The 72089-nt window shown below is 31.7% G+C and overlaps 1 protein-coding gene and 2 long non-coding RNA genes across 4 annotated transcripts in view; 2 read left to right on the top strand and 1 right to left on the bottom strand.

The window, feature by feature from the left end:
* The window catches only part of LOC143058566 (uncharacterized), a 4471-nt gene extending 746 nt beyond the window's left edge, over window positions 1-3725 (top strand). The window contains exons 2-3 of one of the 2 annotated variants that reach the window (XR_012973122.1): window positions 2234-2328; window positions 3454-3725. This is a non-coding gene — a long non-coding RNA (uncharacterized LOC143058566). Of the gene's footprint in view, window positions 1-2233; window positions 2383-3453 lie in introns of both variants that reach the window. The other variant, XR_012973121.1, reaches the window with a different exon arrangement.
* A 1682-nt stretch (window positions 3726-5407) lies between these two features.
* Window positions 5408-6756, top strand: LOC143058565 (uncharacterized). Its single transcript, XR_012973120.1, has 2 exons — window positions 5408-5868; window positions 6099-6756. It is a non-coding gene; the product is annotated as an uncharacterized LOC143058565 (long non-coding RNA).
* A 15526-nt stretch (window positions 6757-22282) lies between these two features.
* LOC143058958 (uncharacterized) lies at window positions 22283-50305 on the bottom strand. Its single transcript, XM_076232434.1, has 9 exons — window positions 50166-50305; window positions 44851-44996; window positions 44010-44357; window positions 41269-41358; window positions 31809-31919; window positions 29671-29790; window positions 25758-25865; window positions 24812-24929; window positions 22283-23683 (listed from the first exon to the last, which is right to left on the bottom strand). Exons 2-8 carry the CDS (start codon window positions 44912-44914, stop codon window positions 24856-24858), a joined length of 915 nt encoding a protein of 304 aa, XP_076088549.1. The 5' UTR covers window positions 44915-44996; window positions 50166-50305; the 3' UTR covers window positions 22283-23683; window positions 24812-24855.
* Window positions 50306-72089: the final 21784 nt, after the last annotated feature.

The following is a 72089-nucleotide window of genomic DNA, read 5'->3' as shown; positions in this document are numbered from 1 at the left end:
AATAAATTTAACTGCTTTAAATATAGACCATTATTATTCTGATAAAATATACTTGTCCCAGGACAATCCATCAATGCTTTTTCTTTTGAGGGCCCTATTAGCATGCCAATGGTAGGATTTGAATCTTGAATAAATGACGAAGGCTAATTTCTACCCTACTTTCATTTTGGCCAAATCACTACTTTCACTTCCAACAATAATTTTTTTCCACATGTTTAACTTATTTCAATATAAATGCAACTGATAGGACCACTTTAACAGTAAACATTTCAAAGAAAACAGTAGACAGAAATACCCTATATAATAATTGGGAACTATATTCCTAGACCACGAACAAAGGGAATTAATTTTGATCTGAGGCCTACAGCTACATCAAGTGAAATTTTGGAAAGAAGTACAAATGTACGAACCTAAGATAAAAAAATATATTGATAAATTTAGTAAAGGTTCTCAGGCTGTCTGTATCCGATGACGCTTGTTGTTAGTCCAAATAATTATGAGGTATTGAAAGGATTTTACATTTTTTTTTTGCTTTGAAGCCTTTCAGCTATGTATCACAAACTTTGTGTGACCCTCAAAATGTCAGACAATAAATCATTTGGTCATACAAACCCTAAAACAGTGGGGCACATATTAATGCTTTCAGCACGGCCACCAGAAATTTCCACATTTTTACTTCATAAGACCCTCAAAAATTATTTTACTAAATTTGTATCTATTTTAAATTTGCATGTACCAGACTCAGACATTGGGCTTGTGACTCAAGGCAGACTTTTGCAAGGTAAAATATGTATACCTTTAGAACATGTACATTGTTTGTAATTGTTTACATTTTTCTGTCAGTTAAATTTTTGGCCTTTTTAATTCAATGTAATTTATCTTTGTAAAAACAACATGTGGTATGACAGCTAGTGAGACAGATCTCATTAAAGGGCACAATCTTAGGCGGTACTGTTGGGCCAGCCCCCCCCCCCTTTTGTGAGAAAAATTTGGTTGATTATATAGGGAATCACTGAAGCATGACTGGAGTGAACACCCCCTTTAGTTCAGTCAGTGGGCCCTCCTTTATGAAAAGTTCTGGATCCGCCAGCCCACTAATAATAATACATGTATATATACAGAAATAGACCTCAACTTTCACATTAATATGATTTAGAACATAGAAAATATCATGCATTTAAAGCTTGTCAGGCCACAATTAAAAATATTTTGGTTTGCCCAAACCCTACCCAAAGGTTGACACAGTGGGTAGGTAGGTAGGCATTTTTTTTTTTTTTTTTTTTTTCAAAAGAGAAATTAAAGTATCGGGTGTTTATTAGTCTTCATGCCTATCTGATTAATAAAAAACTTCTTCAAATCAGGACAATAAAAGAATTCGAGTAGGCAGCTTTTTTCTGGGTAGGTAGCGTTTAGGCAAACAAACCTATTCTTTTTTATGGCCTCAAAAGCAGAGACGGAGTTGGAGGGTTTTTCAGGTAGCGGGGCCATTCCTTATTTCCTTATGCTTGGAAAAATATAGGGAATCACTGAAGCATGACTTGAACAGCCCCTCTTGGGCAGTCGGTGCCCCCCCCCTTTTCCTCTTTCCTGAAATTTTTTGGAAATGCCACTGAAAATTATATAAAACAAACACTGAAACAGTATTTAGAAAAATTGTCAGTGTCTGTTTACATGTACAAATGTAGATGTGCACATTGGTTTTCAACCCTAAATATTAGTTGAAAAGACTCAACTTATCAGATGATCATCATGTATGTTTCAGTAATATTCATACATCATGTACATTCAAGTATTTGCAAACTTTCAAAATTTTGTGAGCTTGCATATGTAAAGTGTATCAAGAAAATTTCATCTTTTCACTGCTTGACTCGTCATGTAAAAAAAAAAAATCTGTAGTGAGAATCCTGATAATGGTCATCCTCCTCTAACAATGTATATTGTCACAAGTGTTTTAATCTAACAGTACTAACTATATTGTTTAAGCTTAATAAACATCCTTTAAAATCATTTGAATATCTGTTTTAAATATTGTTTATATAATAGAGTATGAAAATTCAGGTCAACAAATCTCATGAGGGAATTTGAAAGAAAGCAGGTCTTGAAATTTGTTTATATTCTATAGATCTAAAACTTGTTTTGATTAAAACATGTAAAAGACTATTTATTGACCTCACTTTGAATTTGTGTTGTCCGAATTTTTGAAATCAATGTTTGTAGTTGAATTGTCTTTCAGAAATGGTCTACCAGTATTTGACACGAGAGGGCCTAGGTACAGTAGGACTAGCTTTCTTGCATGTTTGTCAGAGGGATGACCCTAGTATAAAAAAGGTCTGACATTCCATACCTGATAATGAAAGAAAACACCAGAAACTATTTACTGAGGTGATTTTAAATAAACTAAATGGGATTTCATATATGAACATAATTAGTCCCTGATTCATAAAAATTGTACAGTATATTTAAAGTACAATAAAATTAAATCACTTAGTCTAAGTGTTTTATTTATACTACTAGTACTTTTAAAATTTGTGATTATTAAAGAAAGACAACTCTTACTTCCAACATTTCTGGACAAAATGTTACTTGAATCAGTGATTTAAGATCACCCATTTCAGTCTAACTGATATATACAAGTATGTACAAGTATTTATATACATGTATAAACTTGTAAGGTTAAAAAAATAAGCTAGTTTTCGTTTTTTACCTGTATAAGAATGATTTTTTTGTGGATAGAATCAGTCAATCTAATGATTTACCTTTATTTCACTTTCAATGTTGACATTCTTTTCTAATAACTGATTAATAGCCTAACACACATCAACCATGCATAATCCATTTCTAGCTAAGGGTTTAATTGAAGATCACATGAATAGGGATTCAATGAGGTTGAATTATTCACTTGCAAGTATCTTAACTCATCATCAGTGTTTATTAGCTTAATCACAAGTCAGAAATATGAAATTTTACCTCTGCCAAATGATAAATCACAAGTCAGCATTTTTTTTTAATTGCTGCATTAAAAATATCAGAAAATACCATGTCATATAAGGCCACAATTACAAATATTTTGGTTTGACCAAACCCTACCCAAAGGTTGAGACAGTGGGTAGGTAGGTAGGCATTTTCTTTTTTTTTTTCAAAAAGAGAAATTGAAGTATCAGGTGTTTATTAGTCTTTGTGCCTATCTGATTAAAAAAAAACTTCATCAAATCAGGACAATAAAAGAATTTGAGTAGGCAGCTTTTTTCTGGGTAGGTAGCGTTTGGGCAAACAAACCTTTTCTTTTTTATGGCCTAACAAGAAGAGATATATATACAAAATGTATAAAAACTAGAAGGGGATTTTTTTCCATGTCACATTAATGGACATGATGTATGCATAATTTTTTGTTTTACATACATTGTACAACAACATGTATATATATGTACAATAATATTTACTTTTTTCTTTCAGGAACAATGATAAACAAGTGAACTGATGGTTTAAAACTACCAAGATGTGAAGTAATGAACTAAAGAGTAACGTGAAGTCAGACAATACAACCGGAGGTGTCAGAATTTTTGCAAAATTTTTGTTATTTGCAGATATATGGATGGATTTTGTCAAAATATGAACTGAAACACTGGGATACAATTATGGTTTTTTTTTTGGTATAAAAGATCCGGTTGTGTTCCATAAATGTATTTCTAATAATGAATTTAAGAATTAAAATCTATATTTATTTATTGAGTTTATTGCTGCCCAAAAAGAGGTTATTGTCTCTACTTTTCTACAACTTATTATTTCATAAAATGATTGTATATCTTCTATAATGTTTATGTGACAGAAAATATTGATTAATAGTGCCCTGTTGTTGACATTAGTCCAATATAGTAGTCTCTGGTTTGTTTGGGCAAAAATAGAATGTATTTGAAGAATTAAGCAATTTATAAAAACGGTATTGTTTCAATGGGGTTTAATTCAAAGTCTTGAAATTGTGGGGTCCTTTTCTATGCTATTTTGGATTTTTGGGTCCCGTTTTTACATTGGTCAACATTGAGGTCTTAAGCATGTTAAGGGTCCAAAATAAAAAAAACTTTGTTTGAATTCATTAAAAAAATTATTATTTAGTCTCTTTGATTAGCCAAAACTAACAGTGTACACACTATTTCTAATTTGTATGCCCCACCTCCCATAGTAGAGGGCCATTATGTTTTCTGGTCTGTGCGTTTGTTCGTCTGTCCAGTTTCAGGTTAAAGTTTTTGGTCAAGGTAGTTTTTGATGAAGTTGGAAGTCCAATCAACCTGAAACTTAGTATATATGTTCCATATGATATGATCTTTCTAATTTTAATGTCAAATTAGAGTTCTGATCCCAATTTCACGGTCCACTGAACATGGAAAATGATAGTGCGAGTGGGGCATCCATGTACTGGGGACACATTCTTGTTTAGTCCTTTTTGAATTTGGTCCATATTGAGCTAATTTTAATTTTGTTTGATTACAACAAATATTGAATTTGTTAGTTTGGTTGATATGCTGGATATAACTGTGTGTTCAGAATTTTCATTTTGTGTCTTAATTTTTGAAATTGGTCCATTTTAAGGTTCAAAAGGTCCAAAATGGAACTTTTTGAGTCCTTTTGTAATTTCGTCCACATTGAATGTAAAAAAGATGATGTGGTATAAATGCTGATGAGACAATTCTCCACACGAGAAATCACAGAAATCAACAACTATTGGTTACTGTACAGCCTTCAACAATGAATAATACCCATACTGCATTGTCAGTTATAAAAGGCCCCGAAATGACAAAAGTCTTTTTAGGTCCAAAATATAGTTTTGTTTGGTTTCAACATAAATTGAATTTTGTTAGTTTCTTTGATATGCTGGATCTAACAGTGTACTTGATACTATTTGATTTTTGGTCTGTCATGGTTTTCAAATTGGCTCATATTAAGGTCTGTAGAGTCAAAAATTAGTTAAAAATATATATGTTTTGTTGGTGGTTTAAAATGCTAAATCTACCCAAACATTTAGATTTTGGATACTGGACCCTAATGCAAATGTAGGTATATGTCTAATTTTATATTTATACGACCGCAAAAATTTTAATTTTTTGGTCGTATATTGCTATCACGTTGGCGTCGTCGTCGTCGTCCGAATACTTTTAGTTTTCGCACTCTAACTTTAGTAAAAGTGAATAGAAATCAATGAAATTTTAACACAAGGTTTATGACCACAAAAGGAGGTCCCAACATTTTAGGAATTAGGGGCCAAAAAGGGCCCAAATAAGCATTTTCTTGGTTTTTGCAATATAACTTTAGTTTAAGTGAATAGAAATCTATGAAATTTTGACACAAGGTTTATGACCACAAAAGGAAGGTTGGGATTGATTTTGGGAGTTTTGGTTCCAACAGTTTAGGAATTAAGGGTAAAAAAAGGGTCCAAATAGGCATTATTCTTGGTTTTCGCACAATAACTTTAGTATAAGTAAATAGAAATCAATGAAATTTTAACACAAGGTTTATGACTACAAAAGGAAGGTTGGGATTGATTTTTGGAGTTGAGGTCACAACAGTTTATGAATTAGGGGCCAACAAGGGGCCCAAATAAGCATTATTTTTGTTTTTTGCACCATAACTTTAGTATAAGTAAATAGAAATCTATGAAATTTATACACAAGGTTTATGACCATAAAAGGAAGGTTGGGTTTGATTTTGGGAGTTTTGGTCCTAACAGTTTAGGAATAAGGGGCCCAAAGGGTCCAAAATTGAACTTTGTGTGATTTCATCAAAAATTGAATAATTGGGGTTCTTTGATATGCCGAATCTAACTATGTATGTAGATTCTTAATTTTTGGTCCCGTTTTCAAATTGGTCTACATTAAGGTCCAAAGGGTCCAAAATTAAACTTATTGATTTTAACAAAAATTGAATCCTTGGGGTTCTTTGATATGCTGAATTTAAAAATGTACTTAGATTTTTAATTATTGGCCTAGTTTTCAAGTTGGTCCAAATGGGGGTCCAAAATTAAACTTTGTTTGATTTCATCAAAAATTGAATAAATGGGTTCTTTGATATGCCAAATCTAACCAGTTTTCAAATTGGTCTACATTAAGGTCCAAAGGGTCCAAAATTAAACTAAGTTTGATTTTAACAAAAATTAAATTCTTGGGCTTATTTGATATGCTTTATCTAAATATATACTTTGATTTTTGATTATGGGCCCAGTTTTCAAGTTGGTCCAAATCAGGATTCCATATCAAGTATTGTGCAATAGCAAGAAATTTTCAATCGCACAGTATTGCACAATAGCAAGAAATATCTAATTGCACAATATTGTGCAATAGCAATTAATTTTCAATTGGAGTTATCTTTCTTTGTATAGAATAGTAGTTGATAATATATGTTGGAAATTTGCCAGACATGACTATGATGTCATTTTCTATTTTTATTTGCCAATAACTTTATGTAAATAACTTCATTGGACATTTGCCAATATAAAATGTTGCTGATGAAGCTTTTTTTCCTTATCTTATCTAAAATGTTTTTAGATAATGTATGTTGGACATTTGCCAGACATGACTATGATGTCATTTTCTATTTTTATTTGCCAATAACTTTATGTGAATAACTTCATTGGAAATTTGCCAATATAAAATGTTGCTGATGAAGTTTTTTTTATTGTTTTATACAATAAACAATGTATATTCACTTTTACTACCAACCAATCTTTACCATTCAGTGATAACAAGCACTTTATTTTACATTTTAATATTTTATGATGTATTTAAAAGAGTAGTTATTGTTGCAAACTCCATTAGAAATTTATTTGAATTGATATCAGTTTTGGAAAAAGGGAAACGGGGATGTGAAAAAAAAGGGGGGGGGTTAAATTTTTCTCATTTCAGATTTCATAAATAAAAAGAAAATTTCTTCAAACATTTTTTTGAGAGGATTAATATTCAACAGCATAGTGAATTGCTCAAAGGCAAAAAAAAAACCTTTTAAGTTCATTAGTCCACATTCATTCTGTGTCAGAAACCTATGCTGTGTCAACTATTTAATTTTAGATTTAAAAAGTTTGAAGAAGAAATCTTTAATTGATTTGTAAAATCTTGTTTTACATGCATAGACCACATTCATTCGGTTTCGGAAACCTTTACTGTGTCAAATTTTAATCACAATCGAAATACAAAGCTGTATCAAGCTTGAACGTTTTATCAAATATTGTTCAGCCTTCAGGGTTCAACATCTGCACTTGTATCAAGATATGACGTCTGGCTCATTTCAATTTTTGTTGTGTGAATTTCCATGATTATGAGTAATATGTTAACTATTCGGTATATTGGTTTCTTGCAATTTTTACATGCCTATCAACCTCTGCGGTCGTATAAAGCTGCGACCTGCGGAGCATCTGGTTGTAGTTTCCAGACATTTACTTGTGTTTAAGAATATCTATCTAAACTTGTACTACATGTACAAAGAGAAGGCTGGGATTGAGTTTGAGGGTAATTGTTCTAGGGCGGGTACTATATATAGTATTTTATTTCCTGTATTAAGATATAGCTTCACCTTAAGTTTATATCTTTTCAACTAGTTAAGATGGCAACAGAAAAGACATTAAGAATCAAGATAATTTATATATGGCCGTTTACGGAACATATTGTGGTATACAGTTGCCTGTCTGTCCGTCCGTCAACATGTTGGACATTAACTTTAAAACCCATTTACCAATTTGCATAAAACTTTGTTTATTTCTATTGACGTGAGCTCCATTTTGTTTTATTTGATAAAGATTTTACGTTTCCGAGTTGAGTTTTTTTTTCATTAAAAAGAATGCTTTCACCAACATGCGAAATTTTGGTGAATGTTTATATCTATTGACAAGAGCTCCCTTTTGATTTTTATAAATTTTAGATTTCACGTTTCTGAGTTACAGAGTCATATATTTGTCAGAAAAGGAATTTCTCTAGAATTTGAGAAAAACTAAAAAATACTTTCAGCCGTTCTCGTGAATCTTTGTAGTCCGAGATTACTCTGCAAGACGTGATCCCACAACCCAAGCTTGTCTGGCAAAACAGCTATTGGATGTCAGAGTAATCTCGGACTAGAAACTTTAGTGAAACGTTTATATGGGCGTATGACATTTGCGCCGATTTTGAAAATTTTCATTCTTTCATTTGCGCCGATTTTATTATTTCTCAAAATTGGATTTACAGGTAAAAAAATAAGTTTATACTTTTACATGTAGTATTACTTGAAGAAATATTGATAAATCTGGTTATAAACGTTGTTCACTTATGTTTTGTTAATAGATATAGGAAGATGTGGTATGAGTGCCAATGAGACAATTCTCCATCCAAGTACTTATTTATAAAAGTAAACCATTTTGAAGTTTTTTTATTCATATTGTTCTGGAATATCGTTGTAAGACAATGGGCATATTGTACACTTAAACGAGCCGAGGAGTCAATTCTTTAATCATCGACAGCCATACATACCGGAAGGTCAGTGTCTTGAAAAATAACATATCTTAACGATGTACCAATAGATTGTGTAAAGCCAGAGTCACAACGGATTCTGATGGGAAGACTATTGTCAAAACACACAAAGAACATAACCATGCGGCAGATGACCGAAAGACCGAGGCTGAAGAACTACGGGTTCGGCCAAGAAAAAAGTCTGGAGATGTATCTAGTAGGCCTTCAAAGACTGGGATGAAGAGTTATCTCATTGGCACTCATACCACATCCTCTTATATTATTCACCTATATTTACCTGTAATTTACCTGTAAAAAAAAATCGGCGCAAATGAAGAAAAAATTCGGCGCAAATGAAATGCAGATTGGCGCAAATGCAAAACGCCGGTTTATATCTGTTGATGTTTATAATTTCATAAATTTTAGATTTTACATTTCTGAGTTATGGGGTTTTATTAAATTTAAAAAAGGTGGGATTTTCCAGTTTTCGGACAATAACTGAACAATGCGTCAGCAAATATTATGAAATTTTGGTGAGTTGTTTATATCTATTAATGTAATCTCCTGTTTGATTTTCATAAATTTCAAATATGAGATTGAGAAGTAATTTATTCTGTGAAAATGTGACGGGCGTATCATGCGCTCGTGTCGTTACTGTAAGTGTTTGTTGATTTATATTTATAGCATACAAAAAAAATATAGCACTTTAAAAAAAGTTCGGAAGTTGAAAGAATTGCATGTACTTTATAATTGTCCAGGTGGGATTCTTCAAAACAAGAATAAGCTTCATAATTAAAAAAAATTTGGAAAAAAAACCTTCAATACACCAGAAGGAGGACATAGATTTTTTACTTATCTTATTACTAGGAACAGACATGGATCTATTTTGACATTTCACTTCTGTAAAAATATGAATAAAAAAAAATAATCCCTAAAAGGCCATGGTCAGGGCATAATTATAACAATAAAATTGAGAATGGAAATGGGGAATGTGCCAAAGAGACAACAACCCGACCATAGAAAAAAACAACAGCAGAAGGTCACCAACAGGTAAGCTGTTTTTATGTTTACCGGACAGGGATAGATAAAAGTGGGGATGTGGGATTTAAAAAAATGGAAATGGAGGGGGGGGCTTGGAATGTGTCGTTGCTTAAAGGGAGAGAGTTTTAAAATAACAGCGATTTAGCCCCCCACTCGTGTATACATATCAAACAACAGCCTGATGGTGTACCACCAATAAAGTTTTTATTCATCATTTATGAGATTTATGAGGAAGGGATAGGAGGCCTTATCGATCGTATTTTTTAAGCTCAGGATTTCGGGATCCCCGGGGATTTCTTTCTCCGAATTTCGGGATGTCGGGATTTTAATTTGATTAAATTCGGGACCTCCGGATTTCGTGTTTTTAAGCCCGAGTTTCGGGATCAGGACCCTTCTAAGTTAACCCCCTTCATTTGTTGACCTATAAGTTATATCGTCGCTCTATCGGCTATCTATGATAAGCTCGTACATTTCACGAGAATTATTGAATGAGGAAAGCAGTCGACATGCAATCTATATTTCTTTGTTGTAAAATAAAAGGCAGTTACTATATATATATTGCCGGCACTGTGAAATATCTTAATCCAAACTGGCAAAATAGCCTATTTCTATAGAAATGGATATTTTACCGGCGCTGGAAAAATAGAATATAAGTTAGCAGATGAACATTTTATGTATACATGATAATAATAAAATTAATTAAAAATAATAGAGACAAGTCCCGTTAGAAAAGCAAGTCCCTGGTAAGCGGAAGCCAAGTTGAAACCTATTTTATTTAAAGATATGGTATGCAATTCAAATAACTAGCTATTATTTCAAAAGCAATCAAGTTTTTTTAGCTATGCGATCGTCTATGTCATATTGTGTATATATCTTTTTTTATCAAATTTATGATGATGCAATTTAGATTTCTATAGAAATAGCTGAATTATATTAATCAGAGCTGATCAAATATCATATTTGCTATTTTGTCGATGCCCGATTAAAAGCCTTTGCTTTAATGATCTTTAATATAATTATGTTTCCCCCTATTATAAAATCAAGAATTAATGAGTTTGGGATGTTTCCACGAAATGATCAAGAAATTACTTCAGTCTGACGTTTAACGCCATTTCAACTGGTACCGTATGTGGACGTCGTCAAACCGGGGACCGAAACGTTCAAGTTCAAGGCCATCATTAGCTCATACCGACCGTTAATATTTGTATATTCCGAAGGCATACTGAATGTTTTACGGAGGGGACCAACCTACAGCAGTCCATTCCATTATTCAAAATATCCATTTCATGATACAAAATTGGCTATTTCTTAATTTTCACGCGTATTTTGGCATTTAGGTCCTCCATAACCCCTCTAATGGTCAATGCGGCACATATCGTTTATACTCAGTTTAATCCTCTACCAATAAGCTTTAAATTGGTGTATGAATTTTGCCTTGATTAGGGACTGAAGGGTTGCAGCAGTCCATTCCATTATTCAAAATAAGCTATTTCTCAATGTTCACGCGTATTTCGATATTTGAATCCTTCGATTCTCCTCAAATATTCGTTGCGGGACAAATTGACTATATACATTTTGTTCCTCTCGTAATAAGCTCTCGAATGAGGTATAAGGTTTATCTATAATTAGGGGCTTAAGGGTCGCAGCAGTCCATTCCATTATTCAAAATATCCATTTCATGGTTCAAAATTGGCTATTTCTTATTTTCACGCGTATTTTGGCATTTAGGTCGTCCGTACCTTCTCTAATGGTCATTGCGGGACATATCGTTTATACTCAGTTTATTCCTCTACCAATAAGCTTTAATTCGGTGTATGAATTTTGCCTTGATTAGGGACTGAAGGGTTGCAGCAGTCCATTCCATTATTCAAAATAAGCTATTTCTCAATGTTCACGCGTATTTCGATATTTAAATCCTTCGTTCCTCCTCTAATATTCGTTGCGGGACAAATTGACTATATACATTTTGTTCCTCTCATAATAAACTCTCGAATGAGCATTGAGGTATAAGGTTTATCTATAATTAGGGGCTTAAGGGTCGAAGCAGTCCATTCCATTATTCAAAATATCCATTTCATGATTCAAAATTGGCTATTTCTTAATTTTCACGCGTATTTTGGCATTTAGGTCCTCCGTAACCCCTCTAATGGTAATTGCGGCACATATTGTTTATTAATAATTGAATGGAATACTCAGTTTATTCCTCTACCAATAAGCTTTAATTTGGTGTATGAATTTTGCCTTGATGAGGGACCGAAGGGTTGCAGCAGTCCATTCCATTATTCAAAATAAGCTATTTCTCAATGTCCACGCGTATTCCGATATTTAAATCCTTCGTTTCTCCTCTAATATTTGTTGCGGAACAAATTGACTATATACATTTTGTTCCCTCTCGTAATAAGCTTTCGAATGAGGTATACGGTTTATCTATAATTAGGGGCTAAAGGGTCGCAGCAGTCCATTCCATTATTCAAAATATCCATTTCATGATTCAAAATTGGCTATTTCTTAATTTTCACGCGTATTTTGGCGTTTAGGTCCTCCATAACCCCTCTAATGGTCAATGCGGCACATATCGTTTATACTCAGTTTATTCCTCTACCGATAATCTTTAAATTGGTGTATGAATTTTGCCTTGATTAGGGACTGAAGGGTTGCAGCAGTCCATTCCATTATTCAAAATAAGCTATTTCTCAATGTTCACGCGTATTTCGATATTTAAATCCTTCGTTTCTCCTCTAATATTCGTTGCGGAGTAAATTGATTATATACATTTTGTTCCTCTCGTAATAAGCTCTCGAATGAGGTATAAGGTTTATCTATAATTAGGGGCTTAAGGGTTGCAGCAGTCCATTCCATTATTCAAAATATCCATTTCATGATTCAAAATTGGCAATTTCTTAATTTTCACGCGTATTTTGGCAATTAGGTCCTCCGTAACCCCTCTAATGGTCATTTGCGGCACATATCGTTTATACTCAGTTTATTCCTCTACCAATAAGCTTTAATTTGGTGTATGAATTTTGCCTTGATTAGGGACCGAAGGGTTGCAGCAGTCCATTCCATTATTCAAAATAAGCTATTTCTCAATGTTCACGCGTATTTCGATATTTAAATCCTTCGTTTCTCCTCTAATATTCGTTGCGGAACAAATTGACTATATACATTTTGTTCCCTCTCGTAATAAGCTTTCGAATGAGGTATACGGTTTATATATAATTAGGGGCTAAAGGGTCGCAGCAGTCCATTCCATTATTCAAAATATCCATTTCATGATTCAAAATTGGCTATTTCTTAATTTTCACGCGTATTTTGGCGTTTAGGTCCTCCATAACCCCTCTAATGGTCAATGCAGCACATATCGTTTATACTCAGTTTATTCCTCTACCGATAAGCTTTAAATTGGTGTATGAATTTTGCCTTGATTAGGGACCGAAGGGTTGCAGCAGTCCATTCCATTATTCAAAATAAGCTATTTCTCAATGTTCACGCGTATTTCGATATTTAAATCCTTCGTTTCTCCTCTAATATTCGTTGCGGAACAAAATGACTATATACATTTTGTTCCTCTCGTAATAAACTCTCGAATGAGGTATAAGGTTTATCTATAATTAGGGGCTTAAGGGTTGCAGCAGTCCATTCCATTATTCAAAATATCCATTTCACGATTCAAAATTGGCTATTTCTTAATTTTCACGCGTATTTTGGCATTTAGGTCCTCCGTAACCCCTCTAATGGTCATTGTGGCACATATCGTTTATACTCAGTTCATTCCTCTATCAATGAGCTTTAATTTGGTGTATGAATTTTGCCTTGATTAGGGACCGAAGGGTTGCAGCAGTCCATTCCATTATTCAAAATAAGCTATTTCTCAATGTTCACGCGTATTTCGATATTTAAATCCTTCGTTTTACCTCTAATATTCGTTGCGGAACAAATTGACTATATACATTTTCTTCCTCTCGTAATACGCTTTCGAATGAGGTATACGGTTTATCTATAATTAGGGGCTAAAGGGTCGCAGCAGTCCATTCCATTATTCAAAATATCCATTTCATGATTCAAAATTGGCTATTTCTTAATTTTCACGCGTATTTTGGCGTTTAGGTCCTCCATAACCCCTCTAATGGTCAATGCGGCACATATCGATTATACTCAGTTTATTCCTCTACCAATAAGTTTTAAATTGGTGTATGCAGTTTGCCTTGATTAGGGACTGAAAGGGTTGCAGCAGTCCATTCCATTATTCAACATATTAAGCTATTTCACAATTTTTACGCGTATTTCGATATTTAAATTCTTCGTTTCTCCTCTAATATTCGTTGCGGAACAAATTGTCTATATAAATTTTGTTCCTCTCGTAATAAGATTTAGAATGAGGTATAAGGTTTATCTATGAGTAGGGGCTAAAGCGTCGCAGCAGTCCATTCCATTATTCAAAATATCCATTTCATTATTCAAAATTGGCTATTTCTTAATTTTTACGCGTAATTTGGCATTTAGGTCCTCCGTAACCCCTCTAATGGTCATTGCGGCACATATCGTTTATACTCAGTTTATTCCTCTATCAATAAGCCAATAAGCTTTAAATTGGTGTATTGCCTTGATTAGGGACTGAAGGGTTGCAGCAGTCCATTCCATTATTCAAAATAAGCTATTTCTCAATGTTCACGCGTATTTCGATATTTAAATCCTTCGTTTCTCCTCTAATATTTGTTGAGGAACAAATTGACTAGGGACTGAAGGGTAGCAGCCGTCCATTCCGTTATTCAAAATAAGCTATTTCTCAATGTTCACCCGTATTTCGATATTTAAATCCATCGTTTCTCCTCTAATATTCGTTGCGGGACAAAATGACTATATACATTTTGTTCCTCTCGTAATAAGCTTTAGATTGAGGTATAAGGTTTATCTATAATTTGGGGCTAAAGGGTCGCAGCAGTCCATTCCATTATTCAAAATATCCATTTCATTATTCAAAATTGCCTATTTCTTAATTTTGACGCGTATTTTGGCATTTAGGTCCTCCGTAACCCATCTAATGGTCAATGCGGCACATATCATTTATACTCAGTTTATTCCTCTACCAAAAAGCTTTAAATTGGTGTATGAATTTTGCCTTGATTAGGGACTGAAAGGTTGCAGCAGTCCATTCCATTATTCAACATAAGCTATTTCTCAATGTTCACGCGTATTTCGATATTTAAATCCTTCGTTTTACCTCTAATATTCGTTGCGGAACAAATTGACTATATACATTTTGTTCCTCTCGTAATACGCTTTCGAATGAGGTATAAGGTTTATCTATAATTAGGGGCTAAAGGGTCGCAGCAGTCCATTCCATTATTCAAAATATCCATTTCATTATTCAAAACTGCCTATTTCTTAATTTTCACGCGTATTTTGGCATTTAGGTCCTCCGTAACCCCTCTAATGGTCATTGCGGCACATATCATTTATACTCAGTTTATGCCTCTACCAATAAGCTTTAAATTGGTGTATGAATTTTGCCTTGATTAGGGACTGAAAGGTTGCAGCAGTCCATTCCATTATTCAACATAAGCTATTTCTCAATGTTCACGCGTATTTCGATATTTAAATCCTTCGTTTCTCCTCTAATATTCGTTTCGGAACAAATTGACTATATACATTTTGTTCCTCTCGTAATAAGCTCTCGTAAGAGGTATAAGGTTTTTCTATAATTAGGGGCTTAAAGGTTGCAGCAGTCCATTCCATTATTCAAAATATCCATTTCATGATTCAAAATTGGCTATTTCTTAATTTTCACGCGTATTTTGGCATTTAGGTCCTCCATTACCCCTCTAATGGTCAATGCGGCACATATCGTTTATACTCAGTTTATACCTCTACCAATAAGCTTTAAATTGGTGTATGAATTTTGCCTTGATTGGGGACTGAAGGGTTGCAGCAGTCCATTCCATTATTCAAAATAAGCTATTTCTCAATGTTCACGCGTATTTCGATATTTAAATCCTTCGATTCTCCTCTAATATTTGTTGCGGAACAAATTGACTAGAGACTGAAGTTTTGCAGCAGTCCATTCCGTTATTCAAAATAAGCTATTTCTCAATGTTCACCCGTATTTCGATATTTAAATCCTTCGTTTCTCCTCTAATATTCGTTGCGGGACAAATTGACTATATACATTTTGTTCCTGTCGTAATAAGCTTTAGAAAGAGGTAGAAGGTTTATCTATAATTTGGGGCTTAAGGGTCGCAGCAGTCCATTCCATTATTCAAAATATCCATTTAATTATTCAAAATTAGCTATTTCTTAATTTTCACGCGTATTTTGGCATTTAGGTCATCCGTAACACCTCTAATGGTCATTGCGGCACAATCGACTTGTTTTATCTATATTTTTTTTGAAGAATGAAGAATAGCAAAGGTCCAGTGAAAATCAAAAAAAAGAAAGACCACGTAGAGTATTTCAATTTTGAAAAAATATGTTTTGGTATTCAGGTCGTCCATACATTGAACCAAGGAATTTCTGTTTAAAATAGTTAGGAAAACCCACTAGTTTATCTTTCGAAACTAGGAACTAGATAAATATATAAAATTTAAATTTAAAGAGTGTTTTCAGGTATTTTTTTCTGATATTGATTTGAATAATTGTTAGATAACACCAAAAAGACGAATTTAGAAATACGGGATATAGCTATAGTGTCACAGTCAATTTTTTAAATTTTTATTTCACTATTCACCGCTTCAAGTTGAATAATGAAATATGAACTATTTCATTATTCATTATTTAAACATTGAATAGTGAATAGTGAACTATTTCATTATTCATTATTGAATTTTGAATAATGAACTATGAATAATGGACGTACTTCAGCACGGTGATTTTAACATACTTATATTTTGGGATGGCATAAGGTCAGGTTTTCAAACTGCTTATGACGTCTTCATACTGAATCCATAGAAGGTAGTCTGATTTCAATTTTCCCTGGGAAACATGATTTATTCAGATTTCAAAATTTGCCTTTGAACTAGCTTTCAGTACTCTGAGTACACTTCTCCGAAGTAAGGAGTCTGTAACCCAGTAGTTGTCGAAGGCTGCAATTTTACCTGTTGTTGTTTACATCTTTACCATTTGGTCTCTGGTGAATAGTTGTTAATCATACCACATCTGCTTTTTTTTCATATTTATAATTAGTACTCTGATACGGATTTCGTCCGAATAAGCCTCGTCATTCATATCACTTGGAAAGCTTGGAAAACAGAAACAATTACGAAGTTGCAGAGTTTAAACCCAGAAATCTAAAAAATTGGACCAAGTCTGCCTCAAGCAGCTTTGCCTGTGGTACGAAAACCTAATCATTTCGAGTGAAGTTAATTAACCTTTAAAAACAGAATTGTCACAGAAAATGACCGTATCAATGATATTCATGTGAATAAAGAAATAAATTCTTACTCCTGGGATGGTGATATATACTTTGTCGGAGTTACAATGTATGATGCGATCACAACCTACTTGTACTTAACGACAACTTCTCTATGTTGAAAAAAACATATTTCTACCCATTCAACAACATTAATAATTTCGTCCTCGAATTTCTTCTCACACAAAATTTACCGACAAAAAGTTGTGCACTGGTTGCTTTCATGATTTTATCAAATACTCGGCACTTTTCATCTATCTTTTTTGGTATGTCTATCATATCACTTCTTCAGCTTGGCAAAATTTTCATTGATGTAATGATTCTATAGGGCGATGGTTTTATTATGAGACTACAAAGCAAACTAGTTAATATAATTTTAAGATGAAATATGAGGTGGTCTTTCTTATACAACATTTGATAAAAAGAATGTCTCGAAAAAAATATCGGAAGATATCAATAGTTTATTATATAATAATTCTTATATGATTTGCATATCGATAAATACTTGAATTGGATTGGTCAATTAGAACTTTTCTCTTAGTTTACACTTCGATAAACCATGTTTCCGAAACTACTTTCGTAATCGATTCATGCGCGATACACAAACTTGCAGAGATCCCGGGATTTTCGGCAAATCGAGATTAAAAAGCAAATGAATAACAGTTGTGTCTATTTTAGTGCATATATGACAAAAAAAGAAATAAAATAAATACACTTAAGCTACGAAAATGTATAAATTTAAAATTCAAATAAAATTCCGCGAACTTTCATGAATGATTTGGCGAATTTACGTCATGGCAAAACACGACGTCATACGTACGAATGAAAACTTTCATTGGAAATATTATTTCGTTACTTGCATTGTAGGCTTCAAATTCGAATATTATATCTCATTAATTAGAAGTTTTGGAGGTAGGTGCTATTTTATTTAAGATTCCGTTGCATTTTTCAAACATTTATGGATTTTAGAAAGTCAATATGGCGGCCAACTCCTTAGTTACGACATGTCAATTGTGCATTTGATGGTTATCATAGTAGCATTTACAAAACAAATGTAAATTAAAATTCGCTATAATTATTTGGCTTAAAAATTACAAGGATTAATCACATTTTTTCTAGAGGTTATTGATGTGTAAACCGGGGCTCTTACTCACAAACTTAACATAAAAGTCCAAAGGACTTTTATTCAGTTTGTGAGTTAATCGCCCCGGTTTACACATCAATAACCTCTAGAAAAAATGTGTTTAATCCTATATAACAAAACAAATTATCGGGGGAGACAACATACCCAGTCAATAAGTATAACATGATAGACAACTATCCATGAGACGTCCCGAGATCAATGCGGATGTATAATAGCAAAAGTAAGATGGGCACGGCATTACCAAGTGTGAAACACTTCAAAAGATAAAATCAAAATAAAACTGATAATTTAAATTGGGAATGTGTCAAAGAGACTACAAACTGATTTGAGAGCAGTTAACAACCGAAAGGCTACTAACGGGTCTTCAACACAGCGAGAAAATCCCATACCCGGAGGTGGGCTTCAACTGGCCTCTAAACAAAAATGTGTACTAGTTTAGTGAAAACTCCCAAGTATATAAATGAACCAAAAGTCTGATATAAGAACCTATCTTTTTGGAGATACAATACCAATTCAAAATTGCAAAAATTATGTGTCTTCAGTATAAGCGGTACGATTAGACATTAAATTGTACAATGCTTAGTCTTTAATAATATATTCTGAAATTAATTGTTACCAATGACCCTGCATGGTGAGGTATAGAGATTTGTTTTAATAGAGCTTTCTGACAAATTGACGAAAGGTACGTTGTTTTAGGGATCCTTTGTTTTGACATATTTAAATAAAAGTCATGAAACCTCGGACCATTACTCTACATCTACGACACTTATTAAATTAGATTTTTTTTAGATTTATAGGATTTCGAGACGTACGATAGTTTAAAATATAATACCACCAGGTGGAAGGAGATAACTCTACAAAATATCTTAAATATAGGGTAGTCAGAAGAAGAAAAAAAAGTGCTCCAACCCTCCTCCCCATTAACGTGTTGTATTTATCAATCCCGTCATTGCGTAATTGTTCTACGTTCATTATTATATACATGTCTTTCATTTTGCCAAATGTACTGTGTCTTTAGAGTATCTATATGCCATTTAGATTTTCTTAAAAAAGTTTTTTGTTTTTATTGCAATTACAGTGATTGAGTTATATCACAATGTTTGTCATACAAGTGAGAGATGGAACCAGCTATAACAACCTAATTTCATCCACTATTTTCAAGAGAAACGTTCTTCCGAAATAACCACATATATCATAGGTACTATAGATAAATTAATACTGAACACTATGGATTTGTTTTTGAGCGTTAAAGCTGAACAATAAAAATTATAACATTAAAAAAAATATGTAGAGTCCGCAACGTTTTCAACTTTCTTTTAAGACCTCTAAAAAAATTTAATTATTATTGAAGTTTTCAACTAAAAAGGTTTTCCTTTTAATTTTCAATGTACAGTGACAACTTACGTTTAACTACCTTTTATTCTATTCAAAACAAATTATTTATAGCAATCTAATCAGAGTATGAACCTATTTCTGAAATAGGAAAACACGGACAAATATAATTTCACCCATAAAACATAAGGAATATCACCAATGCTTTAAGGTACTAATTATACATTCTCATTCTTGCTATGAATAAAAAAACCTAGAAAACCTTAATTATTGATGTTATCTTTCCACATTTAAGCATAACGATATAAAGTCTAAGCAATTTAAAAATAAGTGTAGTGTCCGCAACGTTCTTCGAGCTTCTTTAAATACCCCAAAAAACTTCATAAAGCTTTTAATTGATAAAAAAAAAGTTTTAAAGGCCCCTAAACTCTGTAAAATCATTAGTTAGGCTTTCAAATAAAAACAGTTTTTCTTTTGATATTTAATATGTGTGACAAAAAAAGTTGAAATGCTTCTTGTTTTATTACAACTAAATTATTTATATTAACTTATCAAAGTATGAACAAAAATTCTGATAAAAGGGAAATGATCAGTTTAAAGGCAATATTCGAGTTGATTTTTCATTCAATTTGTTACAAGCCTGTGTAAAATATTGTGAAACAGCCGTTACAATGTTGACTCATCTTGCCTCTGGTCATTCATGTTACACATTATCAAACGCAAAATTCATATTTGTTTACGTTACAATATTTTAAACGAGAAATATCGTCTGTTATAATATATCAAAACAACATAGTGAATGCATAAAATCCTACCAATTATCAAAGACAGTGAGACACAAAATTTTAGAGTTGTAGAAGGACACAGTTTCCTTGTGTCTTTTTAGAACTGAAAATCAAACAAACTATTAAAAAAACGTAAGATAACAAAACAAAAAAATACCAACTCAAAGGAAAATTCAAAACGTGAAAAGTCCTTTATCAAATTGCAAAATCAAAAGCAAAAAACACTTCACACGAAAGGAAAACAATTGCAACTGTTATATTCTTGCAGATATACTGATTTTTGTAAAAAGTATATAACGAATATTACTCGTTTAGGACGTCAACTTTTAAGTTGATAGAATTATTGTCTTGGTCAAACACAAAGCAGCTTTGTGACTTGGGAAATTATATAGTACAATTCCCTTTTAAATTAAGAAACAGCTTATTGTAAATACATTTTGTATTCATGAAACTTCTGACGTCACCTATTTTTATTTATGGATATTGTAAAATGCCATATATATATACTGTATAGCAAACCAAACAAAACAAATACAACAGTACTAGTATAGTTGATATTTTTTTTTATAAATAACCATCCGTTCTCAATTGTATATAATACTAGAACAAGAAAAAAAAACGAAAAAAAAATATTACAAATCAGAATATATCGTCATTAACAGTATATCAAAATCCAGCAAATTCTGGGACACAACAAAATAAGAAGTATTTCTTAATTCAAATTGATTAAGAGCTTGACAACTGGTATGGCTTTACATTAATATTGAGATCCGTATCCAGACCTCGTGTTATCGGACTGTTGTTTACCTGTATGGTTCACATATACAATCCGTACATTTTCTCACGTCTTTCAAAGTATCGAAGAACTTTTGACACTGCGTTTGATGTGTATTTATTAGTTATTTTTCATCAGGAAAGGCAACAAATACACATTGGGACAGCCAGGAACAACTCAATGTCAACATTATATTTACATCTTTAATCATTTGGTAGACATGCGCAAATGAAAAAAAAAAAATGAAAATCGGGCCAAAATTGTCTCCATGTCTCATTATTATCATCTTACTATTTACGAAGACATGATCAATAATATACAATATATTTAGCGTGTTATTTTACATTTAAAAATTAAGAGCATGGATATTTAATTACAAGTGAGAATTGTTTTAAGATTTAAAAAAAAATTAATAAAAAAAATCAGCAGTTAATTTACAGACAATTTGGAGATGCATAAACAGTAGACAAATAGCAAAGTTTTCAATACTTGTAAAACATACTTGTTTTCGAAATATGAACGCTATGTAAGGAAGTGGAATGTTGGAGACGGTTTTGTTAAAGTTTTATGTTTGATTACTTAGTTCTATGTTTTAATTTTTCATTTGCGCATTTTTCGAACATAACATGTTGTTTAATATAGATGTATCGCCTTTTATAAGCATGCCTTTTGGGCATGTTGCAAACATATCTTTTCGTTAACAAGTATCATTCAATATACAATAAACACATTTTAAAGCTAAGTAAACTATGAAGCAATTAAAGAGTTCGTTAAAGGTAATTACAAATTTCAGAAAAAAACCCCGTTTGAAAGGGATACCCACCAGTTTGACTAAAATAGTTCAGCTGATTATTAAAGGCTACTTAATTGGTTTTTCTCTCTTCTTTACAACCAAGGACAACTAGTTCACTAAATGAACATTTATTTTTTTAGAAATGTAGGCCCGTCACAAATTCATTGAAGTTAAACCAACTCTATCGTTTAATGTTTCCTCAAAAAGGAAAAAAATGAAAAGTCACCTACAATGTAAGTAACTCATTTGAAGTAACTGTAATTTCGTTAGTTTTAATGTATTTTGACTTAATAAATAGTCATGTGACAACCATGAAAGTTTGTATATTGACACATGATAAACAGAAACATTTGCTCCTCAGCTGGTGATACTAGGTCCCGGAAACTAACAGTCTAATCCCAGAGGTATCGACCCAGTGATAGTAAATACAGAAATGATACAATTTGTTTTACACCAGATGCCCATTTTGATTACAACTTTCTCTTCAGTGATGCTGTAGGCCAACATATTATTAACAGAAACGTTGAGTTAGGATCTAAACAATAAACTTTACCGTAGCCTTTATTTCATTATAACAGTCACAACAAGTTATGTGAAAATAATACATTGAAACAATAATAACCTTACTGTTTCTCTTGTTTTGGACTCTTGAAACAGGTTTAATAGTTATCATACACATTCATTTTAAGTTAATAGAGCAGCTCATATATTGTGAGAAAAAAATGTGTCGTACAATATCAGAACGGACAGCTATATTATGTAAGTTAAAACACATAAATTGTCCTAAGTGTTAAGTACAACCATCACTTACATTTAAAGTGAAATTACTAATAGATAATAGAAGAAGTAATCTGGATAGAACAACTAACATTTGTCGAAATGAGTATGAAACAAAAAAACAAAAGGCATTCATATTTCTTCGCAACTGTTTTCAGTTAGTTTGATATTTAAAACATGTAAAGGATTGCAAATAGGATGAATTGTAAAAAATAAGTTGACAAATCTAGTATTTTTACTATCAGTCATGACAGCTGTTTGAGCTTGAAGTACAGTGGATTGCTCTCCTCTCATAATTAACATGTTTTTTCTCGGATGCATGCATTTCTATAGAAAAGGTATATCACATTATACATTTACCATTTATAACCAATAAATCATGAAAAGATCATATTGAAGCAAACAACGGAAAAAAATAACATGACTATGATTGTGACGCCAGACGCGCATTCTGACTACAAACACTCATTACCGAGGCAAGAATACAAAATTAGATAGACATTGTTGTTAACCAATTTTTCATACTTTTAGTGTTTTGTTTATATAAACTCTGATGTACATGTACATAAACTCATTAAAGATACCAGAATTAAAATGTTATATTTGCGCCAAATGCGCGTTTCGACTACAAAAGACTCATCAGTGACGCTCGAATCGTTTGTTTTTTCTGTCTTCAATCAAATCCAATCCACTTGTTAAACACACGACTTACAAACTCACATCCAACACACGAGCACAAACATCCACAAAATCACACACTAAAAAAACAGATGATCATACATTGCATTAATAAAAAGTATTAATTATCCGTACCCTGCAAAAAATACTAATCATTATACACTAGAAGACCAAAAATAAATAAATAGTAAAACAAACATGTAAACTCATAGCATATCGTACATGGTAAATAAGGAGCACATAGACGAATGCATATAATATACCATTCTATACATGTATACACTGACATATAAAAAAAAGCAAGACAATATCTCCAAAAAATATTAGCATATTAATGATTTACATCAATGTTATTTCTTTACTGTAATGTCATTCCAATGTCTATACTTGTATCGTCTTATCAGCAGATTGTTGTAAGTCTATATGCCCAGTTTGCTTCATTTGTATTTATCGTGCTGACTGTCTGTGTATCTAAATAACGTTGTGCAATTCTATAAACAAAATGAGTCATTTTATACCAACGAACAATCGATAAAGTTGTTTGCTATTGAAATACATTGTTAGAACTGTTCGAGCTGTATGCAATAAAACGTTTGCACTTTCAAAATTTAACAGTGTTTTCGTCAATTATTAATCTTGAAAATATCAAATTTCAACTACAATCAAAACGATAGACGATATGGGATACTAGTATACGAAACAACAGACGAAATCTTTAAAATATAAGAGTCAACACATGGTCTTTAACAATAAATTGTATAAACAGCATATGCCGGGTTAACATTCGATTTCGAAAAAAGCTGTATTGAAAGATGTATTTCTGTATACAAGTAACCCCTTGTTATGTTAGGCCATTTGGGGGGCGTCTTTATATAGATATTATCATTTGCATGTGATATATTATATATTTTGTTCTCGTTTTGATTTGTTCATTATCACGCTGTATGTACAGCGCATTAGGGAATTTTCTTTTCTATATAGACCTCTTTATGAATTTTCCTAAATATCATTATTGTCACAAGGTATCAGGATTATAACTAAATAAATAGCCAGACGCGCTTTTCGTCTACATAACCCTCATCAGTGACGCTCGGACCAAAATAGTTATAAAGCCAAACAAGTACAAAGTTGAAGAGCATTGAGGACCCAAAATTCCAAAAAGTTGTGCCAAATACGTCTAAGGTAATCTATTCCTGGGATAAAAAAATACTTATTTTTTCAAAAATTGAAAGTTTTGTAACGGGTTGTTATCAAATAACAAGTAATAATGTTAGTTATTATTTCTTCAAGCACGTATTTATTATAAACCCTTTGAAAAAAACATGACTACAATACTTTTTGTTTTTGCTTCAATTACGTTTACCTGCAAGAATTGTTAATTATATTGAAGAATTAGTTCATACATTATTTCAATTATCGACAAGGATTTTCAGCAACACAAATTTAGCACAACAAAAGCAGAAGTTACAAAATTATACTTTCTCTAAAGTTCAAAATTAAAGTTGAATAGTTAAAAATTTCATAACATGAGTTGCAAATGTTCAAAATACTACGGTTAACACTTCCGTGAAAGTATCATCAAAACTGAAATAGGAGTGATATGAACATTAAATATTTACTCGTTTCGTATTTGTTCGATGGATTATGTGCATCAACCACTTTCTTACAACATTGTAGAATATGCGTCTGTGTCTTTCGATATCGGATCATAAATCCCAATTTTAACTTGTGGTTTATCTAAAAATCATAGCAGAATATTTAATTTAATAGTAGCATTAACTGGTTTTATTGATGAATTGTGTAATAAAATAAACCAAAGCACAGTTTACTCTTACAGATGACTACAGAAAAAATGTTTCAATTGTTTTGTCGTTTCTACAATGCTGTCAATCCCAGTTTCCCTGAAAGTTACCCATCGAACTGAACACTTATATCCTGGTTTGCACTAACATGAGCACTGCAACGGATACCTTAAATGGAGCAGTGTCGGTCTATCGTACACGAGCACCAGAGTTCTGCACACGTTTTTGGTGTGCTTCATTATGTATATTTATTTTTATATATGTCGTGAACTATTGTTTGATTGTTCAATTTTTTTTTTGCTAAACCATGGCGTTGTCAGCTTGTTTTCAATTTATGATTTTTAATGTCTCTTGGTATTTTTCGCTTCTTTTCTATCACGGACGTTAGAAGTAAACTAGTAATTATCTCTTCAAGTACATATTTATTATAAACTCTGTGAAAGAAACAAGACTACACGACTTTTTCTTTTTGCTTCAATTACGTTTACCTGTAAGAATTGAAAAATTAGTTCATATGAAATTTCAATTATCGACAAATGTTCAATTATATAAAGGATTTTCAGCAATACAAATTTAGAACAACAGAAGCAAAAATTACAAAATTATACTTTCTCAAAAGTTAAAAATTAAAGTTGAATAGTTTAAAGAATCATGACATGAGTTGCAAATGATCGAATTGCTACGGTTATCACTTCTAATACAGTGGTTACGTGAAAGTATCCTCAAAACTGAAATAGGAGTGATATGAAAATTAAATATTTACTCGTTTCGTATTTGTCCGATGGATTATGTGCATCAACCTCTTTCCTAGAATATGCTTCTGTGTCTTTCGATATCGGATCATAACTCCCAATTTTCACTTGTGTTTTATCTAAAAATCATAGCAGAATATTTAATTTAATAGTAGCATTAACTGATTTTATTGATGAATTGTGTAATGAAATCAATCAAAGCACAGTTTACTCTCACAGATGACGACAGAAAAAATGTTTCAATTGTTTTGTCGTTTCTACAATGCTGGCAATCCCAGTTTCCCTGAAAGTTACCTATCGAACTCAACACTTATATCATGGTTTGCACTAACATGAGCACTGCGACGGATGCCTTAAATGGAGCAGTATCGGTCTATCGTTCATGAGCACCTGAGTTCTGCACAAGTTTTTGGTGTGCTTCATTAGGCATATATTTTATATATATATATATGTCGTTAACTTTTGTCTTACTGTTCAATTCTTTTGCTAAATCATTGAGTTGTCAGTTTATTATCAATTTATGATTTTAAATATCTTTTGGTATTTTTCGCGTCTTTTCAATCACGACACTACCTTTTGTTGCAATGACGTGAGAAGTAAACTAGTAATTATTTCTTCAGGTAGTATTTATTATAAACTCTTTGAAACCAACATGACTACACGACTTTTTGTTTTTTGCTTCAATTACGTTTACCTGCAAGAATCGAAGAATTAGTTCATATAATATTTCAATTATCGACAAATGTTCAATTATATAAAGGATTTTCAGCAATACAAAAATAGAACAACAAAAGCAAAAATTACAAAATTATACTTTCTCAAAAGTTACAAATTAAAGTTGAATAGATTAATGAAGCATGACATGAGTTACATATGATTGAATTGCTACGGTTGTCCCTTCTAATACACAGTGTATATAAAGTGCGAATCAAGCTAGTTCATTTTCACTGTCATATGCGGGTATGTCTATTGTAGAATAAAGGATCATGGGAAAACTGTATTTGTTTACGTTTTGAAAATACCAAATTAATTGATTTGAAGGAAAGTTTTTACATATTTTTATTGTGATATGTCTTTATTATGTAAAAACATAGCATTAAAGTTCAAATAAGTGTTATAAAAGCAACATAATATAGCATATCGGTTTTTGAAAGCGATCCATTTTAACTATAGATGCGATGAATTATCACTGTTAGTGCAGTCATTTCTGATGTGGAATTTTCGAAGATGCGAGGAATTTTTATTGTAGAATTATGTGATAAATGCACTTGAAAAAACTTAGTTGATGACTTTAGAATTTATGATAAATGTATTTTCAAATTGAAATACAAACTCCTCATTCATTCTTTACCAAATATAATGCTTTTCAAAGTTGTAACAAAAACGATTCTCAAAATGTCATATTGTATTCTTCAAATTACGTTTTTCCTTGATTAAAAAAAAAAAATTAAAAGATATTTCTGTATTTTTTTTAAGTCAAAGATTGATATTGCGGAGTTTAAGTGATGTCCGTGTAAAATAGAGACGAGTACATTTGAGGACGTTATCTTCCACGCAATAAATACACTTGCGAACAGAGAAATATGCATCTTGAAAAGCAATGGTGACAGAAAAGCTTATAAAAGATTAACTTTCCCCAGTTGTACCATCAACTGCTTCAATTTCCATATTCTGAAAAAGACAGTTTTGGTAGAACAAATGTTCTTGACTCGATTGTTGCTTGCATGATTTTAACTGTATAAGGTGAAACGGTATATGACATAAATTAAAACATGAAATGTAAGATGTGGGCGAACTTTTTTTTTTTGCATTGGTACGTGAAGTAGAGCACCTTTGATACAAAAAAAATTATCCGTAATGAACAGTTCGATACCAGAGGAGGATTTAGGGGGACTGGGGGTTGCCCCCTTTTTGGGAAAACATTTGGTTACTTTTATATGGAATCACTGTAGCGGGCCCCCTCTTAGGTAGTCATTGGACCCCTACTTATAAAAATTTCTAGATCCGCGAGTGGATACTACCACAGAGGTCAAACAATGCACATTTGGATAATTGTACACAACATGCATGCTACAATTCATGTTTGATGATCTTAGACCCTTTGGACCTCTATGTGGGCTATTTCGGTAACTTGGTAAAAATCCCCAAATTGGATACAAGGTTAGATTCAGCATGTCAAAGAACCCCAAATATCCATAAGGTCTTTTGTCTATAAAAATGCATGCATGGGATACATTTGTTATTGAAGGCATAACTGTAACAATAGGATGAAGATAAAAAAAAAAATTATCTTATTCTGGGGTCTCATTGGGGGGGGGGGTCTGATCCCTGATCCCGCTTACTGCTTCATCAGATTCCCGTATCCCGCTTATACTATGCAGTTCTCATTTTTTTTTAATTTTACGTGTCCCGCTATAATACTTTATTTCTCGTTTTCACGACACAATCATTTGACTATCACGTGTCACGCTTACAAAAAAATCGGCAATTCCGCGTCACGCTTATACCCCAACGCGACCCACTATTCTACTCTTTTCTGACTCATATTAAGCCCATAATAAATATATTTAAAAAGTGTGTTTTTATCCCTTTTTATCCCGTCTCGTTTCGGGTTGAGCCACAGATAGATAAGATGTCATATGTGACAATGAGACAACTCTCAAAACGAGTCACAATTTATAAAAGTATACCTTTATACGTCAAAATACGGTCTTCAACATGGAGTCTTGGCTCACACCGAACAGCAAGTTATAAAGGGCCCCAGTGTAAAACCTTTTAAACGGGAAAACCAACGATTCAATCTTTATCAAGATGTACGTAATTAGTGGTGAAGTGTCATGGAAATGGATAAAAAAAAACAAGGATATGGAAATGGATAAAAAAAACAAGGATTAAGATCCTTATACGATTCATAAGAAATTTAAAAAATGGAATACATTTGAAATAAATGTTATTTCTATTGAATTTATTTAGAGTGTTTTAAAACCAAACTTTCCTCCGTAAGTTAAATTTTATCAAATCCGTCTCTTACTTTATCTATTGTTTGAGCAAGTCGGCTAAATTAAGGCTTTACGGCTAATTTCCTAATGCATGTAAAGCAAAACTTTGGTTGACTTGATTGCTTAGTTTGTATAATTGTTTATACAAACTTTGTAAATAAGATTGACATCTTTAAACAATATGTATCGGCATAGTTTAACCTGTATTTATATAATTATTATATTTGAATTAAATTGGGTGTTATCATAATGATTGTACAACAAAAAAAAAACAAAGCAAGCACGCTAACTAAAGTCTTGCTTTACATGCTTAAAAAATACGTTGTAATAGATAAAAAATAAATATATCATACAGTGAAAATGCGCCGCATATACAATACTAATGAATCGCTCTACAGTGAAAATGAAAGAATAGCATCATTATTCGACAGTAAACATGACTCGCATAAAGAAAGCATCATAGTGGAATTCAGTTCAATATGAAGAAACTGAATGACAAAACCTATTCTACGTTATACAACTTTAATAATTGTGTTGAAATGAATATTTTTTCTGCAACAACATCTTACCTGTTAGTTATGAAACACCTGCAAGATGTGTTCGTGAAATGTCCTAAATATTCACCTATTTTGGTATATATTTCACAGCTATTTGGATTTAGGCGCGAAAAAACCCCGTTCGCATCTCTTACTTTGTTTTATTAGTATTATGTGTTTCTTAACATATACTTTTTAACTAATTTTCTTCATTTTCTTTAAAAATAAAAAAAAAGTCGTCTGTTTATTTACCATTCTACATCAAAAATATCTGGCATATACAGTGAAAATGATATTTTAGGATCCGCACTTTACATACACTGATACAGTGGTTACGTAAAAGTATCATCAAAACTGAAATATGAGTGATATGAAAATTAAATATTTACTTATTTCGAATTTGTGTGATCGATTATGTGCATCAACCGCTTTCTTGGAATATGATTTTTTGTCTTCTGCTATATGGCGTGATATCGGATCATAAATCACCTTTTTCACTTGTGCTTTACCTAAAAATCAAACAGAATGAATATTTAATTTAATAGTAGCATTAACTGGTTTTATTAATGAATTGTGTAATAAAATCAAACAAAGCAAAGTTTACTCTCACAGAGGAGGACAGAAAAATTGTTTCAATTGTTTTTCGTTACTACAATGCTGTCAATCCCAGTTTCCCTGAAAGTTACCTCTCGCACTCAACACTTATATCATGGTGTGTACAAACATGTGCACTGCGATGGATGCCTTAGCGTTCTACACAAGTTTTTGGTGTGCTTCATGATCTTTTTTTTTTTATATATTTCGTGTTCTATTGTTTGTCTGTTTTATTTTATCTTAACTATGGCGTTGTCAGTTTATTTTCAATTGATGAGATTGAATGTCTCTTTGGTATTTTCTGCTTCTCTTCGATCACATCACTACCTTTTGTTCCTAGGACGTTAGAAATAAATTAGTAATTATTTTAGCACGTATTAATAATAAACCCTTCGAATTAAACATGACTACGCGACTTTTTGTTTTTACTTCAATTACGTTTACTATATACTAAATTAAATCCTGGTATCTATGATGAGTTTATTTATCTACAAGAATTGAAGAATTAATTCATATAATATTTCAAACATCGACAAATATTCAATTGGTGACCGGATAACAAATTAAATCCCGAATATCGGTACCTTATGTCTGTATTATCAGTGCTGAATATTTTTTTTTATTTGAAATTGTCGAGTAGTAATTATTTTTCTATCTTATTTATCTACCATGGACTAGGTCATAGAAATAAAAGAAGAAAAATAATCAATTGTTTTGATACACACCGGCTCTACAATATCTTGAAACACCTATTATTGTATGACACCAGAAGAGTGAAACCATTGGATTTATTTCAGGTGTGAAATTGAAGAAGAGAGACGAACGATACTAGAGGGACAGTCAAACTCATAAATCGAAAATAAACTGACAACGCCATGCCTTAAAATGAAAAGACAAATAGGAAAACAGTAGTACACATGACACAAAATAAAAAACTAAAGAACAAGCAACACGAACAGCAACACAAATGCAGTAAACTTTTCAATTTTTTCTCTCTGTGAATCTTTTAAGAAATCAAAATTAATATTCCAAAGTATTCACAAGCTTTTATAATGTTTATGTAAATGTTAAATGGTACGATAACGCTGCTCAAAAATTAAAAAATCTTCCGAAACAAAACAAATCCGGTTTGCAAACTAAAACCAAGGGAAACACATCAACAACAAGAGGAAAACAACGAAAGAACAAACACATTGAAGTGCAACAAAAAAAAACCCCAACAATACAACGTCCAAAAATGAATAGAAATGAACTATTAGATAAAAACTCCCCTATTCCTGACTTGGAAAAAGACATTTCAAGATAAAAGATGGGTAGAAGCATGTTTTAAGGCTTGCCAAACCCCACGCTTTATGACAAAGGTAAATCTTACATAACAGGAATACAGTTAATATAAATGAAAAAATACTCAGGACAGAGAAATACATAAAAAATATAATAGTCATTTAGACAAGTTAACAGCAGAGTAACAACAAATACCTTAAACAATTCAGGACAGTTCACAAAAACAGCATATCAGAATTACAAACTATGTCATACCAAAGAAGTGACGACAAAGGTAAATTTCCAAAAGCTGAATATAAATCGAAATTAGGTTTGTAATTATGTTTATATTACAGTTACTAGAATATTAATATACAATTGTGCATTAGCAATTGTGTTATTAATTGTACTATATACCTATTTCAGTGTTTCGTCTAAATCAAACTGTCGAACAAGCGAATCTTTTTTATATAGTTGCTTTAAACTAAAATCCTCTAAATGAAATGGGTAATTAATTATGTCAAATTCACTGTCTCGGAAATGAATATCATACCACAACTTACCATACATTGTGACACACCGATTCATTGTATTTGTGTAATTCGTTTCATGAATATCAGAATTAATATTTATCTAATAACAAATATGATTATGCAGAACTTCAACTTACTGGAGTACCTCGTCTTCGTGCGTCTTTTAACAATTAAAATAATGGAAATCATCGCCACACACAAGCATCCCATAAGTGTTATTGTGATGATAATCGTTAACTGCAAGTTTTCTGAAATATATTCAAAAAAAAGGACTGCTATTAATATTGCTAATGTGTATGCACCATTTACATGTTTTCCAATATGTCCTTTTTTTTTTTAGAATAGTTTCCAAATTGTTAAGGGAATTTATAACACTTATTTGCTGTATACACAATATTTTTGAAATGTTATGTTATTTGAGCATGTTTGCTTAAATTCTTTTATGGCTTTTTTTTAACGAAATTTTAAAGCAAAATGTAGTTAAAATACACGTTATATAATCAAATCAAATCAAATATATTTTATTGTCAATTAAAGACGCCCATAAAGGGCAGAATAATCACAAGTTAAATTTGGTACAATGATTACAATGATTACAAAATGATGACAATTATTTGAATACAATTAAATCAATGATTACAACGAAAAGACAAGAAAGACCCACTAATGTGTATTTATAAAATGTATCATGTTTCAACTTTGATAAATACAGTGATCCTAAAAAATATAGGAAACTGAATTCAAATATTCTGGTTTTTCCCCTGGTGCTTTCATGATCCTACATTTACAATAAGAAGCTTTACAAATATCTAAATTTCTAAATTATGCCTCTGTCTTTTTACAGTAAAATATACAAACTCACAAAGTTTCTAATAGTTGTTTTCAAACAACATTTAAATTATTAATTAAATTGCTTACTTGATTAAAAATGTAACTATCTTCATTGGACATTAGCCAAATAAATTGTGATTGATAATCTAAATTGTGAAAGTTTGTGTAACTTTTAACTATGTTGGAAATAATGGAAACTCTCTCACTTTCCAGAGATGAACATTTAAGTAAAAAATGGAATTCATCTTCCACTTCTTTTTTACAAAGATTACACATTCTATCCATTGCCTGAAGTCTCCTGTATCTGTCTCTCTCTATTTCTAAATCATGATTACTAATTCTGAATTTTGTCATCGGAATTTTCAGATTCCTCTTACCTATAGCCAAATAAGGTTCAAAATATAAATTTCTCTTACAAATGTTCTAAGTTTATTTCCAAATGACATAATTTTTTCTGTTATCGTTTAAAGATGAATACCACAACTTATTATACTTTAATTGAAGTTTGTTTAAAATAAATCTTTTCAAGTTTGATTTCATATTAAAAACTTGTGATAAATCTATGTCTAAGTATTTTGCTAATGCATTTACAGAATTAAACCAACTTTTCTTACTATGGTTTGATAATTATTTTGATACAAGGAGAGCTTCAGACAATAATTGGTCCTCTGTACTTGTTAAACGTGATAAGTATGAAACCATATTAACTATGACTTCAATAAATAAAGGATATCTCCCAAGCTCACCTATACCTGCCATATTTGTGCTTCTCTTTCCTACTCCCAGTGAAAATTTACAGGTTTTAGAATGAACTGATTCAGTTTGCAGTTCTTTACATAATTTTTCAAAATAACAATCTCCTTTTTCAGTTATCTTTTTTTAATCTTAAGCACCCCACATTTCACTTCCATAAGTTAAAATTGGTTTAAATGTGTGGTCAAATATATGAAGTAAAGTTTTAATTTTGGGTTTATGACCTTTAAATGTTTTATAAATTTTAAAAAGAGCTTTTAGTCCTCTGTTATACAGATCATGTTTAGCCTCTGTAAAGCTTCAAGAGGCACTGAAGTTTATCCCTAAGTATGTATACTGTCTAGCTTTGTCAATAAGACAATTATTTGAATTAAAAGGTGCATGATTTATTTTTCCTGTACAGTTGAAAACCAAACTTTTTGTTTTCTTAAGGTTAATTTCTAATCCTCATTTATTACAGTACAGGTACAACTTATTTAAACTATTTTGTTAGCCTTCTGCAGTTTCAGATAGCAAAACTACATCATCAGCATATAATAAGCAGTTCAAGTGAATTGAATCAAGTTGAACTGGGTCACAAGTTTTATCAAATATTTAAGGGAGGTCATTAATGAATAATTCCCTATATTAGATGAGAAGGAGTCTGTCATGTAAGATTTGCCAATTCTCACATTCAACTCAGTCTTTTTATACATGCTTTTAATAACATTATAATATAAATCACCAATGCCATATTGTCTTAGTTTATAGAGGAGACCCATATGCCAAACTGTATCAAATGCCTTTTTGAAATCGACAAAACAAGAAAAGAGAAGCTTAGGCATTTGAGTATATTTTTTTATTAATGTTTTGCGAACAAACATATGGTCACTTGTTCTTTTTTTCTTACAAAAACCAATCTGTTCTTTACATATTATATTTCTCTTTGATAAAATAAAAAACCCTAGCCTTATGTTTAATATTTTTGCAAATAGTTTTCCGAGTGCACTTCCAAAGGTTATACCCCTGTAATTTGAGGGGTCATCAGTAGAACCACTTTTGAATATTGGCACTATAAATCATTTTGCCCACATGGTAGGCAAGGAGCTAGTTAAAAGAATATGATTAAATAATTTTTTTAAACTTGTTAATAGAAATGACTGGCTACATTTTAGCATTTCATTTAGGATCATGTCAAAGCCACTTGACTTCATTTTTTTTAATGTGTATATAGCTATAATTACTTCTTTATCACTAATTTGGAAGTCAAATATATGTTATACCTGTTGCAAGGTCTTGATATAAATTTGCTGCTATAAATATTTTATTTATACTGCTGCCGACATTGCATAGTCCTTGAGGTTAAATTTAAAAAGATATAATATCAATCGTCATTTAAACAACATACAGTAGTTTAACTTCAGAACAGTTTCTACTGTTTCGTTATGTGTTGCAAAAAATCTTGACCAATGACGGTTCAAAACTTTTTAATATTTTGTTTTCTTTGAAAATTGATGTTACCTTAACATTGTGTTGGATCTAATGAAGCTTGTGTCATATTTCCTCAAATATTTAAAATCACTCACTGGTTGAAGATTTTTTAATAAAAAAAAAAGCTATATTTGGGGTTTCTTCACATTACAAATGATCAGAATATATCTTTAATAAAATGCTTGTATTAGTTGTTATCATTTCAAAAATGTTATCATAAAATTACGTACCCATCTTTGGTTGTCACAATTCTAAAGTTAAATAGGTTTATATATAATAGAGCAAGTCGAGTTCAACCTGTCAAGTTCAAATTCCGAAAGAACGTATTATGCCGTTCACAGTTCTAGTTCTTTATTGTTGAGTATTTACAACACAGATGTGATATCAGATCCTGGTACAATTGATATATATTGCAGCGATTGTTTATTGACGATAAGCAATAAATGGAAATTTGGTTTTCAAATGTAGAATTAGCTGAAGAGAATCTTCATATCATTTGGTTGTGTGGGGTATTTTCAAAGTATTTAACTGACAAAGAACGTATAGTAAACAACGGAATCATAGGTTTGAACGTAGTTTCAATTTAGACTCGTATATATATAAGTACGTCCGAGTCAGTGACAACTCTACAACAGATTTATCCATCGGATCACCATCACTGATGGTGATATATGGCTGTGTACATTATGTATTTACAACTCGTCTAAACATCAACCCAACAATGTTAGATTTGTATATTTGCTTTCGCAAATTTTTTGTTCTTCCCTCGCCGGGATTCGAACCCATGCTACTGAGATATCGTGACACCAAATCGCCTGCACTGCAGTCGTCCCGCTAGACCACACGACCACCTGGGCTTCACAATAATAAAGCTTTCGGTGGCCGTGTGTTTCCTCGTCAGTTTTAATCTAGCGGTCGTACTAGAGTACATGATATATAAGGCATGGAGATGTAATTGTTACAGATCAGCTCAATTATCTATAGTAAAGGATTCTACAAATTAATGTAAGATAAAGTCATATGAATGCGGGTGCAATAATCGAACAGAGGAGAAAAGGAGTGAATTCAGTGGTCAAAAACTTTGTAATAGAAAACGGGGGGAAAGCTATATTACATTAGAGAACATTAGGACAAGTGAAGTGTCTTTATACAGAACAGATGGAACTCATTTGTCACAAACTGGAAATCAGGTTTTCTTAAATAATATACAAGGGGGGGGGGGAGTGTGTGTGTGTGTGTGGGGGGGTTGAGTCTTTCTTACGCACAACAAAATCATCTTTTCCGATGATTCAATAATGAAAATTTTGTGGAGGTGAGAACCCCAGTCAGATTTGGTAGCTGACTGGGGCTCTCATGTGGCGGTCCAGGGAGACTGGTAGTGATTGGGGGATTATTTCACTCGGCCCTTGCTCTGGGCCTGACAAGTTCTACAATTTACAGGTTTGGAAAATGTGGTTAGTGGTAACGGTGGGGTCTACAGATGGGTAACTCTGGGACCTCCGCCACCTCATCTTATAGAGGGGAGGCCTACACCTGCCAACAGGTTGGGCACTAATAACTTGAGCATTGGTAATACGAGTGTTTTTCCCGGTCACTCCCCATGATAGGTTATGGTGTAACCTAGTTTAACTACCAGGTGTTTGATGACACTATGTCAACATAGGTCAGCTGATAGCCATTGTGTATAGGTAATCGGTAGTCACTCTGGCGCCTCAACAAAATATTATAGAACACTCTGGAGCCAAAGTAATGCCACAAAGTAAAACTGTATATTCTAGTCATGAAAATGTAAATACAAGTTGGTGTAATAAAGTGTATGTTTAATTCAAAGGATTGTTTTTGTATTAGTGGTAAAAGTTATAAATGTAAAACAGAGGATGGAACCTCTACACAAATGAGTATAATATACAGAAAGTCTGTCTCATGTTAATTTTGGTATTTGTGAATTACTGTAAAGCAACAGATAAAGAGAGACAACTCTAGATTTATTTTTAATCACTTTGTGATTAAAGGAAGGACTTCAACATAGTTTAAAAATACGTCAACAACTCTTGATCGTTGTTCTTCATCTCATTGTTTATTCGTTCAGTATTGATATAGGATCTTCTTCTATGAGTATTGCAATTAAAATACACATACTTATCTACCACACAGTGCATGATCTATGTTAAAGCTATAACATAGGGAGTAAGGACTTTAGTGTCTTGTTTTTATTAAAAAAAAACAACACTGACAGTAATAATCATCTCTCAAATAGAAATGATAATACAACTTATTCTCAAATAGAATAACAACATATCATAATCTCTCAAATATGATTGATTGATTGTTGGTTGCTTAACGTCCAGTGGCAAATAGAGACTGCTATTAATAGAATAGCAAAAATAAAGGTATCTTTCAAACAGAGACGGCTTTATGTTTTTGTGAAGAAAACAGTAATAATTATCTCGCAAATAGAGATTAATCATACAAGTTATTCGCGAAAAGAACATATAATAATCTCTCAAATAGAGACAGCTATTAATAGAATAGCAAAAATAAAGTAATCTCTCAAATAGAGACTGCTTTATAACTAAGTTGTTCTCAAATAGATTAGCAAAAAAATTATGTGATCTCCCAAATACAGTATTAAAAGCAATGAGAAAATGTGTAACATTCAAAAAGACATATGATATTCTAAAAAAGTATTTAACGAATTCAAAAGAAGAAAAAAATACATAAACAGACGAAATAAATAAAGAGATAAAAATATCACGAACAAAACTAATCGAAGAGCTTATAAATAAAAAAGAGGAAACATTGTATAAACAGGTGTCGTATCCCCAGAAGAGAAATCAAATTTGAACTATTCTACATATTACAAAAGAGGAAACATATAGGCTAGGGATACCTGATGAAGATAAGCCTAGGTGTACATGACCATAACCGAAAAACCCCTTTTTTTAGTATACACACAATAATTAAACTACAAACATGCAATTGTGAATTTCTAGAAAAATATGAAAATTATGGCAGAAAAATGTATTCCATAACCATAAATATTTATCATACAATGAGTTTACCAGCTCTTAATTACTCTAAATGTATGCACATAGGAAATTGATTTAAAAACGAAGGATTATGATAAGATATACTGGATTGGTCCTGGACCCGATTTATTTTAACATATATATAAAACTCGTCTAAACATCAACCCAACAATATTACAAATGTATTAGATCTGTAAATTTGCTTTCGAAAATTTTTTGTTCTTCCCTCGCCGGGATTCGAACCCATGCTATTGAGATATCGTGACACTCTATCCGGTGCGCTTGACCACACGACCACCTTGGGTTCCAAATAAAGCTTTTGGTGGCCGGGTGTTACCTTTCCTCGTCAGTTTAATCTAACGTCGTAATACAGTACATGATATAGAAGGCATGGAGATGTTATTGTTACAGATATATATATAAATCTAGATCTGGTGTACAAAATAATATTGACACCTTGTGTTTGTGGCATAACATATTGGCCACAAGTTTATCGTTTTCTGTTCAGTATTAAATTTATATTATGATCCCTTTTGTTACATCTCGTGATCAACTTTATTTGGCAATCGCCAATGGCAGTCAGCAGGTTTTAAGAACATCAGTTGTTCGACCTGTTAGTCAAATACGTTTTGTTTAAGTATACTTTTTCATTTATTTTGGTCTTTTGGAAAATGTTGTTTGTGCTGTATTTAGACCCTTCTGCAACACAATTTGTTTTACATGCACACATATAAAAACTGCGGTTTATCCAACGCAATCATAGGTTTGAACGTAGTTTTCAATTTAGTCTCTATATATATGTAATATATATTCTTGCAGGGTAATGTCAAATTACTACGGACAATCAAAGAGACAGAGGTGTTGCATTATTCGTATAAATGCTAGTAAAGTAATGATTGAAAAATGAAACATTTAGGGAAAAAGCTTGGTGTGAGAAAGTTTTAAAAGGAACATAAAAATTATTAGTAATTTTATTTTTAGAAGCTCAAAATCTACACAAACAAACAATGACAATTTAATAGGTACAATAAACAGAGCTTTAAAATTAAAATGCAATCATTGTTGATCATTTGGAGACACTCATTACAAGGGGATTAATTCATGTATAACTTTATCTAAGAAAACTATCTTTATCAGCATGTGAAGACTCGAACTCAATTTCAAGAAGTTCCAGATGTTTAAATTTGATTTTTATAAATGAAGAGAATATGATTGATTGTGACCTTTGAGGCATTGATTCACGAATTTGAAAAATCAATCATACAGTTATTCACGTCGATCATAAATGTTATTTAAAATTTGAAAAAGTGAATGGTTCCAGTGCTTCAAATGTCACTATCAAGCTAAATGTATTACGGATAAGTTCATTCAAGAAATTCTGATGTCAAATTTAGATACAAAAGCGTTGAGCAATTATGAGATATTATCAAGTGTCTAAGTTTAGTCAGAGTATAGAAAAACATGTACCCAATTTACTGATCCAACTAAGTGGATGGATAGGCAATCTAAATCAGCTATACTTAAAACGCATATAGCGTGGAAATGATACTAATATTCAAGATACAGATTTTCATATACTAGTTATGCATCCTGTAGAAATCCGGGTACTTACACTATACGTTATGCCAAGAAATCTTACCAATATTAATGAACCTGAACAAGAAGATGTATTAAAAACTTTCTTTAGTTGTGTGTTTAAACGGACAGAGAATTTGAATGAACAACCAAATGTGTAATAGATATTTTGTTAACTGCTGGTAATGTTTTAAAAAAATGAACAGTTGACATATACACAAATCAGCTGATAATCTGTACCCTAAACATGCTTAATAATCATATCATGTTATAAACAATCTTTAAGCTATCCGTTAAGTATACTCCAAAAAAGATCCTTACCAGAAGACTGAATAAAACGCAACAGCTTCACCTATTTCTATGAATAAAGTTGCCACGAAACAGCCATGTAACTACTATTTAGAAAGTTTAATGTGAGTTGTTTATAAAGTGTATTTATTAGAGATTTATGCATTAAGCATAAAATTTATTAGAGCATAATGTGTTCAATTGTCAGTATGGTTTAGAACTGGAAGTTCCGGTTCAATACAACTGCTTAAAGTACTTGATGGTTGATCATCTTTATAAGATAGTTTATGTTCAGTGGATACAATCTAGTTAAATTGTAGTCGTGCTGTTGTCATTGAGCCCTCATTTATCGTGTTTCTAGTAGTATACGTTACAATCTAGAATTTGAAGGAAAAGTTTTCGTTAAGATAAAAAAAATTATGGAAAAAGTACATCCCAGCGAGTTAGATTTAAAATATGTTCATTACTCGATTTAAAGGAATAAGTAGAGTACCCAGGGCAGTGGCATGGGGTCCGTGTTATTGTTTGCATTTATTAATAATATGCTAGATAACACACAGGTTTATTCGTCCGTTATTATGGACAACTAAATCAGGAATTGTCAGCTGATTTAGAGAGATTGTGTGACTGGTCTAGACAAAGGAAATTGTTATTCAATGCAAGTAAAAGTAACGTAATGCACTTCGGTCAAAATTATAAATTGTCGTGATACACAATGTCTGAAAATGAAGATGATTACATACTAGTACAGGTTAAACTTGTTACTGGAGAAAAGCATGTAAGAGACATTTGAGTCTAAATTAGAGAATGACAAACATAACTACTATGAGGATAAAGTTAAAAGGGTCTTTTTAATAATCCATATTTCTCTTTACTTTTTACCTCTTGCAACTAAATTTGTTTATTACTTTATAAAATCGATAATACGTCCATTGTTGGAATATTCCACTTCAGTTTGGTCACCATATTTAAAAAAGATAGAAGGACAATGAAAATATGCAGCGTCGTGCTACCAAACGGGTACCTAGTATTAGAAATTAAATTAAATGCAGAAAGGTTGTAAACCTTGTGTCTTCCAATACTTGCTTATAGAAGAGACGGTTATGATATGTTATAAGTGCATAAAGCAGTCCATTTGTTAGATGATATTAAACATGCTAAATTACAAAATATGTTTGAGTTTTATACAAATCTTCTAGAGGTCATTCTTGGAAATAAATTATAAACATAAAAAGAGGTGTAATTCAACTCAAAGTTATCATATATATTTTTCACAAAAATAATTTATTTATGGATTAGCTATATAGCCTGTCAACAGAAATAGTTGCAAAACCTGTCAAGATATTTTAAAATCCTGTTCACGAGAAACACGGTGATATTTAAATTGCTTTAGGAAGCTTTTCATAAAACTACTATATAAAAGATAGGGGATTACTTAAGTTATTAAAAAAGCAAAGAATAAATAGAGGTCAAATTGCTTGTTTTCGAGATATAAACCATTGACATTTGGATGACCTCTAGAAGATTTGTATAAAACTCAAACATATTTTCTAATTTAATATCACTTCAACTCTTCTAACAATTACTGCACGAGTTTCTTTGACATGCGATAACGTACCAAGTATTATATATTTTCAATATCAATACATACCATAGTCACCATTTCTGTTTGGTTTCTCTTTGTCTTTCTTTTCTGAAGCAGGAACTACTACTTCGTATGTATACCCGTTGTTTATAAATGCTAAGCAATGTAGATAAGGAATCGAGATTAATATTACATGTGTTATTCTGTCATGGTTATGATTTTAACGTGAGAATACCAAAATTGCACGTATTGTGACAGTTGTTTTAAACCTACGTTTATGTATGCTTCAGACAAAAGTTTTTATCATGTGTTTTTCGTAGCTGTATCATTATTTACTATATGGTTTCACCAATTTAATTTTGAATTCATATAGAATCATAGATTCTGTAATGAGGAGTTCCCAAAATTGTATCCATGCTTAAATTCGCATCGTCAACAGTCAAATATTTTGAACAATTCGATATTAGTTCATGCATACTCTTCATTTTTTAAGAAATGTAACATATTGTATTTCTAATTTTAAAAAGATGACGTTTTGATGACGTCGCATGGCGACGTTTCCGTACATTTTGCGTTTTTAGTAAACAGTAAACAGCTAAATATTTTTACTTATATTGAAATCGTGCATTATATCAAATCATAAACCAGATGCTCCGCAGGGCGTAGCTTTATACGACCGCAGAGGTTGAACCCTGAACGGTTAGGACAAGTATGGACACAACATTCAAGCTGGATTTAGCTCTAAATTTGGATTGTGATTAAATAGTTGACACAGCATAGGTTTCTGACACAGAATGAATGTGTTCTAATGAACTTAAAATTTTTGTTTCTCTTAGAGCAATTCACTATGCTGTTGAATATTAATCCTCTCAAAAAAATGTTTGAAGAAATTTTCTTTTTTATTTATGAAATTTCAAATGAGAAAAATTGAACCCAATTTTTTTAATCACATCCCCCTTTCCCTTATTCCAAAACTAATCTCAATTAAAATTTCTAATGGAGTTTGCAACAATAACTACTCATTTAAATACATCATAAAATATTAAGATGTAAAAAAACTGCTTGTTATCACTGAATGGTAAAGATTATTTTAATTTATCAGTTGGTAGTAAAAAGTGAATATACATTGTATATTGTATATAACAAAGATTTAAGTTGATTCTGGACAAAGAAAGATAACTCCAATTAAAAAAAAATCTTGCTATTGCACAATATTTTGCAATTAGATATTTCTTGCTTACTATTCTGGACAAAGAAAGATAACTCTAATTAATTTTTTTTTTGATATTTTACAATATTGTGCAATTAGATATTTCTTGCCATTGCGCAATACTGTGCAATTGAAAAGACTTGCTATTGCACAATACTTAATATAATAATTTTAGATCCTGATTTGGACCAACTTGAAAACTGGGCCCATAATAAAAAATCTAAGTACATTTTTGAATTCAGCATATCAAAGAACTTCAAGATTTCAATTTTTGTTAAAATCAGACTAAGTTTAATTTTGGACCCTTTGGACTTTAGTGTAGACCAATTTGAAAACAGGACCAAAAATGAAGAATCTACATACACAGTTAGATTTGGTATATCAAAGAACCCCATTTATTCAATTTTTGATGAAATCAAACAAAGTTTAATTTTGGACCCCGATTTAGACCAACTTGAAAACTGGGCCAATAATCAAGAATCTAAGTACATTTTTAGATTCAGCATATCAAAGAACCTAACTGATTCATTTTTTGTCAAAATCAAACTAAGTTTAATTTTGGACCCTTTGGACCTTAATGTAGACCAATTTGAAAACGGGACCAAAAGTTAAGAATCTACATACACAGTCATGACAGTTAGATTCAGCATATCAAAGAACCCCAATTATTCAATTTTGATGAAATCAAACAAAAGTTTAATTTTGGACCCTTTGGGCCCCTTATTATGTTGGGACCAAAACTCCCAAAATCAAACCCAACCTTTCTTTTATGGTCATAAACCTTGTGTTTAAATTTCATAGATTTCTATTTACTTATACTAACGTTATGGTGCGAAAACCAAGAAAAATGCTTATTTGGGTCCCTTTTTGGCCCCTAATTCCTAAACTGTTGGGACCTAAACTCCCAAAATCAATACCAACCTTCCTTTTGTAGTCATTAACATTGTGTTTAAATTTCATTGATTTCTATTTACTTAAACTAATGTTATTGTGCGAAAACCAAGAATAATGCTTATTTGGGCCCTTTTTTGGCCCCTAATTCCTAAACTGTTGAGACCAAAACTCCCAAAATCAATCCCAACCGTTCTTTTGTGGTCATAAACCTTGTGTCAAAATTTCATAGATTTCTATTAACTTAAACTAAAGTTATAGTGCGAAAAACAAGAAAATGCTTATTTGGGCCCTTTTTGGCCCCTAATTCCTAAAATGTTGGGACCAAAACTCCCAAAATCAATACCAACCTTCCTTTTGCGGTCATAAACCTTGTGTTAAAATTTCATAGATTTCCATTCACTTTTACTAAAGTTAGAGTGCGAAAACTAAAAGTATTCGGACGACGGACGACGACGACGACGCCGACGCCAACGTGATAGCAATATACGACGAAAATTTTTTCAAAATTTGCGGTCGTATAAAAATATAAATTGTTTAGATTTTAAAATCATAAATCATTAGAGAAATGTTCAACACATGTAGATTAATGATATTCTGCAACGATGACAATACAAATAGATTATTTACATAAGATAGTCATATTTCAAAGAAAACAAATAGCTATAAATAATTTGTAAACATGTTACGGACAGTAAATACTCACAACTTGTATCATATATCACTGATATTTGTATCTTAATTACTTCTCCATGATTTCCAGTTGCAACATTAATTACAACACCAAAAGTATTTTGTATGCTTGAAGCATTTACAGGATAGAACCACGTAAAACTAAAATCTTTGAAGGAACAGTAACAAGTTTCAGGACTACATTCTCTTGATTTGTTATAGCACTTGCTGTTCGAGAAATGCATCACATTCACACTTTTTTTATTCACAAGAAAATGCAGTTTGTTGTCAATAGGAATTTTGAACACCCTGCATGTAAACTTTAAAGCTGTATCATTTTTATTAATTTCGGCGTTAAATGTAGGCAGTGCAGACTGTTTACCTACAATCAAAAGTATAATGTATATTCAGATATTACCGAACATTTGGCTAAACACAAAAACATATTAAAACGACAACTGCATAATCCAACCCATAAAACCAGTGTGTTCATATGAACGGGGACTTGAAGCGTATGTTTTTTAGTCAGATAATGGAGCGAATACCTCTGATTTCAATAATCAGCATGAAACCTGTATATGTGTTATGAAGTACCTGAGGATATTTTGTGTCAATACTTATTCTAGATTAAGGATTTTCGCAAATACTGCGGTATGGGCGAAGACAGTTAAATGCATTTTCTGCATCAAAAATGGAATTGTTAAGGTTCATGATGCTAATTCTTCCAATTGTTTGCTTCCTTTGGCCTAGTGAAGATTAATTTAAGATTTTCAGATTTCAAATATCTTGTTGGAATTGACCATTACATTTTGGTATTATTTTAGGTTTTTTTTTGCAAAAGATATTGCAACTAAAGATTTAAAATCTTAACTTACCAGTTAATGCATAGACAAACGATATAAGGACATATACTAATACTCTTAAATGTGTCTGATACATCACTATTGGTCAAACTGATTCACAGTCCCTTTACCGCAATGTGATCTTCTTTCCTAGAATCTAGGATTGCATTGTCTTCAAACTGTGAAAAAAAGAAAGATATTAAACATTGAACAAATCAAGATTTTTCAAACTAATCACTGTGAGAGTTCGAATGTAAGAAGATTAGTATTTACTTTTTTTAAAGGGAAAAAAACAAGAATAAGGTCATGTATGAGTACTATTAAACGAAATATTATTAAGAATATTCTTAACATTGTTTGTACCGTAATAGAAGAGAGAACAATTGATTTTATGAACGTTACTTTCTGAATAAATAATGACAACAATAGTCTACCTCTGTTAAGTAGTCATCAATTGATTTAGCGAAAACAAATCTGGGTTACAATCTTAAACGTCGGAAAAAAATCATGGAACAAGAGAAACACTGAACTTCAACAAAACAAACACCAGCATACATAGAAATGCACTATTTGACTTGGTACAGGACATTTTAGCCAATTTTGAAGGGGTTGAGCCTGGTAGTATGGCTTGCAAAACCTCCTGTTTGTAAGAAAATGTAGCAAATAGCACTAAAATGACAACACTACATGACAGGAATACAGTATAAATAAACGTTAAAACACTCATCACAATAAAATACATAAATGCATATTATAAAAGGTACATTTCTACATGTAAACAACAGATTAACAACCGACACCTCCCATGAATTAACGACTGCACACCAGGAAACCACAAAAATGTATACTGCTTCACATGAATGGCATAACACCGCGAAACGTTTCGTATTTTATGTGACGTGTATATTGTCACAAAACAAAATCTAAAATAAAATAGATTCGTTTTATTGACACGTACAATCATATTGAGTTGGGTTTAGAATAATGCTTTTTATCTAGTTTCTAAATATAGGCAACAATAGTATACCGCTGTTCAAAACTCGGAAATCTATGGACAAAAAACAAAATTGGGGTAACAAACTAAAACTGAGGGAAACGCATTAAATATAAGAGGAGAACAATCACAACTTTAAAATGTAACACACACAGAAACGGACTAAGCATTAGACAAAATCCGATGAGAATAACAAATATAACATCAAAACCAAATACATGAATTTGGGATAGAAAAGTACCGTGACACGTCTTATAGTAATGTGAATTCACACTCCAATATAAGAGAAAACTAACGACACAACGTTAAAATTTTACACACCAGAGTAAGAATTTTTAAAAGGAATTGTGTATGTTATGTTAATATTATTAGAATTTTCTAACTTTTTCGGTTTCTAAATCAAAATTGTATGTAAACAAAAATATCCTGTGCATAGAGCTGCTTTGCACTTGAAGTATCTTGAAATAAATGAAATATAGCTGAGTTTTTTATTATAGATTTTAAACACAGCTTATAAATCGAGATTGGGTTTGTAATTATGTTATGTGTTGATTTTATAGCAATTACAAGAATATTACTATATAATTATGTTTGTAATGTGTAATTTTAAGTATAATCTACCTTAATCTGGTCAGGGTTCAGACGTGCTAATAGTAGAGAAATAATTGTTGAAAATGGTACAATTTGAAGTAAGTAAGTCAGTAAGTAAATTTTATTTATAGTCGGGCATGATATGTACAATTCAACTAGGTAAACATGAGCTCTGTAGAACTCTCAACCGATTTGATATTTAAAACAAATAGCAAATTATCAACACATTTGTGTGACTACAATATAAATAAAACACGTGCATACAGCTAAGGAAACGTGCATAAATCAAAGCAAGCAAGCTAAAATACAGTACAAGGAAATTTTGCTTTAACTGGCACAATGACATAAGCTAAGCAAATGAATAAAACAAAGGCAAACAATAAACAGAACACAGGGCCAGAAGATTCCAGCTCTGAGAACAGCAAGGTTAATGTCTACATGAGCTACTGAATCGGTTTTTTGAAGAACACCATGAAGAAATAAAATGTTTGAACTGTTCAAAAGTTGAGAGGTTCCGTGCATGGTTTGACAGGGAGTTCCACAACTTTGCTGCCTCAGAGCTAAAACTCCTTTTGCCATACATTGTAGTTCCTGGTGTTGTAAATCAACTGTGAGTTTATATCTAAAATTATACGAGTTATCTTTAGAATTTAATATATAAAAGTAGTTGTTCGTATGAGTTATTGTAGTCATTGTAGATGAATCTGAGCGCTCGTTCTTGCAGTTTTTCAATTTTTGTGGTGTTGCCCTCGCTACAAAAATGCCATGTGAGTGAATAGTAACTTAAGTTTGACATGATGAAAGAATGGTAAATTGTTATTTTTGCCTGTTTGTTCAGGTGTGATCCAATTTTTTTCAGTAATGGGGTGATTACCACGACTTTGAATTCTCCGTATATATAAATATTATATTTAGTATACACTTTTTAAGTAATTATAGTCTCTTTTTATAAGATTTCTTGCGAAAGTGCTGACCCTGCAATTATTTATAAATTCGTTATAATGATGTGTAAATATATGCGATTACGAAGTCAAAAATCTTCAAATACAGATCACAGTCAAAACAGTGTGGGCAGTGTTAATTGCAAATTTCTATGCACGCCTTCCATATTTATTTCGTCATGGTTCGCGATGGTTTATACATGAAATAGAACAGTTACCTTTGAAACAATTTGAGTCATGCAGAGATACAGAAGGTTGTAGGTTAAAGTAGTGATAAAAGCAGAAACATATGCGATTGTTTGTGTTATATGTATATACTGACAAAAGAAAAAAAAAACATCCAATACAAATATAATCTGTAATTAATGTGTTTTATTGACTGATAGTCTTTGATAAATTTGTCTTAATTAGTCGATTGAAATTTTAATCAGGTTGTAACAAAATATTATCATTTGTCATTCGGGTTAGGTTGTTGCTTTTTAATTTTGTTGTAGTTGAGTTTTTAAAGTATTAGTCGGGTAACTAGCTTGAAGCCAAATTCAGGCATTAAAGAGATTGAATTCAAAATAATTTTCTTTATTTTGTATGAGCAAATTTTAATAACACAAGATTCTATTTTTATACCAGTACTGACCACGACGCCCGTGATTAGCTCCGTGAGTAACATTTAACAAGCAGAGATACAAACCACTTGGTAATACTCACTATAACGGTTTTAATGTGTATACATCAAAGGAACATTTTGACATTTAAGGGGCTCGAGGGTATAACTCCATGTATTTTTTAAATATACGATTTTGCTATATTTTTTTCTATAAATAAACTTTATCATATACTTAATAGAAAACTATTGAAAAAATGGGTAACCGATCATTTTAGATCACAATCTGCATTTGAAAGAGGCATGCATTATGGTTAAGAAGGTATGGGAGTCTAAAATAAAAATGATAGAAATTGTTCATACTTTGCCAAAACGTTGTATCTATTGATACATTTTGAAAAATATAAGAAAAATGATAGGTCACCGCGCATTTTCTCAAGCTACATGACGGGCCAAAATGACACATTTTGTATGGATTATACAGGAAAAAACACCATTTTGTGATTAGAAACTAAACAAAATGATAGAATTGTTAAATACTTCAGGAAAAGATAGCTTTCAGACACTGCTTTGAGAATATCAAAAGAAAAGATAGGGTCACCGTACGTTTTTCCCGGCTAATATACAAAATAGGAAAATTCCATACAGAATCCTTCAGAAAATGCACTTTTTTTTAGAGTTACCTCCCCTTAAAATGCCAATTTAAAAAAAAATAAAAACAACCAAAAATAATTAACATTTGCAAAAATATCAATATTTAGAAGTTATATTCTTATAAATTGGTACTTTTAAATGAAAATGTACATTAAACATCTGCATTCCTGCATCAAATTTTGCTAACTTGTTGGAAAATCTGGACCTTTGATTCTCTGTTTTTTACAATCCAAGATGGAGGAAGACACCCATACCACCTTAAGGGACTATTTTCTGTTGAATTTTAAAATAGGTGAAAAAGAGGTAATATCGAAATGAAAAAGTAATAAATTACAGAAATCCCGATATTTTATAATTATTAAATTAAAGTAGCACAATACAAAGATTTTTTCACTCCAAATCAGACAACTTCAAACTGATGTATTTCATTTCATCCTTCTTTAAATTTCATAAATGAGGTACCAAAAGAAAGAAGAAAGATTAATCTTTCAAATTGTGACAATTTCATTATGACATAATTATTACATAATTAATTGTTATGTAATCAGTTGCTATATTGTGATGTCAACACTTGAATGAATTTAGCTTATACCTTAAATCATTTAATAATAACCCAAGATTAATGCCAAGGATGTAGAACTACTTAGAGGGAATAGGGGTCATAATAAAAAGAACTGTTTTTAATAATTTGTTAAAATGTAGCTTTTTTCATGCATGTTTCCACAATATAATAAAAAGTATTGGTCATTGAATTTGTTTTACGCTTAAGGTTGTGCAAACTTGACAGTTTTTTTTTTTAATAAAGTATCTGAACATCAAATTGTATGTGATAAAATAAAAGCTACACAATAGAACGTTAATATAAAATGTGAGCAAATATCTCTAACAACATGCTTTCAGAAATGAAAAAGAAAAGAAATGGGCCCACCAGACTTGTTTTCTTGTTACTTATTATGATAGGTAAATTACGAACACTTTCTTTCTTTCATAAAAATGACGTTATCTGAGTTATCTATCCTACTATCTCATCATGCTAATGTTGCAAATTAAAAAAAGAATCAAACAAAAAAGTTAGTTGTTTTGAAAATACAGCCGTAATTATGATAAAACACAAATAATTTCTATAATAACATGCAAAGTGTTACACAAAAATTATATATTATTTGTTAAAATTTTCACATTTCATTCAAGACATAGAATATATATAGATAAGTTGTTATCTGCTAACACAAAATCCAAGTTGAAACAGACACCTCCCCTTAGTCAAGTTAGAAATGTTATCAGTTTAAATCGATTTCCACACGTCTAAAAATAAACTATTGTAATTTGTTATTTAAAACGTAAATTACATTTATAATGGGATATGCGTCAATGGAAAACCTTTATACGGTAATCAATGGTGTCTACAAAAAAAGGAACAAAGCAATTGGTGATACTAAGAAATGAATAATTGAATTGCACTTTGCCGACATCAATATTATCAACTTAAACTTTTAATATGATATTACGTTCCCTTAATCTTATATATTTACGTCACATCGATATCAGGTTTTCAATTTGTGTTTACCTTGTAATATTGTATGTCTTCTGCCTTTGGCCTTGATTAATTTTCTAACAATCCGGCTTCATCGTTTTCTCCTATTGAACTGAAAGCGGCTGTCTTTCATATATTGTTTTCGTATTAACAATTCTGGCATTAAAATCAGGTTTTTTGTTCTGAATACGTCTACCCGTACAAATGTACATATAGCCTGTCGCCATGTTTGTCTTGATATTTTATTAAAAATAGGACCAACAACAATTGTAAATTTGACATGCGCAGTACGTCTTTAAAGAGAAAATTTCCTCAGGTATAATATTGAATGAGGTAAATTGAACTTTACAATGGCACGCAATCGTAAGTTTTTCTTTTTTTCTTTTGACAATATTAAAATATGAAATTATAATTATGAAAGTTTGACTTTCCATTTGTGTGTATAAGATTACTTCTGCTTCACTTCTAGTCCCTCTGGATCTATTTGTGTTTTTATTATGTCATTGTTCTGACTTTTCTGATATGCTTGTACTTTGAATTGTTTATTAAGAAAACGTCTAGATAACTTTATCATCTCTAAAGTGTTAATTAAAGATTCGTTATCAAGCAATGCTAAATCGAATTAATTCAACCTAAGTCTCCCCTGGTAATGTTTTTAAACTGAACATCCAATGTAAAGGTGTAACGAGGTTACCTGGATTGATAACATTGATTTGTGTAAATTTAAAAATAAGTCAGTCGTCTAAAAATAAATAAATCGTTAAAAAGTAAATTACCTGTAGAATGAATTAAACCTGAGAAATATTTAAACAAAATGGATGAAAAACAAGTACAGTACTACCTGTGACATTATCTTATTCATGGTGGCCATAAAAATTATGTCCACCATGGTGGCCCTAGATGTGCATCATTATACCCCCTGTCGCTTAATTAATACACAAGGTATTAATCAAAAACTAGTCAAGGATAAAGAGAAATCTTGACTGCATTGAAGTGTTAAAATTATATAACTTACAGGTCATGTGTTTCAGGTAAAATATACATGTATGTGTTTGTTAAATTTAATTACTGTGATTATGACAAGAAAATTCAAAAATAAAATGAAATAATATAACTAGTTGAATAAATAACTGATTTTTTTTTAATTTGACTCATGACTATTTGTTTTGACATTATAGTTTTTAAATTTTAACAATTATAATGCAAAGAATTAACAATTCTATAAGAAATTAAAACACATGGATTTTTTTTAGGTTTCTGAGTCAGTTCTAATAATGACTATTTTATAAGGGAGCTAATATTTTCAACATATTCATGTAATAAAGGTTTAGCATTTCTTTCACTGTTTGTTCTTGGGTAGGAGACAATATTATGAGAAGGTAAACAATTTTCAAATAGATTATCTCAAGTTGTTTTGTTAATTTTACAATTAAGGAAGGAGTGGTCTTCATTGTCCAGCAAGTGGCACATGCAGTTTACATGTTCTATCTTTTCTAGGAATTTTATATTGTCCACTATTTTCTATTTCTAAATTATGACCACTAACTCTTTATGTGACACATTTGAGTATACAGTTTTTACCAAAGTTTTTATTCTTAAATCTATTTTCAAAAATGTTCTTATATTTTCTTTAAATTAATTTTTCATCAAGGGTTTTAAAGTCTTAATTCATTCAAGTCCCTGAAATTGTTAACTTTATCTAAAAGGCCTGGGTTTAGGGAAATATTTGCAAATGTATACCAAGAATATGTATCATACCAGTCCAGCACTTCCAACAATATAAATGTACACAGAAACAATGATTTAATTAATCGACCATAAAAGTGTAACCATCTATATAGTATTTAGTCAAATTTTGGCTTTTAACTGATAGATATTAGCCAAACTGAAGATGTCATATTTAATAAGTTCACATGTGTTTCAAAAAGGCAAAGCAAGACAGTTTATTTCTTCAAATATTTTTTTGAAAAATAAGTCCCTTCAACATGTCCATTAGGTTAACTCCTGATTTCAGATTTAAAAAAAAAAGATAGACAAAAATAGTTTTTTCCTATTAAAACCGTATAATGATATTTGTAGTTTTCCTGAATAATAATAGATGTTATAAAAATTTATTATAAGAGGATTGATATTGTCTGATCATTTTATTTTGTTAAGAAACAGGCTTGCTAAAAATTACTTCCTTCATGGTTTCTTTAAAAATATCATTTGCTTGATTATTAGTTATTATTAATGATAATTCATTAAATAATGCAAATAAACAATTAAATACAATGAACATCATGTATATTATTTATTTTTTTTTTACTTTAAAAAAAATAATTAAAGTCCGTGGTCTTTCAAATGCTAGTCAATAACTTTGTCTTTGACATTTTTGTCTTTTTGCTTCTCAAGATTCTTACTAAGAAGACATTAAAAGAATAAGAAACTAAATCATACAAAAATGAATAAAAACTAATAAAAAAATTAAATATTAAATTTGAATAAATTAAAAAAACAGAAAAATCAAAAATAATATTAATTAACAAAGACTAAAAAAATGTCTTATTCTACATTTTCCAAAAAAGGTGAAATGTCAATTTTGAAAGAAACCTAAGTTACCTGTACAGGTAAATTTTAAAGAAACATACATGTTGAAAACTTCAACCCTGATTGATTACAACAGGTAACCTATGTTATGACCCCAATAAATGGCCATCATCTCAAGATTGAATACCCCAACAAATGGCCACCATTGGATGTTGACCATGCAAGAGGGTGGACATAATTAAGAGAATGTCACAGGCTGTACTGTACTAGAAACAACTTTCTTTTGATATGGCATATTGCACATGTTGCATTCGCGAAATTTTTTACAAAATTCCAATATTTCAATTTTGTAACGGCCAACAAAGATATATTTAATTTGCACAAAACAATTAAAACTACATTTTAGCAATTTTACAGGTAAGATATAACGGGAAATTATAAATATTAATCGCTTCATCCTAAATAAAAACATTTTAATATTCCCCCTGGGTAACTAAGGGCTTTCTTGTAGTTTTTATGATCTCTTAAACTTATAGCAAAAATGTGTTTTAACATTATTAGGAAAAGTAACTTATCAAGAACACATTAGTATATAATGCTTTCATTATTGTTACAATGACTGATTTCGGAGGAATATGTTATATTAGGCAATAAAACACGTTATTATTAGAGTATCTTTTGAATAAAACATTTTGTCTATACAATTTACATGTATTCACCTGTATTTAACGGCGCAAAAGAAAAGTTTGTGTCACCAATTAAAGATTATTTTGGGTAAAATGAAATGCAAGTTGGCGCTAAAGCAAGGTACCGTTATGATGTCTTCTACATGAATATTTTCTATACCTTAATTTCAACATAGTAAATAAGTTATAGGATACCCACAGGTCTCACCCTTGATTTGAAAACTGAAAATAAAATATACAGGTATCACCCTGGTTTTGAAAACTGAGAGTACAATTTACAGCTCTCACCAGTTTTAATCAAACTGAAAGCAAAATCTACAGGTCTTATTCATATATTGAAATTAACAGCAAAATCTTCATTTCTCACCCCGCTGGTGAAAGACGAAAGTAATATATTGACACTATATACGTATTATTTTCTAGACATCATAAAGTACATCTTTAACTTTCCTAATAATAAAGTAGATCGAGTACTTCGTCAGATATCCAGATGTAAATCACATTACAACCGGATATTACAACAAATAAAAAACAGGGAAGAAGATTCATGTGCTCTGAGAATATTTCTTGTGTTGTGAATTGTCGTCTAAATGATATGCCAAGAAGGCAACATAATAGTAAAGAAGGTTTCATAATAACTGTTGGATAATTTAAATACGATTTAGAAACGTTTCGCGCTTTAAAATTTATTTATTGATACCGATTCGATCCACACAAAATCATTCTTATACAGGCAAAATAAAAAAATAATTTATTTTATGAACCTAAAAATTGAAATCAAATAGACATAGAAAAATCCATTAGCACAAGATCCATATATCTGGTTATATTTATGTCGTGCTATGTGACCGTCGGTTGTGTTCGTGGTTGTCTCGATAGTTAACTAGATGGAATCTATACTACATACACATGAAACGAATCTACATAGTATAGAGCCAATGCCCTGTAAATTGTAACATGAATTTGACAGCCCCTTTAAAGTCTGAAATGGCCTTTTCTGTACTTGAATGTTTACTTGAAAAGCCTGAATTGTTATGATACTAACTTGATATCACGGTAGACATCTCAATGTTTCATTAAAAAAAACCCACACAAGTGAATATAAAATGAAAAAAAATATGTCTTATAAGTCTTGCTATACAAATCTTTGAATATTCTAAACTAATTTGTACAGTCATGACTAATGTAGTATTGATTAATGTTAATATGCGAAATCTTTTAAAAGGTTAAATTTCGCATTTCTTTTGTGCATCTAAAATGCAATACATAATTTTGCACATGCCCTTGGTCATGCAAAGTTCAATTATTTCACAACACATCCTTAGACTTTCAGTATCAGTGATCCAGTAATTAAGTTAAACTTTATAACTGGGGTTATCAATTAAAACGAGGCAGTGGCGCTATGATTTTGATCAAGATTATATTAGCTGAGTCTAGAAGTGATAATTGTATTACAAAGGAATTAAATAACATTCTAATATTTATATCTTTATTTCTTACCAATAATTATAAAGCAGGATATTCTTTTAAATCCCTATTCATTGCAGTCTCTTTAGAGCTACTTAAAAAAGTTATAAACGTGTAGTCGTCCTGTAGTATGCGCAAAGGATGCCCTTAAAGTGTAACTTATAAAAGGTAGAGTGCCCTTTTCGAAAAGTGCAGGAAACACTATAACTCGACCCCAATCTTAACTCTAATCGACAGTAACGAGTTGTAATGGAACATTAAAAAAGTCTGAAACATTACCCGGCCAAGCTGAAACAGTCTTAGCCAATCATCTACCAGGTCTCGACCTTTTTTACAGTCAGAACCATACTCGACCAAAAGTCTCAACAATACTCATTGCTATAGGTTGGTTAAGCAATTAACATGCTTTAGTTAAGTGTCTCGAAATTTTTCATTATTTTTATCAAATTTGACATGTTTAAGATCCCAATAAACTTATACATGTGGAGCAGGATCTGCTTACCCTTCCGAAGCACCTGGGATCACCCCAAGTTGTTGGTGGGGTTCGTGTTGCTTTTTCTCTAGTTTTATATGTTCTGCCATGTGTACTTTTGTTTGTCTGTTTGTCTTTTTCAATTTCAGCCATGAAGTGATCAGTTTATTTTCGATTATGAGTTTGACTGTCCCCTCTGGTATCTTTCGTCCCTCTTTTTTCGCTCCTTATTTACTGTCAATAAAATTTGGGTTTTTTGCTGATTGTTTTAAACATAAAATCAGTTGGATTTTTCTATTAATTACGTTAGAATTGATATTGTTTGAGCCTTTTGTAGCTTGTAAAAAAGTATGAATTTTCTTATTGTTGATGGCCGTACGGCAACATATAGTTGATAAAGTGTTCTTGTATCTATCTTTATTATGTCACCCGATCGTAATTGTCGGGTGACATATTGCTTTTCCTCCGTTTCTTTTTATTATTATTATTATTATTTTTGGTGAGTTAGTTGGATATGCTTAAACTCAGAATCATTATATTTTGATAAAATGTAAGTGCCAGCCATATACTGGTTTTAGGATGATTTTGGCAATCATAGCAACTACTATCATGACTATGTTGCTATGTAAACCACACCAAAAACTTCAAAAATATAAAAATGCTCCAAATGTTTTGAAACTTCACAGTAACGATGAGCAACATTAGTAGATGCGGAATTTGGCGTTGGAATTTCCAAAATGTCTGCTCCATTTTTGTGCATCTTCGTTAAATATTTGTTTGTTTTAAATGTGATTAAGATTATAACACAACGTTCTCTGCTGAACCATTTTTTCCCCATTATGTCTGTGTGTTTTGTTCACTCATCGTTGTCAATATATTGGTATTTGATGTGACTGATACAAGTGAGAGGTTTGGCGCTATAAACAAGGTTCAATTTAACATTTTCTACATTAGAACATGCTTGTACCTAGTCAGGAATATCTAAGTGTTTATGAGTTTTCTTAAACAGCTGTTCATAAAATTATTCAAAATTCATTAGTTAGTGGGAATTTAAGCAACATTTTTGTGAAGAAAAAAAATATGCTTTCTTGCATATATATTTTAATGTGAATCTTCCTATAGAAAACAATTGGTACATGTTGTAGTTATAAATCAATGATTTTATATGCACGGACGGTTTTCTGGAAACCTCTTCGCAAGGAACTGTTAAGCCTTACAACATTGAGAAGCAAAACATGTACACTATTGGTGTGCATTACAACGATGGGGTCTAATCAAAACTTACAAACGCAATTTGGCATTATCGACATTCTTATAAAACATTAGAATTTTAATTCTAGTCTATAATGTACGACAACAGGAAGACTTAAGTTGCCATATTACATATCATGTTATCCTATAGGTCAAACTGTGTGTGGTAGATTTCTAAATGACGCAGCCCCAAGGGTGACTGGGGTAATATAAATATGGTCATTTGGTCTTCTCCCGACCGGCAGTAAAACGCTTGCCGAAGTGGGGCGTCCGTTTGTCTGTGCGGGATGTATCAAGTTCGCAGTCACGTCCGGTCAGAAGGGGGACGTTAAATCCGATGCCTCGTGTAAAGAGAGTGTCACGCTCTTTGCACGTTAAGAACCCTTGCAACAACTCTTTGAGGGGTCCGTAGGTGGCCTGTTGCAAGGCTTAATTTCTGTCTCTATCCAATATACCCTCATTTTCCAGTTGCAGTCCCAATTTCCCCGACCATCCTTCCAGGTGGCCTTTATTGTATCACAACCTACCTATTGTATTTATTGTGAACTTGTTCTCGTCCTGAATATGCATGAAATATTTGCCACTGGACGTTAAGCAACCAACAATCAATCAATCAATCTAAATGACGCATACTTTGATTGAAATCTCATATTTACACAAGACGCGCGCTTCGTCTACAAAAGACTCATCCGTGATGCTCGAATAAAAAAAAATATTAAAAAGGCCAAATAAAGTACGAAGTTGAAGAGCATTGAGGACCAAAAATTACTAAAAGTTTTGCCAAATACAGCTAAGATAATCTATTCCTGAGGTAGAAAAGCCTAAGTAGCAAATCCAATATTAAACTACAACTATCATATTAAAACAAATAATGAACCATGAGAACCAGTTTTTCTCCTGAAATTTTTTTTATAATTTTATTATATTTAGTAAAATACTTATTTTCATTTAAAGGAAAGCAAGTGCCTTGATCATATATGCAATAACCGAGCAAAAGAAAAAATGTGGAAGTTCCTGATTAAGTTGGCATTCCTGTTATACTACACTAGACACCAAGGTAAGACAGACAGATTGATGGAACTGAAAAGTTAAGACAATTACTACAATAGCATGAATAGTCAGGACTCAACTTTTCATTTCGCCACGTATTTTTTTTGAATCGATCAATTGGAAACCATTATTGCGATGATATGCTATCAGTTTAGTTTTTGAAAATGATAATTTTGTTTTTATAACATCTTATCTATCTTTGCATGACAGTCGACTATAAAAGACACATGTATAAACTTGCTAGCTAGCATCCTTTAAAAGCGAGGCAAAAGATAACACATGGACATAAACCTTATAAATCACAAAAAAACTGACAACATTATGGCTAAAACAGAAACAAAAAATACAAACAAAAACACACAAAATACAAAACACAAAACACTAAACAAAACATAAAAAACTAATGACTGAGCATCAGAAAACCAACAAAATACAGAGGACGACCTCGTTGGCTTCAAAAAAGTCAGCAGATCCTGCTCCACATATGGAAAACTTTGTGTACCTCGTGTTAGTACATACCCGGTAATAAGTTTAATTCAGGAGGACACATGGTGAGAACAGGAGACGGGATTGTGTTATTTTAACTTAAAACAATTGTCTTAAAGGGGGTCAGGGGTAATTTCAAAAGTAAAAAACAAATGTTATTGAATATTGTATTGAGAATCAGACTTAACATTTAGAGGTCGGAGCATTACTACCCTAGATTACACACAACAAATTGAAGTTCTGCATACATAAAACACATTAGTAAAGTATGTCGTCAAAGGCTTTCAATTAAAATGTAAGGGGTAGCAAGTTTAAAGTGATCTTTTTCAGGAAATTTCATCAATGAAAAAAGTATTATGCCTTAATGTTAATTAATCAGATGAGTGAACGAAAAAAAGAAAGAATAACATAATAAATAAATATTCAATTAAAGCATTTATAGTCGCACAATTGCTTTTCTGTAGTTGTTATTCAAACATACCAAGGCAAGTATAAAGCCAGGAGTATGACAATGTTTTCCATTCATTCAAAGTGTTCGAGCTTTTGACTTTTCCGCAGAATTCGGTGTTTATGCTATTTTACCTTCTAATCTATTCTTATAGATGTAATCCATAATAAATGTATTTCACTTGACCAATATGGTTAATTTCTTGGTACTGTGAATGTTTATGTTATAACATCAACATAAAGTCACAAAATGAACAAATAGGGAAATCTAACGCCAGATAATGTTTCAAATATTTGTACAAATAAAGTTTTCAAGACAAAACAGTCAACTCAAACACGCTTGAATATTAAGAAGTATACCCGACTTTCTCTCGTTATGCCTTATGTTAGGATCCCTCCCGAAAAAAAAATCAGTAACCAGTTCGAAAGATGCTCAGTAGTATTTTAGTTTAGTGATGCTTAATTCGCGTAAATCGGTTATGAAGATGCAAATTTGTAAATTATAGGCGGATCCAGGGGGCCCTTGGGGGCCCGGGCCCCCCTTTCGTCGGAAAAATTTGGTTGATTATATAGGGAATCATTGAAGCATGACTGGAGCGGGCCCCCCTTAGGTCAGTCAGCGGGCCCCCCTTAGGAAAAGTTCTGGATCCGCCACTGTAAATGTCGGTACCTGCGAGGTGGTAATGTAACAGTTCATGATGATGACGTTGTTTTCACTAAATCCCTTTGATGATGGATGCGTAGTGATTGAAAATGTAGAGTTAGATGAATGACTTTTTTTATTAGTTGTTATTGGCCCTATTATCGCTGTTAGTAAATGCGAGTACGTTCAGTACTGTACTTTAGATCTTAGCAACTTTTTGTTGTTAGGATGTACCCGGCCACGTGTTTGGTTAAATATATATTTCTAGTTGTATCCATCTAATGAGTTAAGCCGTTTTCAATTGATTTTCACAGAACGTATCCTTACACCGGAGGGTTGGAGTCCCGCATACATTTTTACCCAACCAAATTATGTGTGTATGTGTCTGTTCCAAAGCTGGAGCCTGTAATTCAGTGGTTGTCGTTTGTTGATATGTTTTAGTTTTTACGTTCATTTTTATTTGTAAATACATTAGGCTGTTAGTTTTTTTTTGGAAGAATTGTTTTACATTTCTCATTTATAGCTGACTATGGACTTTTTTCATTGTTGGAGGCCGTACAGGGACCTTTATTTAATTAGTCATTAATATCAATTTAATTTGGTTTCTTGTGAATGGTTGCCATATTGACAACTTTACCAAGTATAAGTATAAAAACAATACATACAAATTTTGAGTGATGTTTAGATTTCTAGTAATAGTCTATTTAAAGTACTATTGAAAATCAACAACGGATGCAAGGTCTACAATTCAGAACAATTGACGCGTTAATTGCCTAAAAAACCTCACCAGTAACACTGGAATCCAAACATTAAGAAGACCAAAGAAGGTATCTGCTGATACAGTAAAATAATTTACCAATATTACTTTTAAAAATGATTAACGAAATACATTATTTGCCTGACTTCACCATATCATATTACAAATCACTACCATTTAAAAAAAGATCGATAATATATAAAGCGTTACATCGTCAAAACTTATATTCACCATACAAAAAAGAGGAATGTTATTTCTTTTTTTATAGATATTTTAATAATAAGAATAAGCTCACCAAGCTTAATTTGAGAATTAAAAATGACCGACTTACTGGTCTCGTAATAAAGTAAGGAATGGAAAAAATCTGCCCTTAAGGGTGGCATGTCTTCTTTTATGTAGGTATCTAGTAGGTTCAAAACTCATAATGTATTAGCATGTTCTCTTCCTGAATATGTATGTTGTTAACCATCTGACGATAACATCAACAGCATCAACAAGATATAAGCATGTACGTAACTGATATTTTTTGACAACTGCTAAATTTTCATGATTGTGTTCTTTACTTACGTTTTCAGGGTTTTCATTTGTTTCATTCAATCAAGTCGCTTTTAGATGTGTCGATATTAAAGAAACCTTGCAAATGATCTGCACAGTACAGGATCCTGGACTAGGCGCCTATATTTTTCACAACAACAAAGAAAATGCTCATTGTGTGTCGTTTCCTATTATATCTTGCACAAGCTTCACACAAGGCAACATTTCCTTTACTGTTTCAAATGACACGGTTTTCACTATTGAATCAAGAGAAAAAAATAGCTTAAACGGGACATGGACTTGTAGGAATGGAATCGGGGATAGGAACGAAAATGCCAGTATTGAAATTGTAAGCACACAATGTAAGTATACCTTTCTACTTGCAAAGTTTTATACACTAAGTAGTGGATTTGGAAATATTTGGCAAGCAAAAAAACAAGCCCGCAACCACTAGGAGAATCCATTGAATATGTCAAAACGAACATACCATATCAGCAAAAAGACACGAATATTTTCAGTGACCGAAAATAACATCACTGGAATATCAAGATTAATACAAATATTTTTGCATCTTTTTCGGCAGTGCAGGGGTAATTCATCATAGATTTATTCTAAATTTACATAAATAATGGATGCCATTTGTGAAACTGGATTTCTTTCCCTAACGTAGAACCTTGGGTATATGTAGCAATACATAGACAGTTAAAACAAACTTAAAATTGACACTAATAATTAATAACACCCTCTTTCTCTTTTATTTTAACAATTAAGGCTTAATATTTGTGTTATGTATACTGATTATACAAATTCACTGTAATATATATGTAGAAAGAGCATCTTCCAAAGATTTGACTTCCAATAGATTTAATGGTGAAATATATTCTCTTGTCGGTGTATCCATGACAAAAATCTACATTCATTTAATAAAACATATTGCAAAAAGGGCAGGGGAAATGTCACAAAACTTCTAGACATCTGGTTTAAAGGTAAATTTCAATCCATTAGAATCCTGAAACCAGACATTTATATTTTTAAAACAAAAATCATATGCATTTATTTTCAATTTTCCAAGAAATTGAAACAAAAAGTTCGAGGGTCAAATATTTGTTAAAAAACACTACATTAATATCTGGACCTCAGATTGAAACGGATGTGACAATACGGACTCTCAACCAAAAAAAATTGCCCTAAAAAGGCAAAAATAAACCAATATAGATGTTTAAATGAACCCGCTTCAAAGGCTATAGAATTTTTTTTTTTTATTCTACATTACCACTTGGGACATATACATGATATTCATGAAATCATGGAAATACAATATATTACAATTTTAAACATACGCAGCCAATAAACATGTATATGTGTACCCACTAGCTTTTATTGGCTTATGATGCACTTTCAATTATGTACGAAATAGTATAATTCTTCAGCTATCTAAAAATCAATTGTATTGTACAAAAAACTATAAAATGTAGTACTATCATGTTTCCAAAAATCACCATGGCCTAAATGCGAAAAAAACAAACAATTTAGAACTGTGTATTGCTACTTTACCCTACAGCCGAATTGTTGGTTCGGTACGTGTATGATGATCTGTATTGTGTTTTCTTTGTTGGGGTTTGTAGAATGTAGGCTATTTTCGTTTTACTTTTCTTTCTTTGCTATTGTGTTGTCAGTTTCTCTTTTACTTGTTTGTTTAAATGTATGTTTGGTTACTTCTGTCTCTCTTTTTTAAACTTTAGATTGAGACTATATAATATTAATCATAATTAAGAAAAACATTGACGAAAACAATACTTACCAAGGACAGTTTATATTTATATTCACTCCATCTGTACAATGTATCGGCCAAAATGAACTACTGTTCTCTTGGCGTAAATATTCTAATTGATTGTTTGTTTAGTTTCGTTAAAGAGGCTATGTTTTTTTTGTATGCATTTGTTCAGCTTGTACTTGTCGCGTATCTGTGTGAGGTCGTATTAGTTTATTGTAATGTCGTTATTTAAGTGAATGTATTAAAATATACACTCAAACATTATGCAAGTCGTACGACTTTCATATTCTCGGAACTATTTAAGGAGTCGCAATGAATTGAATCAAAAGTATCCTCCTAATAACCGATATATTTTTCGATATGATATGTTGATATGATTGTTCCAAGATAAAGCTTCACAACCTGCGGCTCTTTCCACCTAAAACGTCTTACTCGTACGTCATACATATTTCAGTGTGTAACTTGCGATAAAAAATTAATCAAAGATCTTAATGTTATTGAGCAATATCAGCCCTTTTGCGTTTTCATATCAATTTTTGTCACGATTTATATCTCTGGTGACCTTTATACTTTATTTCACGGTATGGGATATACTTATTCTAAAAAACAACGCTTGTTTGGCTTGTTACCATCATGTTCTATATGATTTATTAGAAAGATATCTTAAAAAATCAAATGATTTCATTTCAGGTCAATCTTCATCTGTTCTCTGGAAAGGTAAGTCAATAATTTTTTGACAATGCTTGTTTACGACAATGATTACAACAAATAAACACTTCAAATTTGAATACATAATACAAATGATAATAATAGTAATAAGAATTATTATAACGTTTGATAACATTAAAATAATAATCAATAATAATAGAAATAGTAACAAAATTATTAACCAGTTGTTCGGGAAACAATTGAAGATTTTTTTTTTCATCCAAAACTACTTATGACAAGAAAATTTAAATAAAATAATATGGCTTGTGTCAAAAGATTGCTTGTCTTACATTGTATCTGCAAAATGTATTATGGCATTTTTAGATAAATGAAAGGCTTTAAAACGGTTCATACTGTTTTATCAAAACATCAAAGAATATATGGTTTAATTTTTTTTAAATGAAATACGCGAAGCAAATCTTTTCCTCCAGCTCAACATCAGGTCACGTTCAGCTGACCTGTTCATGGTCAAAAGTCTACTAAAAAAATGTAGTTACCAGGATCGACGTTTTGTATTTACGCCAGACGCGCGTTTCGTCTACAAAAGACTAATCAGTGGCGTTCGAATAAAAGTCCAAATATAGCACAAAGTTGACGAGCATTTTGGACCAAAAATTTCTAAAAGTTTTGCCAAAAACAACTAAAATAATCTAATCCTGAGGTAAAAAACCTTAGTATTTTAAAAATACAAAGCTTTGTAAACAGTCAATTTATAATATGACCATATCAATGATGATTCATGTCAACACGTAAGTACTGACTACTGGGTTGGTGTTACCCTCGAGGAATAAAATATCCACCAGCAGTGGCATCGACCCAGATGTTGTAAAAAAACTTAGGATAGTCATAAGTAGTTATCAAAGGTACCAGGATTATAATTTAGTACACCAACGCGCGTTTCGTCCACATGAGACTCATCAGTGACGCCCAGTTCAAAATATTATAAAGCCAATCAATTACAAAGTTGAAGAGCATTGAGGACCTCAAATTCCAAAATGTTGTGCAAAATACGGCTAAGGTAATCTATCGAGCGTCACTGATGAGCCGATTGTAGACGAAACGCGCGTCTGGCGTATGTATGAAATTTAGTCCTGGAATCTATGATGAGTTTATTTCCTGGGATAAGAAAATCCTCAGTTTTTCGAAAAATTAATAATTTTGTAACAGGAAATTTTTAAACAAATGACCATATAATTGATATTCATGTCAACACCTAAGTGCTGACTACTGAGCTCGTGATACCCTCGGGAACGAAACGTCCACCAGCAGTGGCATTCGACCAAGTGGTGTAAATAGTTATCAAAGGTACCATGATTATAATTTAGTACGCCAGACGCGCGTTTCGTCTACATTAGACTCATCAGTGACGCCCAGTTCAAAATGTTATCAAGTCAAACAAGTACAAAATTGAAGAGCATTGAGGACCCAACATTCCAAAATATTGTGCCAAATCCGGATAAGGTAATCTATTCCTGGGATAAAAAAAATCCTTAGTTTTTCGAAAAATAAATAGTTTTGTAACAGGAAATTTTTAAGCAAATGACCATATAATTGATATTCATGTCAACACCTAAGTGCCGACTACTGAGCTGGTGTTATCCTCAGAAACGAAACGTCCACCAGCAGTGGCATTCGACCCAGTGGTGTAAATAGTTATCAAAGGTACAAGGATTATAATTTAGTACGCCAGACGCGCGTTTCGTCTACATAAGACTCACCAGTGACGCTCAGTTCAAAATATTATAAAGCCAAACAAGTACAAAATTTCAGAGCATTGGGGATCTAACATTCCAAAATATTGTGCCAAATACGGCTAAGGTAATCTATTCCTGGGTTAAGAAAATCCTTAGTTTTTCGAAAAATTAATAATGTTGTAACAGGAAATTTTTAAACAAATGGCCATATAATTGATATTCATGTCAACACCTAGGTGCTGACTACTGAGCTGGTGAAACCCTCGGGAACGAAACGTCTACCAGCAGTGGCATTCGACCCAGTGGTGTAAATAGTTATCAAAGGTACCAAGATTATAATTTAGTACGCCAGACGCGCGTTTCGTCTACATTAGACTCATCAGTGACGCTCAGTTCAAATTATTATAAAGCCAAACAAGTACAAAGTTAAAGAGCAATGAGGACCCAAAATTCCAAAATGTTGTGCCAAATACGGCTAAGGTAATCTATTCCTGGGATAAGAAAATCCTTAGTTTTTCGAAAAATTACTAGTTTTGTAACAGGAAATTTTTAAGCAAATGATCATATAATTGATATTCAAGTCAACATCTTAGTGCTGACTACTGGGCTGGTGAAACCCTCGGGGATGAAACGTTCACCAGCAGTGGCATCGACCCAATGGTGTAAAAAGTTATCAAAGGTATCAGGATTATAATTTAGTACGCCAGACTCGCGTTTCGTCTACATAAGACTCATCAGTGACGCTCAGTTCAAAATATTATAAAGCCAAACAAATACAAAATTGAAGAGCATTGAGGACCTAACATTCCAAAATATTGTGCCAAATACGACTAAGGTAATCTATTCCTGGGTTAAGAAAATTCTTAGTTTTTCGAAAATTATTAATTTTGTAACAGGAAATGTTTAAACAAATGACCATATAATTGATATTCATGTCAACACCTTAGTGCTGAATACTGAGCTGGTGAAACCCTCGGGAACGAAACGTCCACCAGCAGTGGCATTCGACCCAGTGGTGTAAATAGTTATCAAAGGTACCAGGATTATAACTTAGTACGCCAGACGCGCGTTTCGTCTACATTAGACTCATCAGTGACGCTCAGTTCAAAATGTTATAAAGCCAAATAAGTACAAAATTGAAGAGCATTGAGAACCCAACATACCAAAATATTGTGCCAAATCCGGATAAGGTAATCTATTCCTGGGATAAGAAAATCCTTAGTTTTTTGAAAAATTAATAGTTTTGTAACAGGAATTTTTTAAACAAATGACCATATAATTGATATTCATGTCAACACCTAAGTGCTGACTACTGGGCTGGTTTATCTATATAAGTAACACGCATTTTTTTTAAATTGATTTAAAAAAAAATATCTAATCATTATCCCATTGTCTATTCTCTATTTTCTGTTCAAAGCTTAATCTTTATTGGTTGAGGGATTATCATGATTTGTAATCAATGAACATTCGATGAATTGGTATCAAGAGTGCGCGTTTTTATTCTCTAACCTTATTTCTATAAACCGATACATGGACAGATTGAATTCAACTGACTTGTACAAAAAAATTTAGAATTTTATTCCGATTTCTTAATTTTGTACTTATGTATATTAGAAAATTATTAATAGACTATTTCTATAACACTTACTCTTCATATTAATTTTGCAAATTATCTTATCAATACGCTTAGTAATTTAAAGGAAAAACATACTACATTTACATCAATTTTTCTATAAATCCATTTATTTTGTCTTTAAATTCAAAGAAGTTGCAACATGTTTATGATATCTTTTCTAAGATCGTCATACGACAGCTTCGAGACAAGGTCTTAGATGTATCATAGGAAAGTCATAAGAGGGTCATAAGACATGTCCTAAGAATTTATCACAATGACTTAACATAGAACTTCAAATTTAGCTTTTACAGTGACCTACATTTCTCAACATCAATTTAGAAGACACTTATTATCTACTATATATTGCGAATAAGTTATATCCAAATATTTATACAGCTAGTTAAATGTCAACGCTACCTTATTAACAAAATATGTATGTTACGAAATGTCGCAACTGATAATATAGATATGTTGTCGATATCTAGAACGGTTTATTGGGAGAAGAGATGATAAACCAAAATGAAAATTTAGAAAATGATATTGACCTATGAACACGATCTAGTTTTTGGTTTTTTGAACAATAACCTAGCTCTCAATCTACCAGTAATACAGGTGTTATACTTACATCAAATACAGAATGGTGATAACTCTCATAGCAACATATAAAAGTAAGCGACATCCTTCGAACGGAAACATATAGCAAAAGAAACAAATTTAGATGATGAAATATAAGGTCAATTGCAGGTCTTTTAACCATAAAATTTCCAAATAAATGATAAGAGGCTATTTCCTGATTACTATCCATGTTTGGCCAATTATAATTTTTCTCTTGGTTTACACTTCGATAAACCATGTTTCCGAAACTACTTTCGTAACCTATTCATGCGCGATACACATTCTTATATGGATTAAACACATTTTTTCTAGAGGTTTTTGATGTGTAAACCGGGTCTCTTACTCACAAACTTGACATAAAAGTCCGAAGGACTTTTATTCAGTTTGTGAGTTGATCGCTCCGGTTTACACATCAATAACATCTAGAAAAAATGTGTTTAATCCTATAATTATATAATAAGAATAGAGCTTAATCTATAAACAGGTGTCAAAATGGTGAAACGATTGATTGTAAAACAGTTTTATGACAATGCTTCAATCATCTGTTATTATTAACTAATAAAGAGTATTTTACTGTTTTTTTTATATTTCTATATTATTTGCTTTTTTCTACCATGTTTTGTTCCATGGTCTATTGCACTGGAAATGATCGTTCTAATGCACCCGTGTGCAGTCCATTGCACTGACCTGTTATGACCGCTTATTCTGATTTCTGATTAGTTGAAAGATGTTGTCCAATCAAATTGGGTCTTTTAAACGTTCGTGGTATAGCCGTCAAACTTTAAAGAATATTTAATATGTTGACTTTAATGATTTCTTGTCGAGTAAACTACTCTGATTTCATGTCCGTTTTATTGTATTTTTAAACTATTGGCTGTACATGTATGCTGCTTACACATTATAATTAATACAGTTGTTACTTTCATGGTTTTTATTTCTAAGAATTTGTTAGAACTTACTCAGTATGTATTAGGTAATAAAACAGTTATTGAATGTGTAACAGTGCAATAGATCAAAATATATTTCCCTCGGTATGAAGATCAGCTCATTATTCTATTGCCCTCAGCCGTTTAATCTGTTAAGGTATACAGTATGTGAATAAACCATTGCCAGGTTATGCATAAAATTCCACAGCTTATTTAAAGTACTTACAATTGCATGTAATGCAAACAATTCTGCCTTACACATTACATCCATTTACTTGGAAATATGGGTAATGCGTTACCACGCATTATAATTATAAATTTGCATTACCCCTGCCTGTTGTACATACAGCTATTTACTAAATTTTGAAATGACACCATTGTTTTATAAAACCAAGTCTTTAATATAAAAGAATTTCCATAGCAATCCTTGATATACCTTTAAAAAAAAGACTTGTGTTCCAATGTTACAGTACACATCTAGGTTGATTAATTAAGTTTTGTTAAAATTAAAGACAAGGCAAACACAAAACACTTCAATAAGGTTTGATTACCTCAGTTCTTGTGTTTTACCTGTTTTTATTAAGCTCGTTTATTACTTTCCTAGTTAATTCAAACGTCCTTTTGTTTTAAGTTTTAAAGGATGCCGTTTAATTTTCAATGGATGTTATTAAAACAAATTTGACCAGATGTGATCATTTTAAGTACTGTACAAGAAGCAGGAGGTAAATGTATTACATTATAGTTTAGCCGTAATCCGGAAAATATTTTAAAGAATTTCTCTAATTTTTGTATCCTGTATAGATATAGAAATATTTCGAAAGGAATATGCCAATTTAGGTAAATTAGGCTTTGATTTTAAATAAAAAGCACATACGAAAGGAGAATTACCTTCATAAGGATTTATTACTCTCCATACCGATGTTTTTTTTCTATAAAATCATTTTTTTTTTAAACTCGATTTTAAGATTAGATGATTAAAGAATTATCTACATTTGATAAATGTGATTATCATATGTTAGAATGTTTAGTTTTTCTGAAAACATTTGGAACCTTTGTACCAGAGTGAACATGCTTTAGGTTGACAGTGACTTAGAGACATTTTTAGAAAGTTGTCATATTGTAAATAACCGGTTTATTTTTAACTGCTCTTGCAGACGATGAGATAAGATCGGAAGTTCGTTTGTCAACCTTCTATTTGTAATTGTTGGGTCAGTAGATCAACCAATCAAAACGTTATTATGTAAACAAGCAATCTCATGTAATAAACCGCCAATGCACTACCAATATGGCTGCTCAAGTAAATAGTGAATGGCACTGTATACGGCTATAATACAAATTATTACATTACGAAAATAAGTAAGTTGAAAAGGTAAACACATTCCCACATCATTTATCATAGACGTACCCGCCAACCAACCGTAACTATTATGTAAGAGGTAAAATTCCATTGTAAAAAAAGCGATGTTGAAGCCTAAATAAAACTGCTGATTCATAAAATTATTACAATAAATACGGACAACACGATATCCATTAATTAAATCATTCGATTACTAAATCGTAACAAAATTCCATAATATGTTAGTATGCGGGGCCAAATTAATACACGCTTAGTGGTGGAATTACGTCCCTGTATAAAAACAAAACTGTTCTGAGAAAAACAAATATTAAAGGTTTCAACAGACGAAGAAATTGATGATGAAAGATTGAAATATTTTCATAAAACACATTTAAAACTAAAAAGTGTATTTATTGTTGGAATTTATTTTTGTATGATGACAGACAGTAGTTTCCTAATGCTAACGGTATAAAAGACTTGCTTACTTTGATATGTCACTAGTCTAAATACCACATGTTAAGATAGTCGGTAAGATAAATTCGTCACATAGTGTGCTAGTGACGTAATAAGCTATATATGGGATCAGTAAATTCCATATGGGGATCAGAGTGAAGAATTAATTAATCCCATATATATTGTCATGACCGTATTAGGTCACTACCACACTTTGAAACTAATAATATATCTTTACTTTAATGTGACTAGTTATGGCAGTTAAAAAGATATCATTTAAACAGTTAAAATTTGAAGAAGAAAAATATAAACGTTATTTGGTCATGTTTGGTTCAGACTTATTGAGTATTATTCAGACCTTCGGTCGAGTATTGTTCAAACTTAATTAAAAGTTCGACACCTGATCAAGGATCGGTCGAGTTAATGTCGTGAATGAGTTAAGACTGTTTCAGACTGACCGAGTAATAGGTCAGACTATTCAATATATTCAATGGCAAAGATAAGGGTCAAGTACAAATCAGAACAGTCGAATTTGGTTAGGATTGAAGTGGAGTGATATGGAGTAAAAATAAGACTGGTCGAGAAGAACTCAGTTCATTCGAGTATAGATATTGCCCATTTCATAATTTTACTATTATCGAAATTTGTTAACCATTGTCACCATGCAGTAAGTCTTTGAAGAATGTTTTCATTACGATAATATGATCATTGTAATTTTTTTTAAATAAATCATGTTTACAAAGTTGTAAGAAGTATAATTGTTGAAGAAAAAAAATGAAAAGAAAAATCATTTTGGATCACTTATCTTGTATTTGTTAAAGAAAAATATTTCAAAGCTCGTGGGGAACAGATATCTAATCTGAAATGTGCGTTTTTGTTCTGTAACCTTCTGTCCTACATTTTTATCGTACACAGAGGCGTATTGTCTAAAATCAGTGAAAAAAGGTGCCTTATACGAAATAACGAATAACACTTTGCATGTGTCAAATGTTATCATTTGTCATGTGAGTTAATTATGTTCTAGATAAAATAAAACAAATAAAAGTAATTGCAAATGTTCAATACTATTCAACAAACAGCATTTTCTTTAAATATTATCTTTAGTTATCTTATAATATTTTGCTCGTTTTCTTATAACCTTTAACCTTAACACTTTTATTTGAAATATAGTACAAATAGAATATTATCTTATTACATAATAACAATTTTAATCTTTTTGAAAGTTATAAAGATTGTATTCACATATTACATATGATTCAGTTTCATCATATATTTAGTACTAAATTCAGAGATTTTGTATATTCAATAAAGGTTCTTTTTTCCAGTCTGTATCATCTATCCTCTATCGTATACTCCATATTGCATTTCCCGTACCGCATAGCCTGTATTGCATACAAAGTAGGGCTTGGCGTCATATATCAAATGACGTAAAAATTTGACAAAAGACGTCCAGAGGCTATATTTCTTGGCATTATACGAAATGTAAAACCACCACAACATTGGAAGCAGTCAGCAGCCCTGCGTCTCATCCCTCCAGTTAGTCGTCAGATTTCCTGCAGTGGTTTTTGCCGCCATTCCCGGTTCAATACTGATTCCAACCGACGTTAATTTTGTACAGGTGGTTGGGCTGCCTGTAGCCGACGGCCTAACGTGCCCCAGGCCATGGAATAGCACTTACTGTTCCGCCTTGACGAAATGTGGTAACGATGAGGCCTAGCGTTTTCATCCATAACACAGGTCTTGCAGTTACTGGGTGCTTATTAAAACGAGGTACAACTACTGGCTTAAGAATTTCACTGATGTATTGATCACAATTAAAATTTCTCCGTATAGTCACAGAGTCCTTTTTGCAGACCTGATAAATGCACCCATACCATCACAGAGCCTGCAACGCAAGGGACAGTTTATTGGATGTTTCTTGGGGTATATGCTGTATTTTCCTGTCTCCAAATTCTTAATCGTCGACCTGTAACATACAGAAATAACCGGCTCTCGTCTGACCAATGATCTTGCGCAAGTTCCGCAAGTTCCAATCACGATGAGCTAAGCACCATGACAGACGAAGTTGTTGATTTCGGTCAGTTAACATGGGACGTCCTATTATCCTATTTGACTTCAGTCCTCAAGGTTCTAGTTCCAATTCTCTGCCTTAGTTTGTGACGCGACTCTTAGGCGGCGTGGTAGTAATGATCGCAATTACAACCGTGAAAAAAATTAATAACAACATATTCATCTATTTCCCAGACCACATATGATTAACGTTAACATATGAATGTGAAGCGTACTTGACTTCCGCAAAAGGAGTTGGTCCGGTAAGGACCTATTTTGGCCTCAAATTTCAGGTTCATCTGACTAAAGACTTTGACCACTTTTTAAACACTTAAGTGTCTATTTTATTTAAATTAATTAGTTTATGTGAAAGATTTTTAACAGATTTAGTCATTAAAAACCATCCGATTCAAACTCAAATATGAAATCTACCAAATATGCCGAAAAATGTCATTTTTCAGTTGG

The sequence above is a fragment of the Mytilus galloprovincialis genome, chromosome 14 (assembly GCF_965363235.1).
Source record: "Mytilus galloprovincialis chromosome 14, xbMytGall1.hap1.1, whole genome shotgun sequence".
In the NCBI taxonomy this organism is placed as follows: Eukaryota; Metazoa; Mollusca; class Bivalvia; order Mytilida; family Mytilidae; genus Mytilus; species Mytilus galloprovincialis.
The sequence above is the reverse complement of the archived record's forward strand: the minus strand, read 5'-3'. Positions and strand labels throughout refer to the sequence as shown.

Excerpts from the sequence above, each read along its gene's own strand:
- LOC143058958 (XM_076232434.1), bottom strand. The coding sequence starts at position 44,914 with ATGTATCAGACACATTTAAGAGTATTAGTATATGTCCTTATATCGTTT. Across the intron at positions 41,359-44,009 it reads AGTGATATATGATACAAGTT|CATTTATAAACAACGGGTAT; the intron begins GTGAGTATTTAC and ends TACATTGCTTAG. Across the intron at positions 24,930-25,757 it reads ATCGGACAAATACGAAACGA|ATAAACCACAAGTTAAAATT; the intron begins GTAAATATTTAA and ends TATGATTTTTAG.